Source organism: Oncorhynchus gorbuscha, linkage group LG05 (genome assembly GCF_021184085.1).
Source record: "Oncorhynchus gorbuscha isolate QuinsamMale2020 ecotype Even-year linkage group LG05, OgorEven_v1.0, whole genome shotgun sequence".
Lineage (NCBI taxonomy): Eukaryota > Metazoa > Chordata > Actinopteri > Salmoniformes > Salmonidae > Oncorhynchus > Oncorhynchus gorbuscha.
This window is the reverse complement of record NC_060177.1, coordinates 47,390,948-47,451,895: the sequence shown is the minus strand read 5'-3', so window position 1 is coordinate 47,451,895 and position 60,948 is coordinate 47,390,948. Positions and strand designations below refer to the sequence as shown.

General features: G+C 43.3%; 2 protein-coding genes and 1 long non-coding RNA gene across 5 annotated transcripts; all 3 read right to left on the bottom strand.

Annotated features, from left to right (window-relative positions):
• Nucleotides 1–6,415: 6,415 nt before the first annotated feature.
• Nucleotides 6,416–18,504, bottom strand: LOC124035981 (tetraspanin-36-like). Its single transcript, XM_046350001.1, has 7 exons — nucleotides 18,347–18,504; nucleotides 16,168–16,359; nucleotides 15,716–15,790; nucleotides 15,476–15,571; nucleotides 14,233–14,382; nucleotides 8,195–8,278; nucleotides 6,416–7,908 (listed from the first exon to the last, which is right to left on the bottom strand). Exons 1-7 carry the CDS (start codon nucleotides 18,404–18,406, stop codon nucleotides 7,834–7,836), a joined length of 732 nt encoding a protein of 243 aa, XP_046205957.1. The 5' UTR covers nucleotides 18,407–18,504; the 3' UTR covers nucleotides 6,416–7,833.
• Nucleotides 18,505–34,872: 16,368 nt separating this feature from the next.
• Nucleotides 34,873–58,079, bottom strand: LOC124035979 (SWI/SNF-related matrix-associated actin-dependent regulator of chromatin subfamily A containing DEAD/H box 1A-like). Of its 2 annotated transcripts, none has more exons than XM_046349998.1 (23): nucleotides 57,272–58,079; nucleotides 55,925–56,051; nucleotides 55,658–55,805; nucleotides 55,480–55,543; nucleotides 55,121–55,212; nucleotides 54,856–54,951; nucleotides 54,642–54,720; nucleotides 53,947–54,506; nucleotides 43,768–43,964; nucleotides 43,139–43,229; nucleotides 40,563–40,662; nucleotides 40,254–40,313; nucleotides 39,581–39,656; nucleotides 38,854–38,989; nucleotides 38,448–38,579; nucleotides 38,201–38,296; nucleotides 37,939–38,056; nucleotides 37,474–37,589; nucleotides 37,089–37,277; nucleotides 36,649–36,767; nucleotides 36,227–36,409; nucleotides 35,817–35,926; nucleotides 34,873–35,602 (listed from the first exon to the last, which is right to left on the bottom strand). In XM_046349998.1, the coding sequence occupies exons 1-23, from the start codon at nucleotides 57,381–57,383 to the stop codon at nucleotides 35,541–35,543; spliced, it is 3,063 nt and encodes a 1,020-aa protein (XP_046205954.1). In that variant the 5' UTR covers nucleotides 57,384–58,079; the 3' UTR covers nucleotides 34,873–35,540. The 2 variants fall into 2 exon arrangements, with proteins under 2 accessions (XP_046205954.1, XP_046205955.1); XM_046349999.1 differs by having other exon boundaries at nucleotides 57,612–58,079.
• On the bottom strand, nucleotides 47,199–52,976 carry LOC124035980. Of its 2 annotated transcripts, XR_006838825.1 has the most exons (4): nucleotides 48,972–52,976; nucleotides 48,721–48,821; nucleotides 48,363–48,399; nucleotides 47,199–48,011 (listed from the first exon to the last, which is right to left on the bottom strand). It is a non-coding gene; the product is annotated as an uncharacterized LOC124035980 (long non-coding RNA). The 2 variants fall into 2 exon arrangements; XR_006838824.1 differs by having other exon boundaries at nucleotides 48,721–52,976.
• Nucleotides 58,080–60,948: the final 2,869 nt, after the last annotated feature.

Sequence of the window (60,948 nt, the reverse complement as noted above, 5' to 3'; positions counted from 1 at the left end):
CCAGGTCTTTCTTGTTGATCCCCCAGCATATCCTCAAAATATTCTGATGCTGTGAGCCGAGTGATCTTCTGGGAAGAACTGTGTTTTCTGGCAGTTTGATTCCAGTTGCCAGTCTGGGGTGAGGTAATGGATAGTGAAGCTGATGTAGGGTCGACCACCCCCGCTTTCACTAGTCCAGAGGTCAGTAGTTGCAGCAAACTGCTGACCTCGTGCCTTGAGACAGACTTTTTCCAACATCAGCTTTAACCTCGCTGTACAGGTTTGGGATTTCAGTCTTGGAAAATAATGCTTGTGATGGCACTTTGTAGTGAGGCACGGCAACTTTCAGCCTCGGAAAGCCAGGCCTCTCAACAATTTGAAATGGCGTCATGTCCTTGTGCAGACACACAATGCATACAGCAGCAGAACAACGTGTAGTGTTTTTACTAGAGTAGGTAACACTGAAAGCTTCAGATTACATTGACAAGCTATTTACAAAGTTAGACAGACAAACCATGACATTCTCCCCCAAATCATGCATTGAGCTAAAAGTTAACATAACTTTTATTCGCTAGCTTTTTCAAACAAAAATTTGCATCATGTAGTACAATCTCAAAAAAGTTCTGGGACACTGTAAAGTCCATGGAGAATAAGAGCACGTTCTCCCAGAGGCTAGGAAACACAGTCACTACCGATAAATCCACAATAATTGAGAATTTCAATAAGCATTTTTCTACTGGTTGGCCATGCTTTCCACTTGGCTACCCATACCCCTGTCAACAGGCCTGCGCTCCCCACAGTAACTCGTTCTCTCGTTCTTGAATTGTTTTGTTTAAATTGAACTGTTTATAAATGACACAACATAATGCCTTTATACTTGCAAAACAATTTTTATGCATTTCTTAATTAAAGTACTTAGGGTTTGCAAATTGTCTTGTCCCAGTAGTGATGTGTGGAGCTGTATTGAGATCTTTTGGGGATTTAGAAATATCTATTATTTTGAAATACTCGAAAGTGAACCAAAGTAGTTCATGTACAGTACAGATAGATAAAAACAAAGAAGGCTATTCAAATGAAAATAAATGTTATGTTTTGCTAAGTTGTATCTATTGGTGTTTTACCGCCTTGAAAATCAATAATTACAAAGAAATACAAAGACCTTAAGCATTCCCTCCAGCGGCACTGTTATCGCAGGAGGGTTCTATAGAAATAAAGGGACTAGCTATTCACACCTACATTTGAGGATTTACATTGATCATTTTGTGTGTCTAAATCCAATGTGTCATTGGTGTTACTCAATTTAAATGAATTTAAATCGTGAACAGAGTGGTTAATCATATCACTTCAGTAGAATATCTTTAAAGGGTTTAATGACCTTAGAATTGAGCATCTGTGGCCTCCATTTAAGATAATCCTCAGTAACCTAAAATAAGTCGTTAAGATACCATATAAGTTGATTTAGAATGGGAAGAGGTACCCAAATACATTATAATAACAAAAAAATATAAAATAAAAATAAAATATATATATATATATACACACATAGGAACACCAGCCCTTTCCATGACATAGACTTGACTAGGTGAATCCAGATGAAATAATCCCTTATTGATGTAAACGGTTAAAATCCACTTGAATCATTTGTCGATGAAGGGAAAGAGACAGGTTCAAGAATGATTTTCAAGCCTAGAGACAATTGAGACATAGATTGAGACATGGACCCCTGCTGTTTCCACAGAGTATGTTGCGTTGGTGCTGCAGATGCAAATGTACATGCCAGGTCACCCTCGAAAGAGTTCTCCAATACTGTGTTCATAACCATGTGGGAAGATGGTAATTACCATCAGCGCGGCCCACGCTTGGATTGCGTCCTACCTGACAGGTCGCTCCTACCAGGTGGCGTGGCGAGAATCTGTCTCCTCACCACGCGCTCTCACCACTGGTGTCCCCCAGGGCTCTGTTCTAGGCCCTCTCCTATTCTCGCTATACACCAAGTCACTTGGCTCTGTCATAACCTCACATGGTCTCTCCTATCATTGCTATGCAGACGACACACAATTAATCTTCTCCTTTCCCCCTTCTGATGACCAGGTGGCGAATCGCATCTCTGCATGTCTGGCAGACATATCAGTGTGGATGACGGATCACCACCTCAAGCTGAACCTCGGCAAGACGGAGCTGCTCTTCCTCCCGGGGAAGGACTGCCCGTTCCATGATCTCGCCATCATGGTTGACAACTCCATTGTGTCCTCCTCCCAGAGCGCTAAGAACCTTGGCGTGATCCTGGACAACACCCTGTCGTTCTCAACTAACATCAAGGCGGTGGCCCGTTCCTGTAGGTTCATGCTCTACAACATCCGCAGAGTACGACCCTGCCTCACACAGGAAGCGGCGCAGGTCCTAATCCAGGCACTTGTCATCTCCCGTCTGGATTACTGCAACTCGCTGTTGGCTGGGCTCCCTGCCTGTGCCATTAAACCCCTACAACTCATCCAGAACGCCGCAGCCCGTCTGGTGTTCAACCTTCCCAAGTTCTCTCACGTCACCCCGCTCCTCCGCTCTCTCCACTGGCTTCCAGTTGAAGCTCGCATCCGCTACAAGACCATGGTGCTTGCCTACGGAGCTGTGAGGGGAACGGCACCTCAGTACCTCCAGGCTCTGATCAGGCCCTACACCCAAACAAGGGCACTGCGTTCATCCACCTCTGGCCTGCTCGCCTCCCTACCACTGAGGAAGTACAGTTCCCGCTCAGCCCAGTCAAAACTGTTCGCTGCTCTGGCACCCCAATGGTGGAACAAACTCCCCCACGACGCCAGGACAGCGGAGTCAATCACCACCTTCCGGAGACACCTGAAACCCCACCTCTTTAAGGAATACCTAGGATAGGATAAAGTAATCCTTCTCACCCCCCTTAAAAGATTTAGATGCACTATTGATTGTAAAGTGGCTGTTCCACTGGATGTCATAAGGTGAATGCACCAATTTGTAAGTTGCTCTGGATAAGAGCGTCTGCTAAATGACTTAAATGTAAATGTAATGCAAATGTACCAGTTGTGAAGTGGTAAAAACCAGTTGGATGCGTTCATGTGCATTGAACCTTTTGAGAAATGCAGATTGGCTAATGAATAACAAGTTGTGTCAACCATAAACTGAAAGTACAGCTATCATGCTTGTAAACAAATTATGGCGTTTTAAAATCTTAATAGATTGCTTTTTACAAATGTTTTGTTACAATTAACTGCCGAAAATACTGTTATGGAGGTAATTTCCTTAGTAGGTGACCGTCAGAAGTCAGCATGTTGGAAAAGTTGGAGCTCAGGGATGATAGACAAGTTGTTGTACAGTAAATACCACCTCCCCATTTGGTTATGAATGCAATATAACCTCAAGGGTCTTTCGTGGTTAAATAAAGGTTAAATAAATACATAAAACATTTTAACTTGCAGAATGATGCATGGGGCCCTATCTTTGTATATACTCTACGTAGAAGTGCATAGGGAATTATTGTCAAATATTAACATCCTATCTTGAGCATTTACACCACAGGAGGTTGGTGGCACTTTAATTGGGGAGGACGGGCTCGTGGTAATGGCTGGAGTGAAATCAGTGGAATGTTATCAAATATTAAACACATGGTTTCCACGTGTGTGCTACCATTCCATTTGCTCTGTTCCAATCATTATTATGAGCTGTCCACCCTTCAACAGCCTCCACTGATTTGCATGTGTCTTTTTCCAAATATGTTCCTAAACAAATGTAGTCCTCTCTTCTGAGTGACCTGGTTTCCTATCAGTTTGGACCTAAGAACTAGGTGTGTGGCAATAATAAACTATATAGAACAAAAATATAAATGCAACATGAAACAATTTCAGTTACAGTTCAGATAAGGAAATCAGTCAACTGAAATAAATTCATTCGGCCCTAATCTATAGATTTCACATAACTGGGCAGGGGCGCAGCCAATCAGAATATTTTTCCCGCACAAAAAGGCTTTATAAAACAGAAATACTCCTGTTTCATCAGCTGACCGGGTGTCAGGTCTTAGACGATCCCGCAGGTGAAGAAGCCGGATGTGGAGATCCTAGGTTGGCCTGGATACACGTGGTCTGCGGTTGTGAGGCCGATTTGTTCTTATGGAACATTTCTGGGACCCTTTATTTTAGTTCAGCTCATGAAACATGGGAACAACACTTTACATTGTGCATTTATATTTTTGTTCAGTGCATATACTCTAATTAGAATTCCCGTCAAGTATTAATATGCTACCTTGTGCATTTACAAACATATATTTTTTTAAAGTCCCTAACCAAGAGATAACCACTACACTCAATGCCTACAATTCCTCGGAATTTGGGCACAGTGCATTTTTTCCATTCACGATATTGCAGGTTTTACTAGCCTATACAATTTCTTCCATTCCAGCCAAATGTCCTGCTTGCATGCGCCTACCCGATATCAAGGTGTTTTGGTACTTCCCTTATGCACTACGCTTTTCCAGGTGCTAACTTTTACTATACCACAGGTCAATATAGTTAGTCTAACTGTCTATCCTGCCCTCTAGCCACCATTCAGTGGCACCTAGCGGTAGGTGGATCGTTGGTCCAGATTTGCAATAGTCTAACTATCAATCATACCACACATAGAAGCATTCAACGCTGCATCAATTTTCAGGACAAACAGGAATAGCAGGTGGCAGCGGGGAGGCCAGCTGCATCATTGGACATGAAAGAACTCCCCTACTGATTTTGTTTGGGGACAATACAATTATCCTACCTAGACTAACCAACAACACTACAATGCAATGAGCAATGGCATTATTGTTTTCAGGTGAGTACAAAATTAAACTCTAGGCTGCAGTGGAAATGTCATTTGAATAACGTTGCAAAAGCCCTGAGATTTGAATGTTTCATATGCTCCTGGCAGGCCGTTATTCAGGAAATCTTAACGCAAGCTTAATGCCGGCTATTCCTCGCTCACCTCGAACCTAAAGCTTCATTATAGTCAAAATATTTGTCATTGAACTTTTAAAATGTACGACCTTTTATATGTGGCATAAACACAACCAGTCACAATGCTTTTAATCTGATTTGGCTACTTCAAAAGTCTCCTGCAGGAAAAAAGAATTCCAGCATCCTCAACATTAACCAGGTTTTCAACAAACCTTTTTATGCAAGTAAAATACATGTTGGATAAAAATGTAGACAAAATACAATACACTAAACAAGGTGGGATCTGTTTGTGTGTAAAATGTATTATGCGAAAAATGGCGGTAGAAACGCTTATGCGCAAATGCTGATATAATAACCATCATATTGAAATAAACTTGTAGTCACATGATATGTTGTGTCGTCTCCCAGTACGACTCGGGAAAGCATGGAGTTTATTAGGCTACAGCTTAAATAAATGATGATGAACTTCACAGGGTGGTGAAAGTGCAAGGTGATGAGTTTGATGCTCGTTTCAATAAATATCAAAGGTCTTTCTCTGGTGACAATATGATGATCAATGCTTGACTGCCATTTGACAAATAACAATTCTTACACTTTCGTCCATAATAATCATGTAGCCTATACCCTCAATGTATCTGCGATACCAGAGTAGGCACATTCGCTATACCTATGCAAAAGAAATGTGACAAATCAAGGCCTAGAGTTAAAAATGCAATGGAAACCCATTTAACTTGTCGTTTTTTTATTTTGGTACATGGGAATTTAACCTCAACATTTATTTGTTATGTGCACTACGTATTTACGCAAAGTCAATTACATAGAAAAACAACTCTGATGGGAAAATGCGCGTTTTGTTTTTATGCAGATTATAGAATATTCGCATGAAAATCTTTCCCCAATTGGATGGAATTGACACCCTAGACTGTGGCAAGTGCACTAATCCAGTGGCAAACAACCTTTTAAGAATTGTACTTAAAACTGTTAGATATGTCCACCAGAATAATACCAGAGCCGGACACTCTAATATTCATTGTTTTAAATCTAAAAGTCTATCTGGTAAGAACACTTTTATATACCGGAGTTATTGAGTGGAACAAACTACCACAGCAACTCAAAGCCATACCAACAATAAACACTTTTAAAAAATGTCAAAAAAGCTGGCTAATGTGTGAAAAGTATAACATTTTGCCTGCATCTATGTAAGTGTATATGTAGTTGTGTAAAAATAGGGACCTCATTGCAACCCGGGTCACTTTTTTACTGCCAAATAAAATCAATTAATCCAAAATGTGCAACAGCCAATTGACAAATGGAAAGAGACATGTTACAAAACGCCAAAATGTTTAATGACATTCTGAGATTGTCAAGCGAACTTTTTGATTCTCCATCGGCCTACAAGGTAGGGAGGGATTTATTTTGTGTTTGTCGAGATTGACAGTATTTACTGCGGTGTTGAAAATGCAAACCATGATACTGAAACGCCCAAAGTCGGTATGCTTTGTTTATTGGTTGTGTTGTGCATTGGCACAGAAACCTGTCGGTGGAAAATTCATTCCATATATTTTAATATAATGAGAAATATGGTATCAAAATGTTTTTAAAAAATCAGATTCCTCTTGTTGATCATTGTCTGTAGCCAGCTCCGATCATAGTGTAAGCCCTAATGAAACAGGCAGGGAGCTAGTCCGTGGTGGTCGACAAGCACTCAACCTTCAAGGCCTGTAGCCCTGTGTGGCATCGACAGTGGTACAAAAGCATGCTGAAGTGGCAAAGTCTATATCCACGCTTATAAACACAGGGTCACTACAGCTATTATTTGTGGTCATGAACATTATTTTGAGTTAACTCTATGAGTGGGCAGAGTGTGCAATGTTTTTTTTTTACAGTACAAGAGAAAGGTCATTTGAAAATATGTTTACTTTGGAGGGGGGTGCATTTTCTTTGACACCACCCCACCCTCTAGTACATTTCAAACTGTCCCTTAGTTTTATCAAATAATTTCCCAAATAATCTTGACAGTCCTTTCGTAACGTAATAATACTGTATATCCAAGACAATCCAGTCTTGATTAAACAGAGCCTACTACACTGATGCGTTGAAGTATTAAAAACATCCTTGGCCATTTCAACATAACATTTCAAGCCTTAAAAAAGGGGCAATCTGGGAGTGGCACATACATTTTTGGTCAACAAATTAATGATATATAGCAATTGATTATTGAAAAATATTACTTAAAAGCCTCATGAGCTTAGTTAAACTGTCTTACCCCATCAGAACCCAAAATAAGCCTTTTTACTCCATTGTTTGTAAACAATGTGATTGTAAACAAACACTGTACCACTTTTAAGGAAAACATTCATTTTGATCTAATATATGGTTAGTCTCTGTATCCATAGATCAGTCTATGAATTTGAGAATGGTTACATTTCTCCAGCACCATCCATCAACAGTTTACCAAAACAATTGCATGGTTAGCCGTTTTGTTATTGTTTGAGTCTCAGATTGCCTCTTTAAAATGGAGTGTACTCCATATACTGATATGTCACTGAGCAAACCCTTTCTTATTTTCTTCAGTATGCACAGCAGGAAATTACAAAACCAACTTCCATTGTTTAAAAGTTTGAGTGGTAATTCCTATTTGCAACTATCTTTAAAAAAATGGCATCTTGTGGTTTCCAATGCTTCAAATGATGACAGTGGTTTGCCCAACGGTTGGTGGGCTGACAACTACATAGGAAAGCTGAATGAAAACTGTAAGAATGTTCCTGAAAGGTTGCTAAAATCTTGGAGTGGGGAACATAAGTCCTAAGGCTCTATAGTCTCAGTGCTGGAGAAAGGGGAGAGGAGTCAGGGGCCAGGAGAGAGTGCAAGACAAGCCTCAGAAGTATACTTCAAGCCAACAGGATCAGGCATCCAGGGACTGGTAGCCACCTCTCCTGACTTTACACGTGATCACACACACACTGAGCGTCCCGAAAATCTGAAAGGAAAGGACAAAGAAATGCAGTAAAATTCAGTACAGAGTAAATTGTCTGGCACCAAAGATTAAAGTAGATTCACAAAAAAAAGTCCCACTATCCCAATTCTGTCCCCAAGACTTTCAAAGCCCAATAATTTTGGGGTGAAAGGGGGGGGGTTGTGCCTGGCCTCAAGAGGTGGAAACACAAAAGCATGTAGCTTCAGGCCAAACACCGGTGCAAAACCTGATATTGGAAATGCAACATAATAAATGAAATGTTAAGTCAGAGGACAGCCAGGTACAGTACCTTGAAGATGGCAAATCCAAGGATGACCAGCAAGGCATAACTCATCACATCCTGAAGGAGCTGTTCCAGCATACCCTCACAACCCTAGAGAGACACACACACACACACACACACACACACGAGTAAGGACTAACAAATATAAATACAGAAAAGTTGAAGAAATGATCGCGCTCTCCTCAGCCGATTTGAGCAAGACCTTTAAACAGGTCAACATTCACAAGGCCGCAGGGCCAGATTAATTACGACACATACTTTGAGCAAGCGCTGACCAACTGGCAAGTGTCTTCACTGACATTTTCAATATCTCCCTGTCTAAGTCTAATACCAACATGTTCCAAGCAGACCACCCAAGAACACTAAGGTAACCTGCCTAATTGACTATCGACCATTAGCACTCACGAGGTGCTTTGAAAGGCTGGTCATGGCTCACATCAACACCATTATCCCAGAAACCCTAGACCCACTCCAATTTGCACAACGTTCTAACAGATCCACAGGTGATGCAATCTTTATTTCACCCCACACTGCCCTTTCCCACCTGGACAAAAGGAACACCTATGTCAGAATGATATTCATTGACTACAGCTCAGCGTTCAACACCATAGTGCCCTCAAAGCTCATCACTAAGCTAAGGACCCTGGAACTAAACACCTCCCTCTGCAACTGGATCCTGGACTTCCTGACAAGACGCCCCAAGATGGTAAAGGGAGGTAACAACACATCCGCCACACTGATCCTCAACACGGGAGCCCCTCAGGGGTGCGTGCTCAGTCCCCTCCTGTACTCCCTGTTCACTCATGACTGCAAGGCCAGGCACAATTCCAACACCATCATTAAGTTTGCCAATGACACAACAGTGGTAGGCCTGATCACCAACAACGAGACAGCCTATAGAGAGCAGGTCAGAGACCTGGCCGTGTGGTGCCAGGACAACAACCTCTCCCTCAATGTGATCAAGACTAAGGAAATTATTGTGGATTACAGGAAAAGGAGGACCGAGCACGTCCCCATTCTCATGGACGGGGCTGTAGTTGAGCAGGTTGAGAGCTTCAAGTTCCTTGGTGTCCACATCACCAACATTTACATTTACATTTAAGTCATTTAGCAGACGCTCTTATCCAGAGCGACTTACAAATTGGTGCATTCGCCTTATGACATCCAGTGGAACAGTCACTTTACAATAGTGCATCTAAATCATAAAGGGGTGAGAGGGAATACTTATCCTATCCTAGGTATTCCTTAAAGAGGTGGGGTTTCAGGTGTCTCCGGAAGGTGGTGATTGACTCCGCTGTCCTGGCGTCGTGAGGGAGTTTGTTCCACCATTGGGGGGCCAGAGCAGCGAACAGTTTTGACTGGGCTGAGCGGGAGCTGTACTTCCTCAGTGGTAGGGAGGCGAGCAGGCCAGAGGTGGATGAACGCAGTGCCCTTGTTTGGGTGTAGGGCCTGATCAGAGCCTGGAGGTACTGAGGTGCCGTTCCCCTCACAGCTCCGTAGGCAAGCACCATGGTCTTGTAGCGGATGCAAGCTTCAACTGGAAGCCAGTGGAGAGAACGGAGGAGCGGGGTGACGTGAGAGAACTTGGGAAGGTTGAACACCAGACGGGCTGCGGCGTTCTGGATGAGTTGAAGGGGTTTAATGGCACAGGCAGGGAGCCGAGCCAACAGCGAGTTGCAATAATCCAGACGGGAGATGACAAGTGCCTGGATTAGTACCTGTGCTGCTTCCTGTGTGAGGCAGGGTCGTACTCTGCGGATGTTGTAGAGCATAAACCTACTGGAACGGGCCACCGCCTTGATGTTGGTTGAGAACGACAGGGTGTTGTCCAGGATCACGCCAAGGTTCTTAGCGCTCTGGGAGGAGGACACAATGGAGTTGTCAACCGTGATGGCGAGATCATGGAACGGGCAGTCCTTCCCCGGGAGGAAGAGCAGCTCCGTCTTGCCGAGGTTCAGCTTGAGGTGGTGATCCGTCATCCACACTGATATGTCTGCCAGACATGCAGAGATGCGATTCGCCACCTGGTCATCAGAAGGGGGAAAGGAGAAGATTAGTTGTGTGTCGTCTGCATAGCAATGATAGGAGAGACCATGTGAGGTTATGACAGAGCCAAGTGACTTGGTGTATAGCGAGAATAGGAGAGGGCCTAGAACAGAGCCCTGGGGGACACCAGTGGTGAGAGCGCGTGGTGAGGAGACAGATTCTCGCCACGCCACCTGGTAGGAGCGACCTGTCAGGTAGGACGCAATCCAAGCGTGGGCCGCGCCGGAGATGCCCAACTCTGAGAGGGTGGAGAGGAGGATCTGATGGTTCACAGTATCGAAGGCAGCCGATAGATCTAGAAGGATGAGAGCAGAGGAGAGAGAGTTAGCTTTAGCAGTGCGGAGCGCCTCCGTGATACAGAGAAGAGCAGTCTCAGTTGAATGACTAGTCTTGAAACCTGACTGATTTGGATCAAGAAGGTCATTCAGAGAGAGATAGCGGGAGAGCTGGCCAAGGACGGCACGTTCAAGAGTTTTGGAGAGAAAAGAAAGAAGGGATACTGGTCTGTAATTGTTGACATCGGAGGGATCGAGTGTAGGTTTTTTCAGAAGGGATGCAACTCTCGCTCTCTTGAAGACGGAAGGGACGTAGCTAGCGGTCAGGGATGAGTTGATGAGCGAGGTGAGGTAAGGGAGAAGGTCTCCGGAAATGGTTTGGAGAAGAGGGGAGGGGATAGGGTCAAGCGGGCAGGTTGTTGGGCGGCCGGCCGTCACAAGACGCGAGATTTCATCTGGAGAGAGAGGGGAGAAAGAGGTCAGAGCACAGGGTAGGGCAGTGTGAGCAGAACCAGCGGTGTCGTTTGACTTAGCAAACGAAGATCGGATGTCGTCGACCTTCTTTTCAAAATGGTTGACGAAGTCGTCTGCAGAGAGGGAGGAGAGGGGGGAGGAGGATTCAGGAAGGAGGAGAAGGTGGCAAAGAGCTTCCTAGGGTTAGAGGCAGATGCTTGGAATTTAGCGTGGTAGAAAGTGGCTTTAGCAGCAGAGACAGAGGAGGAAAATGTAGAGAGGAGGGAGTGAAAGGATGCCAGGTCCGCAGGGAGGCGAGTTTTCCTCCATTTCCGCTCGGCTGCCCGGAGCCCTGTTCTGTGAGCTCGCAATGAGTCATCGAGCCACGGAGCGGGAGGGGAGGACCGAGCCGGCCTGGAGGATAGGGGACATAGAGAGTCAAAGGATGCAGAGAGGGTGGAGAGGAGGGTTGAGGAGGCAGAATCAGGAGATAGGTTGGAGAAGGTTTGAGCGGAGGGAAGAGATGATAGGATGGAAGAGGAGAGAGTAGCGGGGGAGAGAGAGCGAAGGTTGGGACGGCGCGATACCATCCGAGTAGGGGCAGTGTGGGAGGTGTTGGATGAGAGCGAGAGGGAAAAGGATACAAGGTAGTGGTCGGAGACTTGGAGGGGAGTTGCAATGAGGTTAGTGGAAGAACAGCATCTAGTAAAGATGAGGTCGAGCGTATTGCCTGCCTTGTGAGTAGGGGGGAAGGTGAGAGGGTGAGGTCAAAAGAGGAGAGGAGTGGAAAGAAGGAGGCAGAGAGGAATGAGTCAAAGGTAGACGTGGGGAGGTTAAAGTCGCCCAGAACTGTGAGAGGTGAGCCGTCCTCAGGAAAGGAGCTTATCAAGGCATCAAGCTCATTGATGAACTCTCCGAGGGAACCTGGAGGGCGATAAATGATAAGGATGTTAAGCTTGAAAGGGCTGGTAACTGTGACAGCATGGAATTCAAAGGAGGCGATAGACAGATGGGTAAGGGGAGAAAGAGAGAATGACCACTTGGGAGAGATGAGGATCCCGGTGCCACCACCCCGCTGACCAGAAGCTCTCGGGGTGTGCGAGAACACGTGGGCGGACGAAGAGAGAGCAGTAGGAGTAGCAGTGTTGTCTGTGGTGATCCATGTTTCCGTTAGTGCCAAGAAGTCGAGGGACTGGAGGGAGGCATAGGCTGAGATGAACTCTGCCTTGTTGACCGCAGATCGGCAGTTCGAGGCTACCGGAGACCTGGAACTCCACGTGGGTCGTGCGCGCTGGGACCACCAGATTAGGGTGGCCGCGGCCACGCGGTGTGGAGCGTTTGTATGGTCTGTGCAGAGAGGAGAGAACAGGGATAAACAGACACATAGTTGACAGGCTACAGAAGAGGCTACGCTAATGCAAAGGAGATTGGAATGACAAGTGGACTACACGTCTCGAATGTTCAGAAAGTTAAGCTACGTAGCAAGAATCTTATTGACTAAAATGATTAAAAATTATACAGTACTGCTGAAGTAGGCTAGCTGGCAGTGGGTGCGTTGTTGACACTACACTAATCAAGTCGTTCCGTTGAGTGTAATAGTTTCTGCAGTGCTGCTATTCGGGGGCTAGCTGGCTAGCTAGTAGTGTTGTTTACGTTACATTGCGTTAAAAGAACGACAATAGCTGGCTAGCTAACCTAGAAAATCGCTCTAGACTACACAATTATCTTTGATACAAAGACGGCTATGTAGCTAGCTATGTAGCTAGCTACGATCAAACAAATCAAACCGTTGTACTGTAATGAAATGAAAATGTGATACTACCTGTGAATGCGACCGGGTTGTTGAGTTCTATTCAGTAGACGTTGGCTAGCTAGCAGAGTCTCCTACGTTAAGGACGACAAATAGCTGGCTAGCTAACCTCGGTAAATTAAGATAATCACTCTAAGACTACACACTCTAAACCTAAACAACACAATTATCTTGGATACGAAGATACGAAGACAGCAAAGACAGCTATGTAGCTAGCTAACACTACACTAATCAAGTCGTTCAGTTGAGTGTAATAGTTTTCCAGTGCAGCTAATCAGTGGACGTTAGCTAGCTGGCTAGTGAAGACTACGTTAGGACGGCGAAATACGATAATTACGCAATTATCTTTGATACAAAGACGGCTATGTAGCTAGCTGAGAAGAAATTGCTAAGATTAGACAAATCAAACCGTTGTGCTATAATGAAATATAATGAAATGTAATGAAAAAGTTATACTACCTGCGGGAGCGAAGTGGGATGCGACCACTCGCTCCAAACCGGAAGCACAAACTAACATGGTCCAAGCACACCAAGACAGTCGTGAAGAGGGCACGACAAAACCTATTCCCCTTCAGGAGACCGAAAAGATTTGGTATGGGTCCTCAGATCCTCAAAAAGGTTCTACAGCTGCACCATCGAGAGCATCCTGGACGGGTTGCATCACTGCCTGGTATGGCAACTGCTCGGCCTGCAACCGCAAGGCACTACAGAGGGTAGTGCGTATGGCCCAGTACATCACTGGGGCCAAGCTTCCAGCCATCCAGGACCTCTAAACCAGGCAGTGTCATAGGAAGGCCCTTAAAATTGTCAAAGACTCCAGCCACCCTAGTCATAGACGGTTCTCTCTGCTACCGCATGGCAAGAGGTACCCGGGGCACCAAGTCTAGGTCCAAGAGGCTTCCAAACAGCTACTACCCCCAAGCCATAAGACTCCTGAACATCTAAACAAATGGCGAACCCCCCCCCCCCCCCATCCCTTTTATACTGCTGCTACTCTGTTATTAAAGTGACTATGCATAGATAATAACTACCTACATATACATATTACCTTGACACCGGTGCCCCCACACATTGAATCTGTACCGGTACCCCCTGTATATAACCTTGCTATTGTTATTTTACTGCTGCTCTTTAATTATTTGTTACTTTTATAATGTTTTTTTTAAAGGTATTTTTTAATTTTTAACTGCATTTTTGGCTAAGGGCTTGTAGTAAGCATTTCACTTTAAGGTCTACACCTGTTGTATTCGGCACATGTGACAAATACAATTTGATTTGATATGATTAAGACGGACTATCAAAAATGTATCAAAGGCCAGTCATGCTTTGCATTTTTGTAAAGTAAGGTTTTGGGGAGGGCAAACTGATCCTAGATCTCTGCCTAAAGGCTACATCTCCCCAGCGAGTTAAGTTAGCTTAAGAGGTAGCATTAGTTAGACGTTTACTGAATTGATCCATACCCGGGTATTGAGCAGGTCTAGCTGGTCCAGTTTGCCTGTACATTCTGTGTTGTTCCCTTTACAACAGGAGACGGGCACAGCGTTGTTAATGCTGCTGAACCAGGGGTTGGTGGTCCAGTTCAGGTAGGTCTGCACTCCACAGCACTGCAACTGTATACAGAGAGAAGAAGAATGCTTGGTAGTTTCATACCATAGCGACTTAATGTGGTTCATGTGTAGACTTATTTATAGGTCCTAAACCAGCTCCAAGCTGGCAAAAGCCTAGTTTCCTGTATCATGTAATCTTTGTGCAAGCCAATTATATATATATATATATATATATATATACACACACACACACACACACTAGGCACGGTTTTAAAGCCACTCAACTTTCATTTTAGTGCTCCCCCACAATTGTAAAAAAGCTACAGAAATGCATTTATTAATTTCTACATTAGTTTTTGCCACATTTATTATATTAGACACCTTAATGCATCATTTTTTATTATATTATGAGAGCTTAAAACACATGTATTTTTATAGCATTTTCCTTAATGTATCATTTTTTAGAGAGTACTAATGTTATCGTCAACAAACAAAAAAATACTTAAATGCATGTGATTCTGTCCTTGAGACATTTAATTGAAATACAGTAGAATTCCATTCATTCCTAGCAGGTTGACATTTATTGTCATGAGTCTTGCCCTGGATGCAGAACAGAGCAGTCAGCTGCAAAGTCAAAATTGGCCATATCATAAAAATGTATGAAAACAAAAATTCACTTTTTGATCTTAATTTAAGGCATTAGGGTTAGCAGTGTGGTTAAGTTTAGGGTTACAGTTCAAATCAGATTTTATGACTGTGGCTCTGCCAGCTAGTGACCACTCTGCAGAGCTGCCTCCAGTACACGAGTCATCTCAATAAATGCTAACCTGCTTATACCTATGGGGGACTGCCCCTTCTGAGGAGTACCAACACGGTTGACCGGTGTCTTCAAAACCTCTCATTAGCCAATACATAGACAGCATCAGAAATCTAGTGCCAACCGGTGCTTGCTAGCACCAGAGAGGTTTAAAAATCAAGAGACTGAACATGCGATTTCTTCTTGTAACGCCCGCAACAAAGACTCAGACCACCATCAACGGGAGAGTGGCAAATTTCTCCACGAGGTCGGCCTATTTACAGGAAGTAGTCGCACATTGAGAATCTCGGTTTCAATCCTAGTAAGCCCCTGCTCGCTCAGAGATGGCATGATACTGACCTGAGACTGCAAGTAATCCACAGCCTGGGTGTCAGAGTTCTGACCATCATACTTCAGGAACACATCACTCATTGTCCGCTCCAAGTCCCCTTTTATCTGTAAAGATGAGGTATACAAACCTAAACCTATGTCTATTCAAATACTGCGCTGATACTCCACACATGTAATACACCTGCACAAATTGAATACGCAGTGTATTATTTTATTGTAACCTATGAGACAAATGTGGAATTCACTCACCCTTCTTTGGTAGATGATCCCATACACTAGAGCAGTGACCTCTGCTGCAAAGATAGCCAGGATAACCAGCAGGAACTGGAAGGAGAGAGACAATAAATCAGCAAGGAGAACGAGAACAAGGGGCGCAGCAGGACCTCAACACAAAGATCCACAAAGAGCGTACAATGTATCAGGGTTGGGGTCAATTCCAAATGTAAACTAAATTACAATTTAAAAAATGAATTGAAAAGCATTGAAGTGACTTGGAATTACAGTGTACGTCCTGAATTGACCACAATTCTAATAGAATTGACCCCAACCCTGCAGTGTATGCCTCCCAAATGGCACCCTATTCCATATGTAGGGCATAGGGTGCCATTTGGCACACACAAGTGTTATTACGAAAGGCCTGGCTGGCTGCACCACCAGTCTCTCCTTTCACCATCACCAAGGTGTCTGAGGCTTATACTCACAAAGCTAAGGCCCACTTTGGATTCTCTCAGGGTGGCGTAGCAGCCCACGGTCCCGATGATGAACATCACCACTCCCACAGGTATGATGATGCCTGCCGAGATGAACGTGTACTTATCCTGCAGGAAGTTGTCAAAGTTGCTGTAGCTCTTGATCACATAAGAGCCTACATAGACAAGGGCACCCCCCGCAGTCTAGAGTGAAGAACACAACAACATGAGCACTTTATACAGCTAATCAAGGTAGTGTTGCCTATTTTCCACACGTCGCCAGAATTGTGCACGTGCACACTCCCAATCATGGATTTAAAAGCATAGGATTGGTGTAAGCATTGGCTGAAGGGAGTTTCCACCATTAAATCCATTTCACAAAGTATGAAAGCGCACTCTTCTGGAGAAGGGTGGACAATTGGGACGCAACATAGGTGAGGCCAACTCATACAGCTGCAGAATTGTCCTACGAATTGCAGTGTATATAGTCAACTCTCAGGTCATTATAGAAGTCATCTCTAAAACAATCATTGAATACTTGGTTATTGCGCAAGGTATCTAAAGAGATAGATTTTTTCAAAAACAAGGGATTCAGAATGCCCTTGGTGGCTGCCTTTAGCAGTTCTCTTTAGCTTTCTTTCTCTCAAACCCACTGGAGGTTTATTCAGAGTTTAAATGAACATTTCATCCACATTACATATTGGTTTCCTTACCCTGTAAACAGTCGAAGGACAAGGTAAGACAGGAATCCATGCTTTGGTTTTGTTCACCTGACCACTGTCTCCACATTTTTGTGATCAGGTGGTGAGCTGCTCATTGCCTAATATTCCTTTAGATTCAAAGCTCCAGGGCACATGACCCGTTTTCCCTCACAATGAGTCATGAGATCCACCACCAGCCCACCCCGAGTAGAACGCACACACTCCACCACCACCCCCCAATCCTTCCAGGGACATGTGCCTCAGATGAGTGGAAAAAAAATAAAGAACCACAGACTGTAGGTTTCAATTTCTTGTTATTTTGTAAAATCGTCAACGTCTAACTAACATTAGACCAGATTACCTTCTGCATTGGACGCATTGCTTGATTTAGAAATTCTATAGAATTAGATTTGAACAACAGGGGGGGGCGGGAACAAGGACCGGAAAACATCCAGGGCATTTTTTCTAACACATATGCCCATTTTTTTAACCCCCATACCGGCCCAGAAATGGTAATTCTGCATTAAAATAACAAACTATTTAGACAGGCCCACTTGGCTAAAGATGGACCTGCCCATCTGACATTTGCCAGAACTCACCTAGCTAGTCTGTCCCTGGATTAATTTCCAATTGACAATTGTGGTGTGGTTGGTGTCACATACGTGCAGTGTCGATCAACCTCATCTCAGAGGATTTCGTAACTTTCTGTACGTAAATCAAGACACTACATTTAGTATATAAATGAAATCTTAGGTTTGGTTTATATGTATTAATTTGTGGAAGTCCATCACTCATTTAGTATGACTTACTGAATTACAATTCATATTATGTTACACATTTGCAAAAGGTACAATATGCTACGAATTTGCAAAACAGATTATTTGTTATGAATTCTAGGTTAAAGGTTAGGGTTAGCTAACATGCTAAGTAGTTGAAAATAGTGGGAAAAATGCTAATTAGCTCAAATTGGCCGTGATGAGATCAGAACTCATGCCTTTGGGTTGCTAGACGTTCGTACCCACCCTTCCCGCCAACCAACCACCCTACTTTCGTTTTTGCCTTATGTAACCATACCAAAGGTAACATATCATACAAATGTGGATGTCCTAGATTTACGTTTACTATATCTCGTTTATGAGACCAGGCTGTGTTGATATGCACCTGGAAGTAGGTCCACTTCAGAGACTTTTGAGAATGAGTATACTGCGAGTAAGGAGATGTTGAAATTTACGCATAAATACAAACCAAGAAGAATAATTCCTTCCTCTAACCTGTTGGTAATGTTCAATAAGTCATGCACATTATTTAATCACGATTTGAAATCGTTATTAGATACCGTACAGGCCATAACATTCAACAACCTACCATGTCCATTGCCCAACCAGAGGTTTCGTTTCACCAAAAACTGCTCACCATAGAGGAATTTAGATCAGTGGAAATAAGTCGACACAGAAATCAAAGGAGCAACAGAAAGTCGACCAAACACTTACCCAAAATATTAAACTTAGAAGCAAAATGACTATTTTCGATGTAACAATTCCGCAATCCATGTTGATATGGTGGTGGGGAGCCTTTCAGCTGGTCTCTGTTCTGATTATAAGGGGGTTCTGACTGCTTTGAGCATGAGTGGCTTGCTGACACATGATCACATACGTGTAGAAGAGCATACCGCGCACAGTTCATGTAGGGGTCCTAATGCCGACCCTTTACAATTGTATTGCTCCATGGCTACGTTTAGACAGGCAGCCCCAATTCTATTCTTTTTTTCGACTAATTTGTATTTTATCACATCAGATCTTTTCCAGAGCTGATCTAAATGGTCAAAAGACAGTCATTTCAGTCAGTTGTATTTTATTTGAACTGTAGTTATTTGCATTAATTTCATTTTGATAATCTAAAATCAAACATATATTCCATGCACATGATTGTTTGGGGTCCAGATTATGGTTCGATTACATCCTTTGCAACGACTTCCCTAATAATTCTGTTCACATGGACATATCTGACATGCAGAAAGTCGCCAAACAAAAGACACGTTCTACCAAAGTGACCATGTTATTTTTGTGAAGACGATTTGATTCTGAGTTCGGACATATAACGTTCCTATATGAAAACTATTTCTAAAATGCATACTTTCAGTTTTTCCCGAACTCACTTCACTCCGCAAAAGAAGCACGCTGCCAGTGCAAGCACATCCACAGATCAAATATACCTATGTGACTCTGATTAAGGCGTTTACGTGCCCTAATAATTCGAAAGATTGTGCAAGATTGGACAACCAGGTGACTTAATCGGTGTATACATATGTCGTTTACGACATTATGCCGATTAAGATCAAAACAATGATTAACTGTTTAGATGCATAATGCCATACTCGGCCTATGAATCAGTGTAATGTTGAATTATTAGTATGCATTTACGAAAGGGTGCCTCTTTCGACCTGTTCTTATTCCGCGTTCAAAATCTCCGATTTCCGACTCCAGTGCGTTCAAATCAATTGTGAACTCAGGGGAAAAAACAACAACTAGGGTGTATGCCCGGACCAGTTCTCAGTCAATCAATCAAATGTATTTGTAAAGCCCTTTTTACATCAGCCAATGTCACAAAGTGCTATACAGAAACCCAGCCCCCCAAAAAACAGCAAGCAATGCCGATGTAGAAGCACGGTGGCTAGGAAAAACTCCCTAAAGGCAGGAACCTAGGAAGAATCCTAGAGAGGAACCTGGTTGAGGGGTGGCCAGTCCTCTTCTGGCTATGCCAGGTGGAGATTATAACAGTACATGGCCAAGATGTTCAAACGTTCATAGACGACCATCAGGGTCAAATAATAATAATCACAGTGGTTGTAGAGGATGCAACAGGTCAGCACCTCAGGAGTAAATGTCAATTGGCTTTTCATAGCAGAGCATTCAGAGTTAGAGACAGCAGGTACGGTAGACAGAGAGTCGAAAACAGCAAGTCCCGGACAATGCAACACCTCTGGTGAACAGGTCAGGGTTCAAATCAAATCAAATTTTGTCATATGGGCTGAATACAACAGGTGCAGACCTTACAATGAAATGCTCAATTATACAAGCCCTTAACCAACAATGCAGTTTTAAGAAAATACCTAAAAAAGTAAGAAATAAAAGTAACAAATAATTACAGAGTACCCATTCCATGGCACATGGTTTATGAATTGATATGCAAAACAACGCTGGATGCAAAACTTTGAATTTTTCAATTTAGATTACTATACAAAATTCTTGCAACTAATAGAATGTTATATATATGGGGGATACAATCTTCCCAGCTCTGCAGATTCTGCTGTGAGGAGGCAGAGTCATTAGATAATTTATTTTGGTATTGTCCATATGTGGCTCGTTTTTGGTCACAGGTCCAGGAATGGCTGAAGAATTGCAACATTTGCCTAGAACTAACGCTGCAGATAGCAATACTGGGTGATTTGAAAAGCCATAGTCAATAAATCAATAATATTATTATTATTTTAGCAAAATTTTGTATTTTTAATATACAATCAGTAAAAGCTATGAGAATAGAAAGGTTCAATTATTTTGTGAAGCATCACAGCACAGTTGAAAAATATATGGCAAATAGAAATCCAAAATGGATGATGTTGAGAGATAGATGGGAGGGGTTGAATGGAGCTGAAGGGTGAGAGTAATAGCAAGATAAACCATGTAAAACATACGGGGTCTGTAAAGTGTATATAGGTTCAGAACTGTTGTGAAATAGCACAGTTACAAATAGAAATCAACCTGGATGGACATCAGAAATAGAGGAAGAACTCAAAACAAACAAAAAATAATTATTGTAAAATAGACTGTGTCTGTAAAATGTGTATCAGATGTATAAATTGAAGGCAAAAGCAGAAGTGTTTATTAGTTTACTCCAATTGGGGGATCGGTGGTAGGGTTTGCAGGGAATAATAATAAAGGTATATTCTTTTAAAAAGTATGTATGTCTATATAGGTATGTGTATGTATATATGTATGCATGCGTGTATGGATATATATATTTACCCCAAAAATATATGGGGGATTGGAAATGATGCAGACAATTACATTGATGGAAGCAACATTCTTTCTGCAATATTAAGCTAATCCACCCCTTAAAATGAAAATAATTGTAATTTTTTTTTTTTTTGAAGAATTACAGAGCAGTAGTAAGATCACAATAGCGAGGCTATATACAGGGGTACCGGTACAGAGTCAATATGCGGGGACACCGGTTTCCATAGCCGCAGGCAGAACAGTTGAAACTGGAGCAGTAGCACTACCCGGTGGAATTGGGATAGCAGGGAGTCATTCTTAACCAGTCATGTTTAACTAGTGAAGAAGTTTTTGGTGCTCCTGGATGTTAGTACATTGCGATGTTCCCATTAATGTTTTACTACTGCCATCTAGTGGTGATGTAGTTTAAGCCTTTAATCAAATTCAATTGTATTTCAAATCAAATCAAAGTTTATTTGTCACGTGCGCCGAATACAACAGACCTTACAGTGAAATGCTTACTTACAGGCTCTAACCAATAGTGCAAAAAATGTATTAGGTGAACAATAGGTAAGTAAAGGAATAAAACAACATCCGGTTCCGGTTGGAGCGAGTGGTCGCATCTGCACTTCGCTCCCACTTCGCTCCCACGGGTAGTATAACTTTTTCATTATATTTCATTATATCACAACGGTTTGATTTGTCTTATCTTAGCAATTTCTTCTCAGCTAGCTACATAGCCGTCTTTGTATCAAAGATAATTGCGTAATTATCGTATTTCGCCGTCCTAACGTAGTCTTCACTAGCCAGCTAGCTAACGTCCACTGATTAGCTGCACTGGAGAAACTATTACACTCAACTGAACGACTTGATTAGTTTAGTGTTAGCTAGCTACATAGCTGTCTTTGCTGTCTTCGTATCATCGTATCCAAGATAATTGTGTTGTTTAGGTTTAGAGTGTGTAGTCTTAGAGTGATTATCTTAATTTACCGAGGTTAGCTAGCCAGCTATTTGTCGTCCTTAACGTAGGTGACTCTGCTAGCTAGCCAACGCTAGCCAACGTCTTCGGTATAGAACTCAACTACCCGGTCGCATTCACAGGTAGTATCACATTTTCACTTCATTTCATTACAGTACAACAGTTTGATTTGTTTGATCGTAGCTAGCTACTTAGCTAGCTACATAGCCGTCTTTGTATCAAAGATAATTGTGTAGTCTAGAGCGATTTTCTAGGTTCGCTAGCCATCTATTGTCGTTCTTTTAACGCAACGTAACGTAAACAACACTGCTAGCTAGCCTGCTAGCCCCGAATAGCAACACTGCAGAAACTATTACACTCAACGGAACGACTTGATTAGTGTAGTGTCAACAACGCACCCACTGCCAGCTGGCCTACTTCAGCAGTACTGTATCATTTTAGTCAATATGATTCTTGCTACGTAGCTTAACTTTCTGAACATTCGAGACGTGTAGTCCACTTGTCATTCCAATCTCCTTTGCATTAGCGTAGCCTCTTCTGTAGCCTGTCAACTATGTGTCTGTTTATCCCTGTTCTCTCCTCTCTGCACAGACCATACAAACGCTCCTCACCGCGTGGCCGCGGCCACCCTACTCTGGTGGTCCCAGCGCGCACGACCCACGTGGAGTTCCAGGTCTCCGGTAGCCTCTGGAACTGCCAATCTGCGGTCAACAAGGCAGAGTTCATCTCAGCCTATGCCTCCCTCCAGTCCCTCGACTTCTTGGCACTGAGGGAAACATGGATCACCACAGACAACACTGCTACTCCTACTGCTCTCTCTTCGTCCGCCCACGTGTTCTCGCACACCCCGAGAGCGTCTGGTCAGCGGGGTGGTGGCACCGGGATCCTTATCTCTCCCAAGTGGTCATTCTCTCTTTCTCCCCTTACCCATCTGTCTATCGCCTCCTTTGAATTCCATGCTGTCACAGTTACTAGCCCTTTCAAGCTTAACATCCTTATCATTTATCGCCCTCCAGGTTCCCTCGGAGAGTTCATCAATGAGCTTGATGCCTTGATAAGCTCCTTTCCTGAGGACGGCTCACCTCTCACAGTTCTGGGCGACTTTAACCTCCCCACGTCTACCTTTGACTCTTTCCTCTCTGCCTCCTTCTTTCCACTCCTCTCCTCTTTTGACCTCACCCTCTCACCTTCCCCCCTACTCACAAGGCAGGCAATACGCTCGACCTCATCTTTACTAGATGCTGTTCTTCCACTAACCTCATTGCAACTCCCCTCCAAGTCTCCGACCACTGCCTTGTATCCTTTTCCCTCTCGCTCTCATCCAACACCTCCCACACTGCCCCTACTCGGATGGTATCGCGCCGTCCCAACCTTCGCTCTCTCTCCCCCGCTACTCTCTCCTCTTCCATCCTATCATCTCTTCCCTCCGCTCAAACCTTCTCCCACCTATCTCCTGATTCTGCCTCCTCAACCCTCCTCTCCTCCCTCTCTGCATCCCTTGACTCTCTATGTCCCCTATCCTCCAGGCCGGCTCGGTCCTCCCCTCCCGCTCCGTGGCTCGATGACTCATTGCGAGCTCACAGAACAGGGCTCCGGGCAGCCGAGCGGAAATGGAGGAAAACTCGCCTCCCTGCGGACCTGGCATCCTTTCACTCCCTCCTCTCTACATTTTCCTCCTCTGTCTCTGCTGCTAAAGCCACTTTCTACCACGCTAAATTCCAAGCATCTGCCTCTAACCCTAGGAAGCTCTTTGCCACCTTCTCCTCCCTCCTGAATCCTCCGCCCCCCCCCTCCTCCCTCTCTGCAGATGACTTCGTCAACCATTTTGAAAAGAAGGTCGACGACATCCGATCCTCGTTTGCTAAGTCAAACGACACCGCTGGTTCTGCTCACACTGCCCTACCCTGTGCTCTGACCTCTTTCTCCCCTCTCTCTCCAGATGAAATCTCGCGTCTTGTGACGGCCGGCCGCCCAACAACCTGCCCGCTTGACCCTATCCCCTCCTCTCTTCTCCAGACCATTTCCGGAGACCTTCTCCCTTACCTCACCTCGCTCATCAACTCATCCCTGACCGCTGGCTACGTCCCTTCCGTCTTCAAGAGAGCGAGAGTTGCACCCCTTCTGAAAAAACCTACACTCGATCCCTCCGATGTCAACAATTACAGACCAGTATCCCTTCTTTCTTTTCTCTCCAAAACTCTTGAACGTGCCGTCCTTGGCCAGCTCTCCCGCTATCTCTCTCTGAATGACCTTCTTGATCCAAATCAGTCAGGTTTCAAGACTAGTCATTCAACTGAGACTGCTCTCCTCTGTATCACGGAGGCGCTCCGCACTGCTAAAGCTAACTCTCTCTCCTCTGCTCTCATCCTTCTAGATCTATCGGCTGCCTTCGATACTGTGAACCATCAGATCCTCCTCTCCACCCTCTCCGCGTTGGGCATCTCCGGCGCGGCCCACGCTTGGATTGCGTCCTACCTGACAGGTCGCTCCTACCAGGTGGCGTGGCGAGAATCTGTCTCCTCACCACGCGCTCTCACCACTGGTGTCCCCCAGGGCTCTGTTCTTGGCCCTCTCCTATTCTCGCTATACACCAAGTCACTTGGCTCTGTCATAACCTCACATGGTCTCTCTTATCATTGCTATGCAGACGACACACAATTAATCTTCTCCTTTCCCCTTCTGATGACCAGGTGGCGAATCGCATCTCTGCATGTCTGGCAGACATATCAGTGTGGATGACGGATCACCACCTCAAGCTGAACCTCGGCAAGACGGAGCTGCTCTTCCTCCCGGGGAAGGACTGCCCGTTCCATGATCTCGCCATCACGGTTGACAACTCCATTGTGTCCTCCTCCCAGAGCGCCAAGAACCTTGGCGTGATCCTGGACAACACCCTGTCGTTCTCAACCAACATCAAGGCGGTGGCCCGTTCCTGTAGGTTCATGCTCTACAACATCCGCAGAGTACGACCCTGCCTCACACAGGAAGCGGCGCAGGTCCTAATCCAGGCACTTGTCATCTCCCGTCTGGATTACTGCAACTCGCTGTTGGCTGGGCTCCTGCCTGTGCCATTAAACCCCTTCAACTCATCCAGAACGCCGCAGCCCGTCTGGTGTTCAACCTTCCCAAGTTCTCTCACGTCACCCCGCTCCTCCGTTCTCTCCACTGGCTTCCAGTTGAAGCTCGCATCCGCTACAAGACCATGGTGCTTGCCTATGGAGCTGTGAGGGGAACGGCACCTCAGTACCTCCAGGCTCTGATCAGGCCCTACACCCAAACAAGGGCACTGCGTTCATCCACCTCTGGCCTGCTCGCCTCCCTACCACTGAGGAAGTACAGCTCCCGCTCAGCCCAGTCAAAACTGTTCGCTGCCCTGGCCCCCCAATGGTGGAACAAACTCCCTCACGACGCCAGGACAGCGGAGTCAATCACCACCTTCCGGAGACACCTGAAACCCCACCTCTTTAAGGAATACCTAGGATAGGATAAGTAATCCCTCTCACCCCACCCCCCCTAAGTTTTAGATGCACTATTGTTAAGTGACTGTCCCACTGGATGTCATAAGGTGAATGCACCAATTTGTAAGTCGCTCTGGATAAGAGCGTCTGCTAAATGACTTAAATGTAATGTAAATGTCAAAAGACAGGCTATATACAGTATCGAGGCTATAAAAGTAGCGAGGCTACATACAGACACCGGTTAGTCAGGCTGATTGAGGTAGTATGTACATGTAGATATGGTTAAAGTGACTATGCATATATGATGAACAGAGAGTAGCAGTAGCGAGGGGTTGGCGGGTGGTGGGTGGCGGGTTGCGGGACACAATGCAGATAGCCCGGTTAGCCAATGTGTGGGAGCACTGGTTGGTCAGCCCAATTGAGGTAGTATGTACATGAATGTATAGTTAAAGTGAATATGCATATATGATAAACAGAGAGGAGCAGCAGCATAAAAAAGAGGGGTTGTGCCTTTTTGTCCTAGACTTGGCACTCCAGTACCGCTTGCCATGCGGTAGTAGAGAGAACAGTCTATGACTGCGGTCTTTGACAATTTTTAGGGCCTTCCTCTGACACCGCCTGGTGTAGAGGTCCTGAACGGCAGGCTGCTTAGCCTCAGTGATGTACTGGGCCGTACACACTGCCCTTTGTAGTGCCTTGCGGTCAGAGGCCAAGCAATTGCCGTACCAGTGATGCAACCAGTCAGGATGCTCTCGATGTTGCAGCTGTAGAACCTTTTGAGGATCTCAGGACCCATGCCAAATCTTTTTAGTTTCCTGAGGGGGAATAGGCTTTGTCGTGCCCTCTTCACGACTGTCTTGGTGTGTTTGGACCATTATAGTTTGTTGTTGATGTGGACACCAAGGAACCTCAAGCTCTCAACCTGCTCCACAAAACCCCCGTCGATGAGAATTTTCCTGTAGTCCACAATCATCTCCTTAGTCTTGGGTACGTTGAGGGATAGGTTGTTATTCTGGCACCACCTGGCCAGGTCTCTGACTTCCTCCCTATAGGCTGTCTCATCGTTGTCGGTGATCAGGCCTACCACTGTACCCCTGCGTGCTCAGTCTCTCGATGTGCAAAACTGATAGAGACATACCCCAAGCGACTTACAGCTGTAATCGCAGCAAAAGGTGGCACTACAAAGTATTAACTTAAGGGGGCTGAAATAATATTGCACGCCCAATTTTTCAGTTTTTGATTTGTTAAAAAAGTTTGAAATATCCAATAAATGTCGTTCCACTTCATGATTGTGTCCCACTTGTTGTTGATTCTTCACTAAAAAATACAGTTTTATATCTTTATGTTTGAAGCCTGAAATGTGGCAAAAGGTCGCAAAGTTCAAGGGGGCCGAATACTTTCGCAAGGCACTGTAGATACTTTTTGTACCCGTTTCCCCCAGCATCTTCACAAGGTCCTTTGCTGTTGTTCTGGGATTGATTTGCACTTTTCACACCAAACTACGTTCATCTCTAGAAGACAGAACGCGTCTCCTTCCTGATGTAACGGATGTGAAACGGCTAGCTTAGTTAGCGGTGTGCGCTAAATAGCGTTTCAATCGGTTACGTCACTTGCTCTGAGACCTTGAAGTAGTGTTTCCCCTTGCTCTGCAAGGGCCGTGGCTTTTGTGGAGCGATGGGTAACGATGCTTCGAGGGTGACTGTTGTTGATGTGTGCAGAAGGTCCCTGGTTCGCGCCCGGGTATGGGCGAGGGGACGGTTTAAAATTATACTGTTACACTGAGCGGTATGATAGCTGCGTAGTCCCAGGGTGTTTATACTTGCGTACTATTGTTTGTACAGATTAGCATGGTACCTTCAGGCATTTGAACCAGACTTGTGGAGATCTCCAAAACATTTTCTGAGGTCTTGACTGATTTCTTTTGATATTCCCATGATGTCAAGCAAAGAGGCACTGAGTTTGAAGGTAGTCCTTGAAATACATCCACAGGTACACCTCCAATTGACTCAAATGATGTCAATTAGCCTATCAGAAGCTTCTAAAGCCATGACATAATTTTCTGGAATGTATGTAAACTTCTGTCCCTCTGGAATTGTGATATAGTGAATTATAAGTGAAATAATCTGTCTGAAAACAATTGTTGGAAAAATTACTTGTGTCATGCAAAAAGTAGATGTCCTAACCGACTTGCCAAAACTATAGTTTGTTAATAAGAAATTTGTGGAGTGGTTGAAAAACGAGTTAATGAGTCAAACGTAAGTGTATGTAAACGTCCGACTTCAATTGTACAGTATATAAAAATTAAGCCGGACCATTTGCGAGAATAAATGATTGCTCTTGAAGAAATCCCTGTCTGTGAAATCATTCGAGATTTAATAGTTTGCAGGTTCTTCTTCTTCTTCTCCATTTAAGCTTTCACAGACATCTCCATTTTGTGCCACCTTAAAAACGTACGGTAGTGAGATGTATTGGAAACTGGCTCTGTCCTGTTCTTCACCACTTAGATGTATCTCTCTCTCTCTCTGTCTTGCCATTCCTATTTCTCTGCAGCAGTATTGCTCCTGCATCCACTATGTCCTGATGCTTTGCATACACTCTTCAAAAATGGTTCAAAACCTCACACAAGTCATTGCCCTCATCTACATTGATATGAATCTTCCCGAAGGTGGATTTTAAAGGCCTCACTGTAGTGGGACAGGAATGAATCAAAAAATGGAATGAAGGTCCTCCACTAGACTGTTCTGCACAGTCGCAGGACCACAATGCTTCTCTCAGATCTTCAACATAGGAAGGCAGAGGTTTCTCTTAAGGCTTTTAACCAGGTCCTCAGTTTTGCAGTCCACGGACTCAATGACATTATAGTTGCAGGCGGCCAAGCCAGATCAGGATCATCATCGTCCACGTCTTCCTCCATGAAGTCAGACACAGGGGTAACAGAACCCTGACGTTACTTAACGGTCATTAAGTTACCCGGTTTGGCTAAAGGTAATTCTAACGTAGCGTTACTAGACATAGAAGCTGTTCACAGAAAACCATATTGGCGTTCATTACAGTACACCGGTATGAGTTAAAGTTATCATATTTCAGTATATATTCGGAGCCAAACATCAACCCAATTGACCTGTTTTACTGATGTCTCATTTCAAATTTCGTCATGAGCGTTTTCAGTTGTAATTATGAAGTTCCCTCAAGAACCCCACCTCCTAAAAAGGTTCTTGGAATAACCTTTTTTTTTTAATTGCCAAGAACCCTAAGGTTCTTCGAGGAGCTTTGAGGATCTTAGAAGAACTCCTGTCTAACTCCAAAAATGTTTTAGTATAGGCCCACTGAAACATGAGTCATTTGTGAACTTGGCCTAGGTATCCTTCACCATCATGTGCAATCAGAACAGGCCATGTTGTCTAACTGTTTTTCAAAAGGTTCTTTAGGGCCTCCAGTCAACATTACTTGGGATTGCACGCATGCACATGACTGTGTGTAGACTATCATTTCTGTAATAGGCCTAATCTTGGGACGGTTTTGTTCCTTTATGGTTATGTAGTGCTTAGGGTAAACTCTTTCAATGTTTAGAAATATGGGCATCACTATGACAGCAACTTGACACACTGTTGAGTCCCCAGGAAATATAAAAGGCTACTCTTATCTCCCTTAACCAACATATTGGTATGTGCTTGTTTAGGGTCATGCAAGGACACACAAATGCAAGTCGGAGATACAGTGCATTCGGGAAAGTATTCAGACCCCTTCACTTTTTCCACATTTTGTTACGTTACAGCCAGATTGTGTTTTTCCCTCAACAATCTACACACAATACGCCATAATGACCAAGCAAAAAAGTTATTAAAAAAAGAATACACATTTTAGTAATAATAAAAAACTGAAATATCACATAAAAAATACGTTTTCAGAACCTTTGCTATGAGACTCGAAATTGAGCTCAGGCGCATCCTGTTTCCATTTATCATCCTTGAGATGTTTCTACATCTTGATTGAGACCACATGTGGTAAATTCAATCAATTGGACATGATTTGGAAAGGCACACACCTGTCAATATAAGGTCCCACAGTTTTACAGTGCATGTCAGAGGACAAACCAAGCCAGGCCAAAGGAATTGTCCATAGAGCTCAGAGACAGGATTGTGTCGAGGCACAGCTCTTGGGATGGGTACCAAAAAATGTCTGCAGCATTGAAGGTCCCCAAGAACACAGTGGCCTCCATCATTCTTAAATGAAATAAGTTTGGAACCACCAAGACTCTTACTAGAGCTGGCTAACCAGCCAAACTGAGCGATCGGGGGAGAAGTGCATTGGTCAGGGAGGTGACCATGAATCCGCAGGCAGAACTCTGACAGAGCTCCAGAGTTCCTCTATGGAGATGGGAGACCCTTCCAAAAGCACAACCATCTCTGCAGCACTCCACCAATCAGGCCTTTATGGTAGAGTGGCCAGACAGGTAGAGTGGCCAGACACTCCTCAGTAAAAGGCACGACTTGGTGTTTGCCAAAAGGCACCGAAAGGACTCTCAGACCATGAGAAACAAGATTCTCTGGTCTGATGAAACCAAGATTGAACTTTGAGGCCTGAAAATGCCAAGCGTCACGTCAGGAGAAAACCTGGCACCATCCCTAAGGTGAAGCATGGTGGTGGCAGCATCATGCTGTGGGGATGTTTTTCAGCGGCAGAGACTGGGAGACTAGTCAGGATCGAGGGAAAGACGATCAGAGCAAAGTACAGAGAGATCCTATCCTTGATTAAAACCTGCTCCAGAGGGCTCAGGACCTCAGACTGGACTTCAGGGCGAAGGTTCACCTTCCAACAGGACAACGACCCTAAGCACACAGGTAAGAAAATGCAGGAGTGGCTTCGGTACAAGTCTCTGAATGTCCTTGAGTGGCCCAGCCCGAGCCCGGACTTGAACCCGATCAAACATTTCTGGAGAGACTTGAAATTAGCTATGCAGCAACGCTCCCCATCCAACCTGACAGAGCTTGAGAGGATCTGCAGAGAAGAATGGGAGAAACTTCCCAAATACAGGTGTGTCAAGATTGTAGCGTCATACCCAAGAATACTTGGATGTAATTGCTGCCAAAGGTGCTTCAACAAAGTACTGAGTAAAGCGGCAATTAAAAAAAAAAGGGTCTGACTACCTTTTATTTATAATACAGTCGTGGCCAAAAGTTTTGAGAATGACACAAATATTAATTTCCACAAAGTTTGCTGCTTCAGTGTCTTTAGATATATTTGTCAGATGTTACTATGGAATACTTAAGTATAATTACAAGCATTTCATATAAGTGTCAAAGGCCTTTATTGACAATTACATGAAGTTGATGCAAAGAGTCAATATTTGCAGAGCTAACCCTTCTTATTCAAGACCTCTGCAATCCGCCCTGGCATGCTGTCAATTAACTTCTGGGCCACATCCTGACTGATGGCAGCCCATTCTTGCATAATCAATGCTTGGAGTTTGTCAGAGTTTGTGGGGTTTTGTTTGTCCACCTGCCTCTTGAGGATTGACCACAAGTTCTCAATTGGATTAAGGCCTGGGGAGTTACCTGGCAATGGACCCAAAATATTGATATTTTGTTCCCAGAGCCACTTAGTTATCACTTTTGCCTTATGGCAAGGTGGTGCATCATGCTGGAAAATGCATTGTTCATCACCAAACTGTTCCTGGGTGGCTGGGAGAAGTTGCTCTCGGGGGATGTGTTGGTACTATTCTTTATTCATGGCTGTGTTCTTAGGCAAATTGTGAGTGAGCTCACTCCTTTGGCTGAGAAGCAACCCCACACATGAATGGTCTCAGGATGCTTTACTGTTGGCATGACACATGGTAGCGCTCACCTTGTCTTCTTCGGACAAGCTTATTTCCAGATCCCCCAAAAAATTGGAAAGGGAATTCATCAGAGAAAATGACTTTACCCCAGTCCTCAGCAGTCCAATCCCTGTACCTTTTTCAGAATATTAGTCTGTCCCTCATGTTTTTCCTGGAGAGAAGTGGCTTCTTTCCTGCCCTTCTTGACACCAGGCCATCCTCCAAAAGTCTATGCCTCACTGTGCTTGCAGATGCACTCACACCTGCCTGCTGCCATTCTTGAGCAAGCTCTGTTCTGGAGGTGCCCGATCCCGTAGCTGAATCAACTTTAGGAGACGGTCCTGGCGCTTGCTGGACTTTCTTGGGCGCCCTGAAGCCTTCTTCACAACAATTGAACTGCTCTCCTTGAAGTTCTTGATGATCTGATAAATAGTTAATTTAGGTGCAATCTTACTGGCAGCAATTTGCCTGTGAAGTCTTTTTTGTGCAAAACAATGATGACGGCACGTGTTTCCTTGCAGCTAACCATGGTTGGCAGAGGAAGAACAATGATTCCAAGCACCACCCTCCTTTTGAAGCTTCCAGTCTGTTATTCGAACTCAATCAGCATGACAGAGTGATCTCCAGCCTTGTCCTCATCAACACTCACACCTGTGTTAACGAGAGAATCACTGACATGATGTCAGCTGGTCCTTTTGTGGCAGGGCTGAAATGCAGTGGAAATGTTTTTAGGAGATTCAGTTCATTTGCATGGCAAAGAGGGACTTTGCAATTAATTGCAATTCATCTGATCATTCTTCATAACATTCTGGAGTATATGCAAATTGCCATCATACAAACTGAGGTAGCAGACTTTGTGAAAATTAATAATTGTGTCATTCTCAAAACTTTTGGCCACGACTGTACATTTGCAAAAACCTCTTTCCGTCTATTTTGCAACCTGTATGGCGCAAATGAAACTGGTATATTTTTCTATTTATTCCAATCCAATTCTTCTCAGAGACTTTTTATCTTTAATATTTGGCAGAGAAGCAAGTAGGCCACCCTCTCTCACTTCCACTTGCATCCTCCATTTTTGCAGTCATGCTGCAATCAGTTGGTTGTAACTTTGTATTGAGCAAACATTCCCATATTCTTGATCGCTGGATATGTGACATACAGTAACTCCACCATTCCTATTCATAATATCATGAATAAATGTACTTAAAAAAAATCCCTCACCTAACCTTCATGTTGTAAAATAACTGTCATACAAGCCTAATATCTAAGTTCTATTTTATCAGTCTGACTAGAAAGATTCCTAATAATATTTTGGGTTTTTTGAAGGGCATGCATACAGTACATGCATAATATAAAGATGGGATGGTACATGCATGACCCCTCATAGTATTGCATGCTGTAGCAGGCTATATAAACATGAAGCCCTCCATTTTCAGATTTAGTTTACTTTAAAGTGTCTAGTTTGAGAAACAGACGCCTCACAAGTTCTCAACTGGCAAAACACCAGTCTCAACTTCAACAGTAAAGAGGCGACTCTGGGATGCTGGCCTTCTAGGCAGAGTTCCTCTGTCCAGTGTCTGTGTTCTTTTGCCCATCTTTTCTGTTTTTGGCCAGTCTGAGCTATGGCTTTTTCTGTCCAACTCTGTCTAAAAATGCCAGCATCCCGGAGTCGCCTCTTCACTGTTGACGTTGAGACTGGTGTTTTGCAGGTACTATTTAATGAAGCTGCCAGTTGAGAACTTGTGAGGCGTCTGTTTCTCATTCTAGACACTTTAATGTACTTGTCCTCTTGCTTAGTTGTGCACCTGGGCCTCCCACCCGTTCTATTCTGGTTAGGGCCAGTTTGAGCTGTTCTGTGAAAGGGTGTAGAACACAGCGTTGTACGAGATCTTCAGTTTCTTGGCAATTTCTCACATGGAATAGCCTTCATTTCTCAGAACAAGAACAGACTGACAAGTTTCAGACGAAAGCCTTTGTTTCTGGCCATTTTGAGCCCGTTATCGAACCCACAAATGCTGATGCTCCAGATACTCAACTAGTCTAAAGGCCAGTTTTATTGCTTCTTTTATCAGGACAACAGTTTTCAGCTGTGCTAACATAATTGCAAAAGGGTTTTCTAATGATCAATTAGCCTTTTAAATGTATAAACTTGGATTAGCTAACACAACGTGCCATTGGAACACAGGAGTGATGGTTGCTGATAATGGGCCTCTGTACGCCTATGTAGATATTCCATTAAATATCAGCTGCTGCCAGCTACAATAGTCATTTACAACATTAACAATGTCTACACTGTCTTTCTGAACAATTTGATGTTATTTTAATGGACAATTTGTTTTTACAATTTTCTTTCAAAAACAAGGACATTTCTAAGTGACCCCAATCTTTTGAATAGACGTGTACCTCTACTGGTATACCATTAAACACTGGTGTTTTTCCAGACTGAAAGGACTTAATTGCCTCACAAAGGGGAAAGGGGGATACCTAGTCAGTTGTACAACTGAATACATTCAACTGAAATAGGTCTTCCATTTTTAACTCAACCCCTCTGAATCAGAGTTCCTCCTCTGTAAATTGGCTTTCCCACAGGTCTTTCAGTACATTTGTTAATTTTAGATTATTATTAGGAAAGAAATCCTTACAGTTAATATCATTGTGGAGATAGACAATATGCTTAAAATATTATGCTTCCTCTTTCAAAATAGAATTTGGTGAATCATGGATGACTGTTTCTGTAAATCATTTTTGGTAGCATTTCTATGTTGATGTTTCTTACCTGGTAATCCCGGGTTTGTACAGCAAAGGAAAGATTAGTGATGACGCTTATTGACATTGTTGCAAATGATGGGGAATAACCAATCGCAATGAGGCGTTGCAAGCTGTGTACTCTATAGCTCGCTTAAGACACCCATGGTGAATGTGACAATGGTCAAATGTTTGATATAATTGTATATGATCACTTTGCCTTCTCTTAATTATCACCTAATATGTTGGCATGCAATTTTTATTTTTAATCAATTCTGATGGTTGTTAAAAGCAGAATTTTTACAATATTAGCTTATCATCACTCCCGTCTAACAAATCTAAATCGCTTTGGCAACAGTAGGCCGCAGGTGAGTTGCGGATAATGTCACATACAACGTTCAAAAGGTCTATCATTTTTTTATCGAACTCAAAGTTAACATAAGCCCTAGAGGCATTCAATTGTCCTACTTACAGGCATACCCAATTTAGGCTTTATATTCTTTCTTTTTTTTACAAATGTGATATTGCACTACAAAGGGATAACTTGGAAGTAAGATAACGTAGGTAGTTAAATAATATTAAAGAAAAACATTTTAAGTATTTAAGCGGATCATGTGAAATAGGCATCTAATGAAATCACTGTCAAAGACACAGGAGATACTGTTGCATGTAGGTCTACATCATTTAAGGATTGATCATATAGAAATAGCAAAACATTTGAACAACTACAAAGTAATAGCAAGTGGAGCAGGAACCACTGACTTGCTGCATTTATTTTATTATCAAGACACCTGCTCATAACTCTTAACGGGTTAACTCAGCTCGTGAGGTGTCCTAAATATCTGCCTACTAGGTATGACTTATGACTAATGCATAGCTTTTATTTTTGCCCATAAGAGTAGGAGTAAAATCTCTATTCTCGGCACTAATGACCAATTTTCGACTCAGACACTGTGGATATGGGTCCAGATCTGACAATAAAGGAGACAAATGTACTTTCAAAATAAACCATTGAAACAAAAGAAAATAAATATTGAAATCTTTATTTCATGTTTCGACAAACCCTGTTGATGTTGCAACAAGGACATAAAAAATAATCGGATGAGTAACAGCTTTGACAACAGTACGTCACATCACAATGATACATAAACAGAGCAGCTCTGTCACCACCTGGTAGTCAGTCCCCTGCAGGACTTCATTGTATAAGGACTTCATAAGGCAGCACAGACAGAGTTGCTTTGACAAACTATTCCCTGGCATTGTTTCAGAGCAGGGTACGGGGTGTGTTCATTAGTGCAATCCATAGCAAAACAATTTGCATCAGAAAACCACTTGCACTGAAAATGATAATTGATTGGACAAGTTGAGGTTAGTCCCTCCCCGTTTTAGCACTTTTGCTTCCTAATGAATACACCCCAGGTGCTGCACAGAGCAGAGTCGCCACTGACCTTCAACGACACCCGCCATCTCTGCTACTGACAGCAAAGGCCAATAATCCCATCAACACAACCATATCATCTCCAGTGCAGACGGAAGTACACAGCTGCGTCTCAGGTCTCAAGGGCAGAGTGAGTAGCAGGGAAAGACCCACCTATGGCAGGGTTCAGTCAGTTAGTGAGTCAGGTCAGGTCAGTCAGGGGTGGGATGCTCCAGGCTGAGTCCCAATGAAACTCCAGGGAGGGAGCTCCCGGACCCTCACAGGCCCAGCGATGCCTTGAGGAGGACGGCCATATCCTCAGACATGGTGCCCTCATCACCTGGGCACGAAGGGGGGGAAAAAAAGAAGAAAAGAAACATACGATAATGTGATGACTCCTGTTCTCAATGTGTGTTACTGATGCATTACATGAAAAAGAGAGGGGCCATGGACACTGAGCTTTGGGTTGAGCACCTCTTTCTCACAATTAAAGACGTTGAAATGTCTGTGTGTGTATGTGGGCAAGCTCGACTGTGTCCCCCCCAGGTCCTTACCCTCCTCGGCAGCGGTCATGTCCTGCTCCAGTTTGAGCTTCTTCTGGCCCAGCTGCAGCATGCCACCCTCTATGGTGTCCTTATGGATCAGTTTTATCACCTGGACAGTCCTGTAGCAGGAGATGGACAGACACTGACCTTCAGACATTCATCAGAGCAGTGTCCATTCCTTCAGCATCACTAGATCCCCCTATTTTGTCCTCACAGTACGTTCTCTAGGGCCAGAGGAGTTTTCCTGACCACATGGCACCTCGTCACTACTAATAAAGACTTCTCTGTAAGCGAGACATCTCTCGCTACAGATCTCCCTAACGCCCAAACTTAGCCTAGCCCATACCACCCCCCTGGTCTCACCTGGTCTGGCTCCCTCCTCTGTCTTACCTGGTCTGGCCCCTCCCTGTCGGTCTCACCTAGTCTGGCCCAATCTGTGGCAGCGGTCCTCTGCCTGCTTGTCGTTGTAGGGGTTACAATCGATGTCGTGCATGATGACCACGTTGGCCGAGGTCAGGTTGATGCCCAGGCCGCCCGCCCGCGTCGACAGCAGGAACACAAAGATCTCCGGGTCCATATTGTAATCGTCAATCAGCACGATCCTGCACCAAATAAACAGAGGTGGGTCTAGGGATTACAGTGGCTCCGTGCATTTTCTCGACACTCTAGAAGTAGGAGATTCATTAGTTGCAGTGAGATACAATACTACCAACAATCTCAGAGATTTGCCAGTGAACAGCTTTTTATTTAAATGTTATATGCACTATGTCCCCAGTTACACATCCTATGGAAAAATACTGCACACAATTATGTTAGAAAGAACCCACCCAACCCAGCTCACCTGTCCGCTATGGGTGTGGAGCCATCCAGTCGGACGTAGCGGTGGCCCAGGTGTTTAAGCAGAATCTCCACAATGTCCAGCATCATGGTGAACTGACTGAAGAGTACCACCCGGTCTCCCTGCCGAGAGAGCAGAGCACAGCACAGCCACATCACATATCGGGTGTATTCACGAGGAATCAAAACAAGTGGGACTAATCTGAAATAAGACACACTTGTTTTCAATCCAAAATGTTTTGCTACTGTGTGCACTAATGAACACACCCCGTGAAACGATCTGAACATGGCAGATAGAAATATAATGACTAGAGATAACCCTGATTCCACACCATACTACAATGTACATCCTCCAGAACGGGCCCGAGGAGGGACAAGGAAAAACTCAAGAAAGAGTCGGGGAAAAAAATTCAAAACAAAGCAATAACTAGTCTCTCTCCTTACCTTGGTCTTAAGTGTGGCCAGTAGCGTCTGGAGCAGGTGGAACTTCCCGGAGTCCAGCAGTAGGTCTTTCTCCAGCTGGTATTTGTGCAGCGACGAGTACTGCTGGCACAGCCGGTGAAGCTCAAAGTCCGACATCACCGCCATGTCCTCCTGGATCAGCACCGGGTCCGCGTCCAAATGGGTCGGCTCCTAGGGGGAGGGGGATGAATAAAAATATACATATTGAGAAAGACAGACAAAAAAGGGAGAGAGGGTTGACAGAAAGACAGAAGAGATAAGGGTTGTAACGTAGTTTCTTAGGAGATGAACTTACTTGATTTATATTAATTGACAGAAGAACAAAAAAAGTAGGACACAAACACAAAATGGCCAATAAAGCAGCAACCTTGAGCATGAGGTGACTCATGGCCTCGAGTCGCTCTGTGGTGTAGTACTGCCGGTGGAGCAGAGGGTGGTTGGCCATCTTCCTCAACTGCATCATCACGTTGCACAGCACTTTCTCTACACAGAGATGGAGATGATGTGAGCGAGTGGTTGAGCATGCGAGAGAGAGCGAGAGCAAGAGCGAAGGAGAGAGAACAGTTTAGTTGAAATTAGGGCACAGGATGTAAGATGCCGATCACACAAACACGCTTATTGTGCCAGCTATGCACCACCCGTCTCTCCTGCCACTGCTGTAACACTACACCGAGTATGGTGAAGATTTCCCTAGACCCTGATCTTGGGTCAGTGTAGCACTTTCCCCCACAAATGGATAAGATTAGGATTGGGAGAGTAAAATCTGATCCTAGATGTGCATTTAGGAGAAACTTCACCCTGGACCTACACTACAGTTCAGTGCAGTACATACTCTCTCCGATGGCAGACTTCTTGAGCTTGCCCACCATGTTCTGGTAAAGAAGCTGCTGCTTCTCGCTCATGGTGCAGAATTCCAGCCTCTCCTCCTTCGCTGGCAGCTGCTTAAGAACCTGAGAGAGAGAGACACACACACACACACAAACGAGTGCAATACGCACACGAGCGCACGCACCCCCCCCCACACACATTTTTAAATATCACATTGTGAACCATCCAGTATTTCTCAGTGTAAGTCACTTTGGGAGTGTCCTTACCTCGCTCTTAACTCGTCTGAGGATGAAAGGTTTCATGATGAGTTTAGCCTGGGCGATGCGGTCCCTCTCAAAACGACTCTGTTCCTCGTGGGATTTCTACCACACAAACATCAAGACACACATCCTGCTGTGAGAGTCCCACTTAACACGAGGGGAGTGGGACCAGGGTCTGTACTCACAAAGTGTCTCAGAGACTGCTGATCTAGGATCAGAATATTTCTATGCCAAACTTGACCCTTGACCTTACCATGGAGAACATCTTGGCTATCTGCGTGGTGCTGCTGGAGAACATGGAGGGCATGATGAAATTGAGCAGCGACATCAGCTCCAGCAGGTTGTTCTGCAGAGGGGTGCCGGTCAGGAGCAGCCGGTGCTCCGCCTGGGGACACACAGAGAGAGGGAATCAGGGAATCAGGGAGACATGCGGGGACAAACAGGTAGACAGACAGAGACACAGGGACAGACTGAGACAGGGAGTCAGAAACACAGACAGCGAGAAGGAGCCAGGCAGACAGAGTCAGGAATGTCCGAGAGATTCAGAAAAACACTGATGGCTAGACAGAGAGACAGAGGGACATCAACTCTATTGCACACGACAACTGCTTCTACTACTTGTCAATGGGGAAGTGTGAGGTGTTGTGCCGTGAACTAACATTGATGGCCATGAGGTGGCGGTAACGGAGGGAGTTCATGTTTTTCAGCATGTGGCCCTCGTCGAACACGGCATACTTCAGTCTGAGCTTGCGGAAGAGACTGCGGTCGCTGTCGTTGCCAATGGCCAGATTGTAGCTGCGCAAAGAGAAATTACACCCAAACATGAGCATTTGTAGTTGAACTTACATTCTGTATGTAGACCTATATCGCACACACGCACAAGGGAATGCTTCAGCACATTTAAGAAGCAAGGCCTTTTAGTTCCAGTGAATTCCCGGTATGTATCTAATGGACTCATTGTGTTGTCAACACACAGGTTTGGAAATGTAGCCCGGGAGATTCAGCAGTGCCTTCATTTCCCATATGGCTGCCTCAAACAGCGAGTATTGCTCATTAATATCAATCATTAATGCATTACAAAGTGTGTTTCTGGTTCAGACAGACATGTACGTAGCCCATTAAAACACCCCTGCAAGGTTCTGGGTGAAGTTGCCCCAAGACGCTGATCTGGGGCAACTGCATTTCCCCACCCAATGGTTAAGGTTAGGATCGGGGGAGCTGATCCTAGATCTGCACCTAGTAGAAACATCAACCCGGAGCAGCTGATAGTCACAATGTCAAGTACAGAGGACGCAATGCTCTTCCCTTCCACTAGAGCTCATTGTGGTTCCACCAATAGACTGAAACCTATTCGACAATATCGTGCGTACGTGTATGTGTACTCACGTGGACACGATGACGTTGAAGTCCACCTGATTGCTGAGGATGTCATGTCGCAGGTACCGCCGGTCCTCCACAGAGCCTGAACATACAACAGGGGGTGTATTCATTAGCGATGGGGGCAAGACATCTGTACAGTTACATATCGGGATATTATTGTTTACGATATATTGTATCGTATCATCTTGACAATATCACAATATTATTTTGGCGCTAGTTGGTTGCACCTGCACCAAAACGCCTGTATTTCTCCGTTACAGCTCGATCTCCATCTTCTTTAAAATAGGGAGTCAATTTGTTTTCAGCCATTTGATTTCCATGACTGACCAAAACAATTTTCTCATGGCTCTCTTGTCCCTCTGCAGCAGACATATGGTGAGCAATATGTTTGGAACATCGAATCGCAAAAAATTTAAATCACCGTATCGAATCGCAATACACATAGAATCGCGAGAATCACAATACATATCGTATCAGCACCTAAGTGTGGTGATAATATCATATTGTGAGGTCCCTGGCAATTCCCAGCCCTAGTATTCATCATGAAAAGAGTGTTTCTGTTTGGACAAGTTCAGGTTAGTCCCTCCCCGCTTCGGCCCATATTCTTCCACTTGGTTCCTAGGGAATACAAACCGGCTTAGACTCACAGCTATGGATGATAAGGGAGAAAACGACTCACCGTAGTAGACTAACACCTTGAGAGAAGGGCACCACAGCTTTAGCTCACGAACCCAGTTGTCTGTAGAGAAAATACAGGTCAATTCAATCCAGTCCAATTGATAATATCTGTCATGTTTGGCATAATGTTTTGTTTCGGCTGAGTAAAGGGCAACGGTCGTTTAATGTGAAATGGTCACAGGTTTTTCACAAAACAGAAACATGCCAATAATACACTAATCCTTTGCTTAGGTCATGTGTTGTATTAGTGGTTATAAACAGGCTTAAAGTGGTTATAAAGTGACTGGCATGACGTGAGTAGAGCCCTTACCAAGGGTGGAGGAGGGCACAGTGATGAGGTGGGGGCCGTCGATGCCGTCCTGGTGCAGTCTGCCCAGGAAGGCTATGGCTTGGATGGTCTTTCCCAAACCCTGATTTGGTAGAAGAAAGAAAGACGATTTAAGAGAGATCGCGAGCGAGAGAAAGAGTGATAGAGATCCACATCGCACTTCAAAGTGCAGCCCCAGGTTTCATATAAGAACTTCAATCCCACACTGGCAATCTAACAGTATTTAACCAGGGGTTGCAACTGTTTCAGGAAACAGAACCGAAAAAGTTCCAAACTATGATTTAAACCAAACAAGGCAACCCCCTTTCCCTTTTGAATGTTAAAATAAATATTTAAATAAATATTATACCCTGCAGGTGCTACACCCACACACGATATTACTCAAATGCTCACTTATCTAAATCTGTTACGTATTCATAAGTGTAGACTGTAGCAAACCGTTTGGCAATGGAAAATGTCTTGCAACAAAAACAATAGTTTCTGATTGGACAAGTTCAGGTTAGTCCCGCCCTGTTTCAGACTGTTTGCTTTCTAGTGAATACACCCCTGTTGAGGCATTTCTACACCATCTTGCCACAGTATATTATGTTTTCTGTCGGTAACAGTTCTAGAACACAGGGAGGGGAAATTCACAGAAGAAAAAAAAATCATACTATAAGATATCCCTCTAGTGGTGTGGGGGCTGTGCTTTGGCAAAGTGGGTGGGGTTATATCCTTCCTGTTTGGCCCCGTCCAGGGGTGTCCTCGGATGGGGCCACAGTGTCTCCTGACCCCTCCTGTCTCAGCCTCCAGTATTTATGCTGCAGTAGTTTATGTGTCCGGGGGCTCGGGTCAGTTTGTTATATCTGGAGTACTTCTCCTGTCCTATTCGGTAGCCTGTGTGAATCTATGTGTGCGTTCTCTAATTCTCTCCTTCTCTCTTTCGTTCTCTCTCTCGGAGGACCTGAGCCCTAGGACCATGCTCCAGGACTACCTGACATGATGACTCCTTGCTGTCCCCAGTCCACCTGGCCGTGCTGCTGCTCCAGTTTCAACTGTTCTGCCTTATTATTATTCGACCATGCTGGTCCTTTATGAACATTTGGCCATGTTCTGTTATAATCTCCACTCGGCACAGCCAGAAGAGGACTGGCCACCCCACATAGCCTGGTTCCTCTCTAGGTTTATTCCTAGGTTTTGGCCTTTCTAGGGAGTTTTTCCTAGCCACTGTGCTTCTAAACCTGCATTGCTTGCTGTTTGGGGTTTTAGGCTGGGTTTCTGTACAGCACTTTGAGATATCAGCTGATGTACGAAGGGCTATATAAATAAAGTTGATTTGATTTGATATGTGGTTAAGACCCAAATGGCACCCTATTCGCTAAGGGCTCTGGTCAAAAGTAGTGCACTATACACAGAGTGTGAAAAACATTTGGAACACCTTCCTAATATTGAGTTGCACCCCATTTTGTCCTCAAAACCGCCTCAATTCATCAGGGCACGGACTATACAAGATGTTGAAAGCTTTCCACAGGGATGCTGGCCCATGTTGACTCCAATGCTTCCCACAGTTGTGTCAAGTTGGCTGGATGTCCTTTGGGTGGTGGAAAATTCTTGAAACACACGGGAAACGGTTGAGCGTGAAAAACCCAGCAGCATTGCAGTTCTTGTCACAAACCGTTGCGCCTGGCACCTACTACCATACCCTGTTCAACGGCAATTCAATATTATTTTATTCTTGCCCATTCACCCTCTGAATGGCATAAATACACAATGCAGGTCTCAATTGTCTGAAGGCTTAAAAATCCTTCTTTAACCTGCCTCCTCCCCTTCATCTACACTGATTGAAGTGGATTTAACAAATTACATCAATAAGGGACCATCGCGTCATCTATGTCAAGGAAATAACAGGTGTTCATAATGATTTGCACACTCAAGTGTATAAGGAATAGAGTGCCATTTGGGACACATCTAATTTATTCTCAAAAGCAGTGTTCACATTGGCAATTGGAAGTGACTAAAATCCTATTGATTTGCATATCCAATTCAAAGGGGGACTTGCCTCCATTGTAAAATAAGAATTTGTCTAGTTAAATAAAGGGGAAATAAAAAAATCTATCTAGCTTGTTAATTACTACAAACAAATGTTTGCATGTGTTAGAGAGCTAAACAGCTACCTAGCTGTCTAGTTGACTGCTGTGGACTTGTTTTGAGAGTTGGATCGTCTTATCCTTTGAGACGTTAAAAGTCTCTTTATCCTATGCTTTTGAACATTCAAAGCAACTGGGAAACGTCCATGCCAGGCATTGTTGTCACATTTGCAAAAAGCAGTGTTCACTAACTTCTGAGTGACAGGAAGCACGAACACCACCAATCAGCCTACACCACGGCACACACACCCGTCGTTACTATGACAACTAGTGTAGCCTTGTCAGAAAAACACTGCTGTCTGAATACACAAATTCGATTTGGTCACTTGTAACTTTCTGTCAGTAGACATAAAAATATATATTTTTTTAAAATCTATATTTGAGCATTAAGACCTGAAGTGTGAAGGCGGCTTAAGGAGTAAACAATCTCACCATCTCGTCAGCCAGGATTCCATTCAGCTTGTGTTGGTGCAGCAGGAGAAGCCACTTCAGCCCAATCAGCTGGTAGGGTTTCAACTGCAACCTGCATGGCAACCAATCACAATGCAAGACATTTACAGACAAACCAATCATAATACAAGACCTTCAACGACAAACCAAACAAGACATTTAGAGGCAAAAAAAAAAAGTATCTGAGAATTGTGGCATAACCTGTGTAACTGTGATGTGATAGTTGTTTAATGGGGTTAACAAAAGGTTTATTATTTTATTCCTTTTAGACAAATCATATCAGACGTGGGGTTAACCGTTTTGAGAATACATCCATTATGCCATGGTAAATGGATAACTGGATTACCATGGCATTTACTTAGCATTTGGATTTATCTATTAGTTACAACAATGAGGAGTTGTTCTCCCAGTCTGAATATAAAAGTATATGTTACAAATGGAATCATATCCTAGTCTCTTTAGGGCACTACTTTTGACCAGGACCCACACAGGGCTCTGGTCAAAAGTAGTGCACGATATAGGGAAGAGGATGCCATTTGGGACACAACCTATAGTAGATTAGATGTAATCGTCTATGAATCAGGACAGCAGTGGAAGTTGAGCTCACTTACTTTCTGTTGAGGACTGAGGGCTGGGTCATGGAGGCCATGTCCTTGTCTATGACCTGGGTGACTCCCTTTACCATCTTGCCGGAGATGGTCTGGCACTTGGACATGAGGCCCTGGACCACGGCTCTCTCCCTCAGCACCACCCTGCAGCCCAGCAGCAGCTCTGCAGACAGGCCGTTCTCTTTGTGGAACACCTCCTCCTGAGAAACGGACACACAGCGAGACAGACAAGAGAGGCAGAGACAAACAAAGAGGTGTTGACAACCAGTCCAATCGCTCGTCTTTTTCTTCTGACATGATAGTCAGGCAATTGTATTGTTCTACAACAAAGCCAAACCATGATTAACAGATAAGTGGCTGTGTCATGATTGAGGACTATAGTACAGTGGGCCAACTGAATTCAGGCCACAATCATAACATCTCCAACTTGCTGGTGGTGGAGTGTTTCCAAGTTAAAAAGGGCTTTGTGGCTTTTCACTTCATAAGTGTCCAAACGGTGTCCAATTGAAAAAGCATATTTTGACCAATCAAATCAAACATTATTTGTCACGCCAAATACAACAAGTGTAGACCTAACCGTGAAATGCTTACTTACAAGCCCTTAACAATGCAGTCCAAAAAAGTTATTATATTTATATTTACCAAACAAATTAAACAAAAACAGAATAAAACCACAATAAAATAACAATAACGAAGCATGTGCAGGGGTACAGGTTAGTCAAGATCATTTGTACATGTAAGTAAATAGTGTAAATAGTCCAGTGGCCATTTGATTAATTGTTCAGCAGTCTTATGGCTTGGGGGTAGAAGCTGTAAAGGAGCCTTTTAAGAAGCTGTTAAGGAGCCTCTGCTACCGCTTGCCGTGCGGTAGCAGAGAACACAGTCTATGACAATTTCTTGGGCTTTCCTCTGACACCACCTAGTATATAGGTCCTGGACGGTAGGAAGCTTGGCCCCAGTGATGTACTGGACCATACGCACTACCCTCTGTAGTGCTTTATGGTTAGATGCCGAGCAGTTGCCATACCAGGCGGTGATGCAACCGGTCAGTTTGCTCTCGATTGTGCAGCTGAAGAACTTTGAGGATCTGGGGACCCATGCCAAATATTTTCAGTCTCCTGAGGGGGAAAAGGTGTTGTCGTGCCCTCTTCACGACTGTCTTGGTGTGTTTGGACCATGATAGTTCGTTGGTGATGTGGACACCAAGGAACTTGACACATTTTTACGCGAGCTACCTGTCCCTGGTGGCGTTCTTCAACAAAGATGCCTGAAAAAATATTACCGTGGAACCAAATGTAAGTAGCTATAACATCAAGCAAAATATGTACAATTGAGAGGAATAAGTTAATGTAGAGACAAACGTTTGCGCATCTTTTTTTGTGTCACAAAGTTAATTTACGAAAATGGCTATTTAGCAAGTTATTCAACTAGCTAACATTAGCCAGCTAGCTAGTGTTATGACAGGATAACAAATTTGTAATTTGTGTGTTTAATATTTTAGGGACTCGTGAGAAAACCAGCAAACCAGGCTGTCGTCTTGTGAAACAGTGGATGTAAGGAATCTAGCTAGCTAAAGCATTTCCTGCAAATTGAATGTACAATTATGGAAGCTTGCCTTGCAATGCAGCTGAAGTAACATTGCTAGCTAACGGTTTACTTGCTTATTGTGTAGAGGAGGATACAAATAAATGTATGCCTATGGATGTGTAGCTAGCTACAGTATGTAGCCATTATATGTATGGACCCTAAGACATTTGGTATGAATATTAGATCAGAACCTATGAACCTCAGCTACCATAGTTGTTGTATCAATTTCAAGTCTGAATGGCAATAATTAAGCCTACAGATAGCATAGAATATAATAACTTTACTGTGCCAAGGAAGCAAGTCCAACAGTTGAAGTCGGAAGTTTACATACACTTATGTTGGAGTCATTAAAACTCGTTTTTCAACCACTCCACAAATTTCTTGTTAACAAACTATAGTTTTGGCAAGTCGGTTAGGGCATCTACTTTGTGCGTGACACAAGTAATTTGTCCAACAATTGTTTACAGACAGATTATTTCACTGCATCACAATTCCAGTGGGTCAGAAGTTTACAAACACTAAGTTGACTGTGTCTTTAAACAGCTTAGAACATTCCAGAAAATTATGTCATGGCTTTAGAAGCTTCTGATAGGCTAATTGACATCATTTGAGTCAATTGTAGGTGTATCTGTGGATGTATTTCAAGGCCTACCTTCAAACTCACTGCCTCTTTGCTTGACTTCATGGGAAAATCAAAAGAAATCAGCCAAGACCTCAGAAAAAAAATTGTTGACCTCCACAAGTCTGGTTCATCCTTGTGAGCAATTTCCAAATGCCTGAAGGTACCGCATTCATCTGTACAAACAATAGTACACAAGTATAAACACCATGAGACAACGCAGCCGTCATACCGCTCAGGAAGGAGACACGTTTTTTCTCCTAGAGATGAATGTACTTGGTGTGAAAAGTGCAAATCAATCCCAGAACTGCAGCAAAGGACCATGTGAAGATGCTGGAGGAAAAAAGTACAAAAGTATGTATATCAACAGTAAAACGAGTCCTATATCAACATAACCTGAAAGGCCACTCAGCAAGGAAGAAGCCACTGCTCCAAAACCGCCATAAAAAAGCCAGACACCGGTTTGCAACCGCACATGGGGACAAAGATCGTAATTATTGGAAAAATGTCCCCTGGTCTGATGAAACAAAAATAGAACTGTTTGGCCATAATGACCATTATGTTTGGAGGAAAGAGGGGGATGCTTGCAAGCTGAAGAACACCATCCCAACCGTGAAGCACGGGGGTGGCAACATCATGTTGTGGGGGGGCTTTGCTGCAGGAGGGTATGGTGCACTTCACAAAATAGATGGCATCATGAGGTAGGAAAATTATGTGGATATATTGAAGCAACATCAAGACATCAGGAAGTTAAAGCTTGGTCGCAAATGGCTCTTCCAAATGGACAATGTCCCCAAGCATACTTCCAAAGTTGTGGCAAAATGGCTTAAGGACAACAAAGTCAATGTATTGGAGTGACCATCACAAAGCCCTGACATCAATCCCTGTAGACATTTTGTAGGCAGAACTGAAAAAGCGCTTGCGAGCAAGGCGGCCTACAACCCTGACCCAGTTACACCAGCTCTGTCAGGAGGAATAGGACAAAATTCAACCAACTTATTGTGGGAAGCTTGTGGAAGGCTACCCAAACATTTGACCCAAGTTAAACAATTTAAAAGGCAATGCTACCAAATACTAATTGAGTGCATGTAAACTTCTGACCCACTGGGAATGTGATGAAAGCAATAAAAGCGGAAATAAATCACTACTATTATTCAAACATTTTTCATTCTTAAAATAAAGTTGTGATCCTAACTGGGATTTTTTTACTAGGATTAAATGTCAGGAATTGTGAAAAACTGAGTTTAAATGTTGTTGGCTAAGGTGGATGTAAACTTCCGACATCAACTGTATATACATGTAATGTAGTCATTACCACGCATGAGATTCCCACATTGTAACCTGTACATTGAATATATTCACTGATCATGTACTCTTCCTTGGCAAATTACGGTGCGGTTCAGGTATTTCTCTCAGACATTTTTCAGTCATATCAAACTCCATTACTTGAATGATGCCGTGTCTGCATGTATGTATTACAATTATACACTTCAACAGCGTTTACCACTCCTGCTCCTGGGACATCAATGATTACACATTGTAACTATGCAATAGACTAGAAATATGATTTAAATAAAGGCTGATTTGTAATTCATATAAACAGCAAAAAAACTATGCATATAGTATTTCAATGAGATACAGTACTTAATTTCAACCAGGGGAGAATGTGAAACGCTTTATTGAAAGAAGTTCATTACCCAGGTGTTATAAATGCATAAAACATGCATTATAATTATGATTATTATAAATACAAATTCAATATGTAATTCAATGTACTTCAATGCACATATGGTGTGCATTATAAAACGAGGAAGAAAGAAGAGGTGGGGAGAGAGGTGTAGAAGACAAAGGGAATGAGGTAAGAACAGCAGCAGACAGCATATGATTAATGAATTTCAGTGCTACCCTAATATTCTCTCAGTTCATCACAATTGCGGTGTCTCCTAACCAGCCTTGGGCCCCCAGTTGGCCCGAAGGTTATCTTAAGAGTGGGTGAGGTGACGATGACGGGACCGGCATCCTCTCTCACATCAAAACATACCTGCAGATGAGACAGATGGATAGAGAGAGTGCATGATTAAGCCTTGTTTTTTTATTCTAACACGGTCAGTCATCATAATCATCAGGAGGTGAAACGCAAAACTGACCCTGGATCATTAACTCTGGGACAACTACATCTCTGTCTGTATTTCAATGTAAAGCATCTCTTTAATAATACTTCCTGTTGACCCAACTAAGTGACCTATGATCATGCTGTGCCCTCTGTGTCAGACAGTTCAGATCAGGGAGGGGTTCACCAACACAGCTGATATAACTTAGAGGATTTAGGGAGAAGGGGGAGAGGGATGAAGTGAAGAAGAGAGACTATTATTGTGTGTGTGTGTGGTCTCACCAGGTGTCCAACCTAAGTGGCTCCAGAGTACTTTATGCTGAAAAACAGACATTAGGACAAACAATAGAAGATAATGTCAATAGAAGATATTGTATGTGATGCAGACACCTATCGGAGTGTACTTGAAACATTTAAATATAGAGGGCTATGTGTCTCACCACTTGGTAATTGTAAGGCTAACCCAGCAACAGATAGCAACAGATAGTCCCCTGAAACTGGCTGTGTTTATGTGGTGTAAATCTGAAAATTAGCAGCTGACATCTTAGGGTTTTTTAATTAATGCATGTGAGACAGGTTCCATGTACAACAAGACAGGCAGAGATTAAGAGAGAAAAAGAACACAGAACTGTTTAATTACCTGTGGTTATGGACACTTTTGCCATAGCTTCCGTGGCCTGTTCCTCGGACAGTGAACATCTGGCAATATCTACATTTTCGACCCCTTGATCAGCTCGCTCTCTGAAAGTAAAGGAAACAGCTTATTTTTTGTAGATATCAATCTAAAGCAGCAGATGTCATTTTCTAGGATACGTCAATACAGCACAGAAAGCTTAACACCAGACTGATATTGTGGTTGTTAATTAAGTGATGGGAAATATGTAATGATACCTTCATCATCTACACGCTGCAAAGACACCCTAACTCTTTGTGACAGACATTGTGTTCTTTCTTCCTTCTGTAAAAAAAAGCTAACCGTTACACTGTCATGAAGTATGGTTATATATCGACTATGAAACAAATATGACATGGCCTGCTTATGAGTTGCCATGAAAGAAAGTTAGATTAATTCAACTGAAAATGGCGAGAACGCTAATCGCTTTTGTGTTTGCTTGAGAATAACAATTGCATGACTTATCACTCTACGGTATGGATTTATATAATATAGTAGAATTTTATAAACCTACACTGAATCGTAGGAGCTAACTACTAGCTAGTTAAAATTTGGATGGAAAAACGCCCAGTGCTGCTTACCTGAGATGCCATCATCACACAGTCCTTCTTCGTAGATGTCCGCTATGACTTTCTTTGTGTCGGGAAAAAGTTGCTTTCAGAACAATTATTTTTGATTGATTTTTTATTATTTTTTAAAGAAGAGTTTTGCTCTCAAATGTGCTCTCAAATGTACCTCCATAGCATATAACAATTTGCCTGTGAATAACCACACCTTCATACAAACGTGCTACTGTATGCAGAATTCTTGACGCACAACCGATGCTGCTGCCATATTCTGCCAGCACGCCCACAAGCGAGCCACTCAGGCACAGAACGATGATGTGTGGGAGAGGGAAAGGAACGAGAATGGGAACAACAATTTGTTGCAAGTTGGGGAGGAGGGCTAATAGCTGAACAATAGAGACTATTCAACCTTTACTAAAGAATAGTCTATAGTCTAAAAGCCAAACTAGGTGTGACCCCCCCCATCACAGACCAGATTTTCCCTAATTCGTGTCTGCTGCTGTTCTTACCTCGTGTAAGGGGTAGCTTGCTACTCAATGTCATAAAGTAATGACTGTTCAAATAAGTTACATTACACGTTATATTTGATAGCTACACTGTCCTTGCGAACTACATAGCATATCATTACAACAGTATGTACCGGTATGTTAGCTAGCTACCTAACGTTAGTAGTTATACAACAAACTTGCCAGTATATTAACTATAGGCAAAACTACCCAACATTTATTGACTTGATTATTCCAGTCATTCTTAGCTTGGCTAAATGGTATAGTCGTTGTGCTTTCTCAATGGACATTCGGATACATTCATAAATTCGCTCTGTCTATCTATAGGCTGGACAATAGAACGAGTCAAAATTCACCCGAGGCTGAAGAACGGCTTAAGCTGGCTAAGCTGGAACACTAGCTCGAGCCCATAGCAAATGAATGGAATTGAACATTCGCAGAGCCTGTTTTGACTGGAGTGATGCTTAGAATTCTATTTCGCCTAAATGGCACAAAAAAAATGTATCCCTTTTTATTTTACCACTACAATCTGTTCATCGGACGAAACTGGAAATAAAACTACTTGTGTAGAAAGTAAATATCCGCACCTCGATGGTGTCAACTGCGCTTATGTCTGCGTAATGAGAAAGGAGGGAAAAATAAAAACTTTACTATTTCTGGTTTAGCGATCGATGACAAATGAGCTCACTGCCAGACTTACAAAGAGGAGATTCTCCTGATTAAAATGGTGCCCGACTTGAAAAACATCTAAATAAACACATTGCGAGATATTTGCCCAAATAGACAGACATGCCTATATTTCCCCCATAGGAAACAATTGGAAGACCGCAGAGTTCCAATATTATTTTGTTGTGGTTTACATTTTAACTAAAACAACGTGAACAGGTCTCATTGCCAACATTAGCGAAGGAAGCATTGTGACGTTGAACAATAAGCTGGGAATAGAACGTTCGGAAGGTGAGTTGGTGCCACGGTGCTCAATAGAACTAACAGGAGCTGGCAGGGTGAAAAATGCACTAAAATAAGGCCTGTTTTTTCACAATTACTTCAAAACGACAGCAAGCAGCTGGGAAATATGGTCAAATTATGAAACTGGTCCAGCCTACTATCGACATGGATATCATGTGTCCAGCCTACTATCTACATGGATTTCAGAGCACTCTCGTCTGAGTGTACCAGAGCGCAGAATAATTCATTTGAGCGCCCAACACCCGTTGAATATGGCCGGTGTCAGTAAACGTCGGGGAAAAAAGCATAATTAAATTGTTTCCAGCACAGTTACCAACGCTCTGGATTACACGAACACGTGCTTGACTGCCGTTGTAAGGCCAGAACGCTCAAATCAACCGTTCTTGTCAGCCCAAAAGTCCAGTGCGTGCTCCGAGAGCGAAACGGTCTGAATTTACAAACTGACAATGCTCTGAATTTATGAGCGTCACGTTGTAGAGTGCCATATTTTCTGTTCCATCCTAACGGAAACTCAAGAGGGTTTTTTATTTTTCATGGAATAGAAACACCATTAATCAAATTACTTAAGCAATTACCAGCTAAAAGTTTGGACACACCTACTCATTCTAGGATTTGGAGAATAATAGTGAGGACATCAGAACTATGATATAACACCGGTTTCCAGCGTGCCCCGCATTCTGTAGTACAGACATGCCCTGCTCTCCCTTATGTAAGGAATTAGGCACTTTCCCATGTTTACTACAGTATGTATTGTAGACTGCACAGTAGCCTAATAAAAAAAACATTTCATTAATAAAATAATGGAGAAAAAAACAAACACTTTCGAAATGCAGATGTTGATAACTAATTACTATGGGAATAATTATCACTGATTTACAGAAATATTGGAACAATGTTGTGTAATATAGGAAAACAATTTAGAATGTGCCAATCCTGTAGCCTACTCCTGAGAATTATGTTGTACAGCGCCATATTTTCCATTCCATCCTAATGGAAACCCTGAGGGTTTCATTTTTCTCTGAATAGAAACACCAAAATATTAATTCATTTCTTAAAATCTATCCTATGTTATTACAAAAAAGGTTTTAAATTCTCTGGTAATGCCAATACGGAATACTATCAAATGCTTCTCAAAGGTGCCGTCTGATGGTCAAACTAGCAGTAACTTGCAGTAAAAGAAAAAATGGCTGAGAATTCATTTACGTGCCACAGAACATTGCATGCAAGGTGTGCTGCAGTATGATGCAACTTTTAAAGTAGGAACTACTGTAGGTGTTTTGTCCAGGTGGGAAAGGGCCGTGTGGAGTGCGATTAAGATTGCGTCATCTGTGGATCTTTTGGGACGGTATGCGAATTGGAGTGGGTCTCGGGTATCCGGAAGGATGCCGTTTATGTGCGCCATGACCAGCCTTTCAAAGCATTTCATGGCTACCAACCTGAGTGCTACAGGGCGGTAATAATTTAGGCAGGTTGCCGTGGGTAAAATAATGTTAATTGTGTAGACAATCATCTAAAGAAAGTCAATGGTCCAAACCTCAAGTCTATCATAATCTGTTCAAACGTTAGAGTTTGTACACTTGTGGAATGGACAAAATTAGGATGACAAAATATAGGTCCATTATCTTTTCTAGATCATTTATATCTCAAATCAAATCTTATTATTCGTCACAGATGTTAGCAGGCGTTATTGTGAGTGTAGCAAAATGCTTGTGCTTCTAGTTCCGACCATGCAGTAATATCTAACAATCTCACACTCATTCTTATGTTTAATAAATGTATTGTATAGTGTGTGTGTGGCAGGCTTACAATGACGGCAAAAAACAACATTTGAGAGTGCGCTGACCCTGGTGCTAGAGGGGGTACGCGGCTGGAAGTTTAATGTTTGAAGGGATACAGAACTATAAAAAGTTTGGGAACCACTGGCATAGGATAAATACACTTCAACATGAAATCAATACACATTAGTAAGCCGTCGGCTGTATTCAGCACTTGAAGGAATGAGAGTGTTGTTTACTCTGTAATGACACTCTTGCAATGGATAAGCGGTGGAAAATGGCATACTATTCCCTATATAGGCTCTGAGTGGCACAGAGGTCTAAGACACTGCATCTCAGTGCAACAGGCGTCACTGCAGCCCCTGGTTCAAATCCAGGCTGCGTCACATCCGGCCATGATTGGGAGTCCCATAGGGTGAGGCACAATTGGCTCAGCGTTGTCCGGGTTTGGCCGGAGTATGCCGTCACTGTAAATAATAATATTTATATATATATATAATATAAATATATAATAATATTTGTTCTTAACTAACTTGCCTAGTGAAATAAGAATTTGTTCTTAACTGACTTGCCTAGTGAAATAAAGGTTAAATAAAAAATATAGTGCAAGATTTTTCCCTTGAACCATATGGGTCCTGGTCAAAAGTAGTGCACTATATAAGGAAAAGGGTGGCTTTTGGGGACGCAAGCCAAAGAGTTCTGCTCACAACAGGCCATGCGACTCCAGATGGCTGCTGGGGTGTTTTGGAGCAAAAATCGAACTAGTTCTTTGTTCCAGTAGGTAACATTTCTACCACGCTTTTATTTTTACAGGGGAGCGTGACCAGAAAGATACCAAGCTGTGATATTTTATTAACACATCTAGATTGAGAAGATATAGACTACAGTTATTTTCAGTGATAATGGAGAGGAAATAACATCTCAGAAGAGAGAGAGGGGGGGGGGGGGTGGATCTGTGGTCACAACACTTTAAATTTGATAGACTATCTTTAGCATCTCTATAATTGAAGTTCTCATACATTCCCTTTAAAAAACTGAGGATGTAACGCATCCCAGCAGCTGTGAAAGTAACACACACACACACGCTCTCTGAACGTACCATTCAAGGCACCAACACTCTTCAAAATCAACTAACACCTGTTGTGCCTTCATTCCTCCCTGCAGTTTCCATGTTTAAAAGAACCCCATCTTGTTCTAACCTGCTGGGTTTACCTTGTGGAGGAGCAGACCCACTGTGCAACACAGCTGGCAGTGACACAACCGAGATTGCTCTCTTACATAATACATGACGTAATGCCATTTAACAGACGCTTTTAAACAACGTAACTTAGTCATGCATGCTTACATTTTTCGTATGGGTAGGTTTCTCTTACTCACCAGGTCCTGCCAAACAGCAAAGGGCCGTAGCTCCACAATCTTCTGGGCCTTCTTCAACGAGCAGCCGGCGATGAGGGACAGCTCATCCAGCGAGGCCTCCTGGAAGAAGCTCAGGATCTGGCCTTTGAGCGTGGATGTGCCCGCGTCCTCCGCCGCAAAATCTAGCTCGTCGCCCTCACCCTCAAACTCACTGCTGGCCCCTTCCGTGTCCTCATCCTCCGAACTGCTGGCCCTTTCGTAGGAGGCGCGAACCTTCCTCTTCCTCTCCGACGCCTCCTTCTTAGCCACGCTGGTCCCGTTGGAGAGCTTCTGGCTGGTAGAAGTCGAAGAGGAGGACGAGGAGTTAGGCCTAGATTCAGGTGCAGGTTTCTTGAACAGCCATTTCAGAGCGGAAGCATTGCTTCGCCTGGCCTCCTCCTTGCTATCCTTAGACTCCCAACGGTCTCTGCTCGGCTTGGCATCAATCTTTGCTTTGCTTGGTTTGGCATTACTCTTGGCATTCAGTTCCTTTTGCTTGACTTCAGGGGAGCTGGATACTTCAGGTGCACTAGAGTCTTCATCTTCAGCAGAAGAATCAGTAAAAAAGGGCACAGTGAGGAATATAACGAGTACAGTACAAATAAATATAGTATATAGTGGTTGTAGCAGCACATTATCAGTGATGTTTCAACTGGGTGAGGACAGTGTCATCTCACCTGGGTCCGAGAACATGCGCAGCACCTCCAGGGCATCATCCACGTTCCACTCATGTTCCTGGAGCACGGACCTTAGTTCCTAGAGAGTGACAGACGGGTTAGAATAACACACTCTCCATTAAGATGTGGATTCTCTCACCTGGAGTGTCATGATCATGTCTCTACCGAGGTGTATTTGGCTGCCGTGTCAATGTCTGACAACAGTCCCCCTCACCTCCTTATCCTGGTCGGGGAACTTCCTCTGCAGTTTCCTGACCATGGCCTCCCGTCTCTCCCAGCTGGGCTCTGCTCCCTCCTCAGAGTCTTCAGGCTGGAAGATCAGACCGCAGTGAAGGTTAATATTGCCAAGAAGATGCAACAGCACAGTGACTGCCTGGGGTGTTTTTTTTTAGTGCACACTGTAGCAAAATGTTTTGAAACAAAAACACCTTTCTTAATGGTCAAGTTCAGGCCTGTTTGGTTGCTAGTGCCAGTCTTACCAGAGACGATCTCCTCTTCTTACTGGGCTGCGGAAGCACGTCGCTGTCTTGGGAACTGCTGGAGCCATCCTGTTTCCTCTTTCGCGTTGAGTCTGGACAAACAATTGTGTCAATGTGTGGGGAGATACACATGCCAGATGACCAAGCCAACTTCTGGTTTGGTCCTTTTTTTCCTTCTTCATGTTTTACCAATGGCAGACAAAGCCCTATAACCATCATTACAATGAGGTCCAGGCTATGTTGTCATGAGCGGAAGAAAACATGGCATAACCGTGGAAAACACTGGTCAAGCTGTGTTTGGGGGTGCGGTAGGGACAGGCTGCAACCTGCTGTCTATGATGTTAGTAAATGAAAGATACCTTTGTCACCAAACATCAGGCATGAGGCTACGGCACCATCCAAAGTGCTTGTGCTTTTAATCACCTGAAAATAACGCAAAGTTAAACATATAGCTATGTGTATCCACAGAAACTGAGCAGCAGCCATCTTTGAGAGACTATACTATAGCTTGTGACATAAAAGAGACTATGACATTACCTCCAGCAGCTCCTTCCTGTGTCTTTGAGGGAAGATGTCCTGCAGTTTGGCCAGTCTCTCTTCCAGATCCTTGTCCATTTTGTCTTCCTTATCAGATGTCTCAGTCATCTCTCTTACCTCTCGCTCCAGTGATTCCTTTACAGGTTCCCTGAAATAGAAAGAACTACAAAATTAGACTGGCATATTAGGCTACACTTTATGGAATTTGCTATACCTTGAAGGAAGTCAAGGGGAATATATAAGTCTAGATATTTCAGCGCTACTTACGTCACCCTGTGTGTTAATTGATCACTTCTCGAGTCACTTGCCAAATCGTCAGAGTCACTGATGACATCTTCAAATACTACTCCTCGCCCAGGTTTTCCAAGGTTGGATACAGGTGTTGTTACTCGGGCTGTATGTGCCACAGACATATAGGCAAAGACAGTTTAGCAATCATTTTATTACCCCAGTGAGTGTGTTTTGGAATTCTAACTCCTTTTAAAAGCACTGTGTGTTTGAGCTACAGACTTCTGGGCCGTACCATTGGATTTGTTTTTCTCCAGCATCTGTAGATACCAACCAATAGTCAGATTTTTATTTTACCTTTCTTTAACTAGGCAAGTCAGTTAAGAACATATTCTTATTTTCGATGACAGCCTAGGAACAGTAGGTTCACTGCCTTGTTCAGGGGCAGAACGAAAGATTTGTACCTTGTCAGCTCGGGGATTTGATCTTGCAACCTTTCGGTTACTAGTCCAACGCTCCAACCACTAAGCTGCGCTTGGGGGCTGCGTTAGAGCAGTATCTGACAGACAAGGGCGGATACTGAAGGGGCCCGGGGTTGGGAATTTAAAAACATACATGTCTGTATCACAGAAAATGCCAGGTCTATAATATCTGTAAAAAGCTAACATAGTTGAGGTCACAAACTCCAAACAGTTGTCACTGACTAGTTGGATATTAATTTCCCAGTGAGCAAAAATGTCTGTACTTACAGCATTCATAGAAATTATTTTAGGTTTTTGCTTTGGCAGACCTTTTTTTAAATTTTTCTTATTGACATTTGTCAATGAAACTCATGAATGCAACCGTTTATGTACAATGGTTTTGTGTTCTAATTGTAGCCTTCGTTGTCCTGAAAATAAAACGGTAAAAAAATACACTTCACTGTGAGGATACATCTAAGGCTGGATATGCAGATACATGAAAGTAAGATAAATGAAACGAGGATTTTCGCTGGGATCTCGGGACTGATTTAAAGCGAGGCCCATAGCCTAGGTATGCTGTTGTTGTTAGCTACCCGTTCCCCACCAAAAACATCGTTTAATTAGCTAACGGTAGCCATATATCTAGTTAACGTGACTGTTAACTGACGCCAAGAGAAAGCCACTGATAACGCTAGCTAGCTAGCTAGTTAGTGTTGTTGGCTATTAAGGCGACCAATCAAGTCAGTGGCTGTCACCTGTCAAACAGCCAACGTTAGCTAGCTAGATGTCAACAGTCAGTATCAGCAAAGATTATCCCCACGGATATAACTATGCGTTATAAAAACCTTTGTTACAGGGGTGGATGTTAGCTAACGTTATATTAATGATGGCTGGCTCGTGGCTACTGTCATCGAGCAAATCATACCTGGTTTATTCTCCTTTCCCGACTCTGGACATACGGAACCGCTGTATTTGTCCTGGTTTGAAGTCGGTTTATTCTTGTCAAAACGAAACCGCTCTAAATTAAATAGACTCATTTTTAAACGGCAAGTATTAAACGTTACACAGCGAGCACGCAAGAGAGGTGAGCTCTTTGTCTCGGTACAAAATATTCCTTATTCTGGCTATCGAAAGCTGGCTAGCTACGATTACCATGAATTGTATGAATACCGTTAACTAGCAAGCCAGTCACGTGTTACTCGTCTGAAAGCGAATCTCAACAGTTTAAGTATGTCAGTACTCTAAATATCTAACGATAAACTCACCAATAACACATTTCAAAATGCGTTCATTAATTTAGATATACAAGTTAAACCGTATAGCTACAAAACATAGCTATCCTATTTCCCCCGCGAACTCACACTGCGGCGAAAGACTATAAAAACGCTATCTATTGGACAAGATAACTCAGGAATGGACCAATAGTAAGAAGAAAAAAAAGATACTAAAGCCGAAACCGGCTTTACACTTCCGGCACCATGTTACTACAGACAAAACAATGAGACAGATATTTCACTGGATGTTTCAATATGAAGCATCCGCTTGGTATTTCCACTCACTAACAAATATGGTAGTGAGAGGAAGCCCACTGGCGGGCAGTAGGAGAAGATTGAACGAGATCGATTTTGGCTGACATTCTGCAAATTGTCTCATCAACGAAACATTTGATCTCAATACTGTTTTCTCATTCCAAGACTAGAATATGTTTTGATCAGAGTGGACGAAGGTTTGTAAACTTTAACCTTTGCAAAAGTTTTTAAAAATGGAGTTGTTTTGAAGGAGTGCAAAGGAAGTTTGAGTTTTTGCACAGGCGCACTTCACAGAGTAGGCGTTCCCTAACGAAAATATTCAGAAATTTAGAGAACGCGCCAATAGGATCTCGCTAGCTCGCACTTGGCTCTGCCCCCCATGACTCATTTGTTCCCATTGGAAACTAAAGACTGTGGTCTATCTAAATATTTGATGTTACTTCTTGTTAACTATCCACAAATAGAAAAATGCGTTATCACAGATAGAACAATGAGACAGATATTTCCCCGGATGTATAAATGTGAAGCCTCCCGTTAGTGTTTCTTCTCACTACCAAATATGGCAATGAGAGAAGATGGATTTTGGCTGACATTTTGCACATTTTCTCATCAATGAAACGTTTGATCTCAATAAACGTTTCTGTTCCCAAAACTAGAATATTTTATGAACAGAGTGGACTAAGTTTTGTACACTTTACCCCTTTGCCAAAGTGCAAAGTTATTGGAGTTATTGCACGGAAATATACAAATATAGATCAAATTGTATTTGTCACATGCACCACATGCTTATTTACAAGTCCTTATCCAACAATGTAGTTTTAAGAAAAATAAGTGTAAAGTAAAAATAGATAGGTATAAAAAATTAAAATAACAAATAATTAAAGAGCAACAGTAAAATAACAGTAGCAAGGCTATATACAGGTGGTACCGGTACAGAGTCAATGTGCCTGGGCACAGGTTAGTCTAGGTAGGGGGGGTTCTGCCCCCCTCCTTGCTTGTTCTGTCCGCTATGACTAATTTGTTTCCATTGGAAACGACAGGCTGTGGTCTTTCTTCGGCTAGTTATAGATATCGTTGGTGGTACAGCACTCCTGAAGCAAATTCGAGTTAAGTGCCTTGCTCAAGGGCACATCGACAAATATATATTTTTACCTGACTACCTGCCGCTATGTATCCCAACACATCATAGATGAAAAAATAGTCAAACTTTTTTAATGCTGATGTTAATCTGTCATGTTTCAATATTTGCTAACAATTTTAACATAGGTTTTCATAAGGAATTAACTATATCACTGGCTAGCTAAAATAATACAATAATTACAGATTATTTAACAAGGATTTTTATACAGCCCAACCCTAAAGATTTGTGCCTGTCCACTCGGTGACAGCTATAATAACGGTCTCACTCCCTGTAATAACAGAGCTACAGTAGTGTCCACAGGAGGGCAACACATACAAATACTCTTACCTTGGGCTGGGGTGGATACTCTCTTGGCTCATACATCTACAGGTGTGAACCACTCTTATTAATATCATCAAGATTACTCACAAAAACACATCACTATGGAACAGACCTCAACGTATAGGCCTACATTTATTTAGGTTCACTCTCTGTTCATTGCATGAGATGCAACTATTCACCTGTATTCAACTCAGTTGTTTTTCCAACTCTTAGACCTTGATGGGTTGAAATGCTGCCGACTGCAAACCAGCAACATTGGGAGAAAAACATACTGTATGTACTGCTTTTCAACATCAACTTACCATACTATTTTAACCAGGTTGATGGTTCACAAGGATTAGATGTAAATAAATACTAACCTGCTTTTTTGGCCATGCAATGCTGTTTAAGGGGCATTGGTGTTTCATGTGTTGAAATAGCATAACATTGACTGGATGCATTACAATGTACAGTCTTGGCTTGTGTCAGCACAGCAGCGCCATTCTGCCGCCACCCTGTCTCCTCTCCCCATCACTATGGAGACCCTATAACTTTACACTACTGCCATGAAGACAATGGGCACACTGACATGGAGTCTGATCAGGGCCTTGACCCCGCACAGTGGGACGCCAAACCGTGACTCAAGTTTTCCTGCAGTTTCTCGGCTCACATAGGAACTCACAGTCGCTCACCCTGTCTCTCTCTCTGTGTTTACAACTTTTACTTTAAGTAACAGTACTCAAGTCTGGCTCTTTAAAAAGAGATGAATGCCTCATTGCTCCCACTGTCACCTCAAACAATAGCTGGGAAAGCACAACAACAAATTTACATGAGCTGGCAGCCACTGTTTGTTAGCAGGTATGAATCCTTTATGGTTTTACCTTTTACCTCCTAGTCACCAATGCTTTTCAGTAGAGATGGACAGAGATGCAGATCAGAGATACGAGTAGCCAGGGAGTCAGCATGGAGGTGGTTGATGAAGATGAATATGGGGGTTTGAAGAGAGTGTTTGGATCAGTGATTGTGCACATGATAAGACCCCATCTAAAGATGGAGTACACATTGAGATTGGGGATCCCGTTGGGAAAGCACTTTTCAAGGTCGACTCAATATATCCCAGTGGACTTGTCACTGTGTCTGTCACTATACGGTCGCCATGACGCCCAACTTGGCCGAGACCCGACGACGGCAGGGAACACCTTATCTCCGTGGCAACACGTCTGGGATTTGACCCACCGCCCTTCTGAGAATGCATATCACCCCTTCGAACCCCTTACTGGGAGAGAAAAAAATAATTAGAACACTAAGTAACCATTGCCTCTGACTTACATCCAAAACCCAAGAGCTGACAGAGTGATGATATTCATGATGGGATTGATCATAATACTAATTATGGTAATGGTATATATCAGTATATAATTTCCATCAACGGTTTCATATATATTCATCATGTGATGGATAAAACACACCCATGCGAAGTAAACATACCTCTGTACCTATTATATATATTTTATTATAATCTTCTATTAGAGTTGTCATCCCAATGGGCAAAGACTGGTTGAATTAATGTTGCTTCCACATAATTTCAAACCCCCAAAATGTATGTGATGATGTTCAATCAATGTGGAAAAC

Bases quoted from the DNA above. Each gene is read 5' to 3' on its own strand.
- LOC124035981 (XM_046350001.1), bottom strand. From the start codon at position 18,406: ATGGATTGCGGAATTGTTACATCGAAAATAGTCATTTTGCTTCTAAGT. The intron at 14,383-15,475 runs GTCAGTATCATG...CTCTGTATACAG, and splicing joins TGGATTACTTGCAGTCTCAG to TTGCAGTGCTGTGGAGTGCA. The intron at 7,909-8,194 runs GTACTGTACCTG...CTTTCCTTTCAG, and splicing joins TTGGATTTGCCATCTTCAAG to ATTTTCGGGACGCTCAGTGT.
- LOC124035979 (XM_046349998.1), bottom strand. From the start codon at position 57,383: ATGAGTCTATTTAATTTAGAGCGGTTTCGTTTTGACAAGAATAAACCG. The intron at 40,314-40,562 runs GTAAGGGCTCTA...TTTTCTCTACAG, and splicing joins TGTGCCCTCCTCCACCCTTG to ACAACTGGGTTCGTGAGCTA. The intron at 38,580-38,853 runs GTTAGTTCACGG...GTGTGTCCCCAG, and splicing joins GCCACCTCATGGCCATCAAT to GCGGAGCACCGGCTGCTCCT.